Source organism: Saccostrea cucullata, unplaced genomic scaffold (genome assembly GCF_032062105.1).
Source record: "Saccostrea cucullata isolate Sc308-1 unplaced genomic scaffold, CSIRO_AGI_Scuc_v1 ctg957, whole genome shotgun sequence".
NCBI classification, from domain to species: domain Eukaryota; kingdom Metazoa; phylum Mollusca; class Bivalvia; order Ostreida; family Ostreidae; genus Saccostrea; species Saccostrea cuccullata.
In genome coordinates, this window is record NW_026921109.1 from 56,791 (window position 1) to 128,879 (window position 72,089).

At 34.9% G+C, this 72,089-nt stretch overlaps 1 long non-coding RNA gene and 2 pseudogenes across 2 annotated transcripts in view; 2 read left to right on the plus strand and 1 right to left on the minus strand.

Annotated features, from left to right (window-relative positions):
- The first annotated feature begins 21,805 nt into the window (after positions 1-21,805).
- On the plus strand, positions 21,806-25,368 carry LOC134259181 (uncharacterized; annotated as a pseudogene).
- A 7,673-nt stretch (positions 25,369-33,041) lies between these two features.
- On the plus strand, positions 33,042-59,384 carry LOC134259182 (uncharacterized; annotated as a pseudogene).
- Positions 59,385-70,042: 10,658 nt separating this feature from the next.
- Positions 70,043-72,089, minus strand: part of LOC134259179 (uncharacterized) — a 2,844-nt gene continuing 797 nt past the window's right edge. For both annotated transcript variants that reach the window (XR_009990297.1, XR_009990298.1), the window contains exons 3-4: positions 71,735-71,897; positions 70,043-70,500 (exon numbers count right to left, since the gene is read on the minus strand). This is a non-coding gene — a long non-coding RNA (uncharacterized LOC134259179). The remainder of the gene's footprint in view (positions 70,501-71,734; positions 71,898-72,089) is intronic.

Below are 72,089 nucleotides of genomic sequence, written 5' to 3' on the forward strand. Positions count from 1 at the left end.
CAGCTGAGTAAACGTTGTCTGAATTTGTTTATCATGTCAATTTGTGTGTAACTGTTACTATGTGTTTATTTGATACTATTGCTTGTTTTATCATTAAAATTTTTAAAGTTTTAATTCATTTTGGGTGGTGTGATTTTTGTACGTGTGTCACAGCGAGCTATAAATAAATTTGTGTATTCGGCACACGTTACAAATTGGGGGCTGGTCCGGGATCATCGAACTTTTGGCTTTTTTGTGGGTAAGTTTCAAATCGATATCTCGGAGATTTTGATTACTAAATTTATTTCATTTGGGAATTTAATTTATTATCATACACACCAGTCAAGATGGTTTTTAACTTACAGGATTTTTGAATGCACCAGATGAGCGGTTACTTCAAACACTTAAGAAAGATGAATTGTTTGAATTTGTGTCAAAGTTTCACTTGAATGTAAAGCGCAGTGCTCGGAAAATAGAAATCAAAAATGTTGTGATTCAGTATTTAGTTCAGAGAGGTAATTTAGAAGATAGTGCATTGTCATTGGTTGAAGATTTGAAATCTGCAGGTGAAATTGGAAACAGAAATTTTGAGTAAGAATTAGAATTTAAGAAACTAGAAATTGAACAAGAGAGATTAAAACGTGCATTTGAAAAAGAAAAGAGAAAATATGAAAAAGAAAAGAGTGCGCAAGATCGAGAACATGAGTTACAGATCAAGAAGTTAGAATTTGAGACGCAAAAGTTAAAACATGAGTTGGATCTTGAGGCTAAGGCTAAATCAAAATATGACTTTGATGTGACAAAGAACATAAGACTTGTCCCTAAGTTTCAAGAGAAAGATGTTGACAAATATTTTATTCATTTTGAGAAAATAGCAGAAAATTTGAAATGGCCAAAAGAATTCTGGCCACTATTGTTACAGAGTACATTTGTTGGGAAAACAAGGGAAGTCTAAAGTGCATTGTCACTTCCGCAAAGTACAGATTATGATGTTATTAAGAAAAATGTCTTAAAAGCATATGAACTTGTACCAGAAGCCTTTAGGAATTACAAGAAATTCAATGAACAGACTCGTGTTGAATTTGCTAGAGAGAAACAAAAGATGTTTGAGAGATGGTGCACTTCTAAAAATGTTGGATCAAACTTTGAAAGGTTGAAGCAGGTCATTTGATTGAGGAATTCAAAAATTGTATTCATCCTGAAATTAAAACATATTTAGATGAACAGAAGTTTGAGACTCTTGAGCAAGCTGCGATTTGACAAATGAGCAAGCTGATGATTATGCACTTACACATAAGGTATCTTTTGTAAACCTCAGTACTAGTCAACAGAAGATGACCAGCTATGACAGTTCTCGAGGGGGACCAGAAACTTCACAGGTAACTCAACCTAAGGTAGCATACTCTGAGATCAAAGGTAGGGACAAGAATAATGAAACCTTATAGCAGGTGCCCATTTGTAATTATTGTAAAAAGAAGGGTCACATTAAGTCTGAATGTTGGGCATTACAGAGGAAAAAAACTTGTAAGTAATGATGGTAAGCCAAGTCCCACTGCTCTTACATCTGTCCAAGGTAAGGTTTCCTGTAGTCAGTTTGGGAACACTGCTGTTAAGTCTGTCGAGCCAGAGTCTGATGTTCTTAGAGAGGAATTTAAGCCTTTTGTATTTAATGGTTTAGTGTCGGTGGGTACCGACTCGCACCCTATAAGAATTTTAAGGGATACAGGTGCTTCTCAGTCTTTGTTACTAGAGGGCGTGTTGCCACTGTCTGAGAAGACACATACTGGTTCTGAAGTGTTGATTCAGGGTGTAGAATTAGGACTTGTGAAAGTTCCTCTTCATGTTATAGACTTGAAGTCAGATTTAGTCTCTGGGTCTGTGGTAGTAGGTGTTAGACCTACTTTACCTATTAAGGGAGTTTCTCTTCTGTTAGGTAATGATTTAGCTGGGGGTAGGGTGGTACCTGACCCAATCATTTGTGAAAAGCCTAGTCTTATAGGAGAGGTAGAGGAGGAGAATAAAGAGTTATTTTCTTCATGTGCTATTACAAGGGCTATCCGCGAAGAAACTAGGACATGCTGAACAGACGGTAAGTCAGAAGTTAGATACAGGAAAGGACTTGTCTATAGATCTTGATGAGACATTTTTGTCCGCTATGTTACATTCAGAAAGTCATATTTCCTTAGAGGATCAGCAGTCTAAAGGTGATGTATTTAGTTTACAGGAAATGTTAGACAACACACCTCTTACTAGAGATAAGTTGATATCTGAACAAGAGTCAGATGTTGTATTGCAAGGTCTTATTGAACAGGCTTTGTCTCCAGAGGAGGCAAATCTAGATAAGGTCCCTGTTTGTTATTATAAGAATCAGGGTGTACTCATGTGAAAATGGCGTCCCCCTGATGATTCAGTAGAGGATAAGTGGCAAATCCACCATTAAATTGTAGTACCTAGAGTATATCGGAGAACAGTCATAGGGCTTGCCCATGATACACCAATGTCGGGTCATTTGGGGGTCACAAAGACCTACAGTAAGGCATTTACTCACTTCTTCTGGCCTAAGATGAGAAGGGATATAGTCGACTATTGTAGATCTTGTCATGTCTGCCAAGTAGTGGGAAAACCTAATCAAAAAATCCCCCTGCTGCTTTAAAGTCTATCCCTGCTTTTAATGAACCATTTAGCAAGGTCATTATAGACTGTGTGGGTCCCTTGCTTAAAACCACAGCTGGTAATCAGTACTTGTTGACAATAATGTGTGCGTCGACACGCTTCCCTGAAGCAATTCTCCTGCGAAACATAAAATCAAGAACCATTGTCAATGCTTTGACCAAGTTTTTCACCAATTTTGGTTTGCCCCAGTCAGTACAGTCTGATCAAGGTTCCAATTTCACATCCCAGGTCTTTAAACAGGTAATGCAGGAGTTAGGGGTTAGGCACCACACATCCAGTGCATACCATCCAGAGTCCCAGGGGGCTCTTGAGAGGTTTCATCAAACCTTGAAAAATATGATTCGAACTTATTGTTTGTCGAATGAGAAAGAGTGGGACCAGGGAATCCCGATTCTTTTATTTTCTGTTAGGGATACAAAACAAGAATCGTTGGGTTTTAGTCCCTTTGAACGTGTATATGGTCACACTGTGCGAGGACCATTGAAATTGCTCAAAGAGAAATGGTTGGTTGAAGAGAGAGAGACAAATCTATTAGAATATGTAGCAAAGTTCAAAGAAAGACTCAGTCAGACTTGGACACTAGCCAGAGAGAACGTAGAGGTAAGTCAAGACAAAATGAAAACCTGGTATGACAAACGTACAAAAATGAGAATATTCAAGTCAGGAGACAAAGTTCTTGTCTTACTACCCATTCCAGGCCAGCCTTTACGTGCTAAATACTTTGGCCCGTTTGAAGTTGAACGAAAGGTCAATGACTTAAATTACATAATTAATACACCAGGTCGACGCAAGAGCAAACAGATCTGCCACATCAACATGATCAAACAGTATCATAACCGAACTGTAATAGATCAACCTAAGGTAGAATCTGTAATGCCCAAAAAATTGCTGCTTCAAGCACTGAAGTTAAGTCTACCACAGAACAAGACCAACTTGCACATGAGTATGATCAGTCTACTCCTAAGTTGAAAAACTCTCATGTTTTTTCAGACTTAGAGTCTAAACTTAACCACTTGCAAGAGAATGAAAAAGAAGAGCTTATGTCTCTTATACAAGAATTTTCACATTTATTCCCGGATGTTCCTAAAAAGACCAATCTTGTATATCATGATATAGATGTTGGGGATGCATCTCCCATTAAACAACATCCTTACAGAATGAACCCTGTAAAACAGGAACACTGTCATGCAGAACTGTCATATATGTTGGAACATGACATCATTGAGTACAGTAACAGCCCTTGGATGTCCCCGTTTGCCACATCTATAACAAGTCATACCTGTGTATTGTTTGTGTTTCCCTGTGCTTACTTTATTCACAAGAGTTTCTGAATTCCTTTCTCCTTCAATTTCGCTCGTTTGTTGTTGACTTTGTTCAAACGCCCTTCCTATAATTAACGTTTGCTCAAGTGTCAGGTCAGCCCCAGTAGTTCAAGTAATTTCCTATGCTAGTGTGACGATTTACATTTCTCGATGACTTGATCCCGAATATGTTTGTTCGCATTATCAAAATTACAATGTTCAGCTTTCTGTTTCAATCGAGTCACAAACTGATCAACACTTTCATTCGGTTCCTGTGTCATCAATCGAAATCCAAGCCTTTCGAATGGTGTGTTTACTTTTGGGCGGAAGTACTTGTCAAGTTGTTCCATAGCTATGTCGTACACCTTACGTCTCATCTCCTTCGGCTTCACGGGCCGCGGGAAATGTGAAATAAATATCCTGCAACTTCATACCTCCACAATGTAATAACAAAGATCTTTTTTGTGTTGCATTTTTTATACCTTTACCGGCGACAAATAACTCAAAAGCTCTGCGCCATTTTTGCCATCTCACCTCTACCGTGGTCGGCTGCCCATCACAATCAAAGGTAGGAATTCCTCCTAAATCTGTCGTTACTAACTGAGCCATCCTATTTCAGAGAATCTCTTCTCAATCCTCGTCGCCAATGTAGTATCCTTGATTAGTGGATTCTCGAGATTATACTATGATTCTATGACCCATCACATGGACAACACATGGCTGCTTTCAGGCTCAGTTTAATCAAGAGCGATAACTCTAAACAACATACAAGCGATAACTCTAAACAACATACAATACAAAGTTATGGTTCTTACTTATAATCATTACAGTCCCTCCCTGACTGGAGCATCATGGGAAGAGATGCAAGTTCCGGTCATGCTTATAGACGGAGGATCTGAAAGAAAGCTGATAATCAATTAAAGAGAAATCAAAAGTTCCCACCTATACAAGAATAAAAGGATGATTTGTGATTAATTGTCAGCAATGGGAATCAAACATGTTTTACATTTTTTACTATGATACATATCATTCCACCAAAAATAGAGTTTTCCTATGACAAATGTGAAATCATTTCACTAACAAATATGTTTTTGTCTATTAATGTGTCTATCCAAATTTCACTAAATTTGCAACTAAATATATTCAGACTGATGTTTAGAGAGTAACACATTTTCTTAGACTGAAAGTATATAAAAGCTCTTTTGTGCTATTCGCCATCATACGTGTGGAATGTAGGTCAATGCTAGCACGTTAATCTTACATTCTGACATAAAAGTCAAAAGTCTATACACTTGATTTATGGGGCTATATACATGTACAATATATCAGGCTTGTGGTAATGTTTATTGTAATGGTAATGCATAGCAAAGTAATGCTACTTGTAGCAATCTGTAATGCCCAAAAAATTGCATTTCATGTAATGGTAATGTAATGCATTACTTCATAACATCAAGGGTAATGCTGGCATTACATAGCATTACATTGCATTAATATGCTTATTTTTCATGTTTGAGCATTTATATTCTCTTAATTTCTGATGAATTATAAGAGATATCATTTTCATGATTAAAGGAATCATTTTTTTTGAAATTGGAATATCAAATAATTTACTTTAAATAAATCACTTTATTATAGGTAGACTAAAAAATAAAGTTTTTATCACTGTCAAAATTAACACATTTTGATTATTCATCATAATTATAAAAAATAGTTTGAAATTTCAAAATTGATTCGAATTATATGTGCACTAATTGAATGAGTCTCTATGAATAAAGTGTCAGCAAAACACACAATGCCCTCAGGACTATGTAGGTATCAAAACAAGGTATTCTTCTGATAAGTGCTCAACACCCGAGATCTCCTGGTGCCCTGATTTCATAAGCATTCATGGCATGGACTTGGGCTTGCAGTAGTGGAATCACTGGAGCCTTAAAACAAAACAACAATGTCAAATCCATTAGATCATTTTATACTTCCAAAAGGAATAGAGGACAGACAAGCGACTTTTAAAGCAAAATGTGTGCACTGCCCAACCATGATCTCTGATAGTCTGGAAATCACTTCAAATTTTATAACCCATTTGAAGGTAATCAATTTTCTCTCTCTCTCTCTCTCTCTCTCTCTCTCTCTCTCTCTCTCTCTCTCTCTCTCTCTCTCTCTCTCTCTCTCTCTCTCTCTCTCTCTCATCTTTGTGTTGAATTTTAATCTAAATAATTTCAGTATTTAAAAAAATTAAGAAATTGATTTTTTTTTTAAGTTTATTATAGTATAAACTGGGTTTATACAGGGGAAACAAATAAACGCATTCATTTCCTCAATGAGGCCCCGTAGCGGAAGATTTCCCCGTCGGGCGCCCCATATATGACCGAAGTTACGGAGGGAAAAAACCCAGCCTCTTTCTGATAATGACGCTATGGCTGGCAGCATCGTAATTCTGTAGTTTTACAAAGCTATTATAACTTTCATTTACTTGCCATTTGCATTATTCTCGGATATTTCATTACGCTGACATACTGCTTATACTGGAATACTACACGTGTTTACCATGTGTTAGTGTTTTGTTCTGAATTAGTGATCCGTGCCTTGGACTTTGACCCCGCCATGAATCGCACTAGATCAAGATCCAGGGTTCGCAGGACAGAATCTGTTGACGATCCTAACAACTGGACAGTTGATAAATTGAAAAATGAACTAAAACTTTGTGGTATAGATATTAACCACGCTATTCCCCATAAAATTCTAGTGAAACTGTGGTTAGATAACAAAGGAAAGAGAGACGGGGGCACCTATGGGGAAACAGTACATAGTGAATTGGCTCAGAATATACGAAACTCGTTAAGGAATGAAGACAGAGTAAGAAATGAAGATAGAAACGTATTACCACAGTCTATTGATACCACTGAACGTGTAGACGAAATATCCGCTTCATCTATCGTTGATTCTTCAGTACTAACCCATGTCAGGGCCTCAACGTACACTGACGGAAATGCGCATGCGCAAACGAGACCTAGCATCACAGTTCCGGAGAAAAATGTAAACAATGAAAATTCGGTGTTGATGGCTACTGCTGTAGCATTACAGGAGACAGTGAAATTACTCCAACAGTCAACTAAAGATAAAGAAGAAGAAGATTACTCTTTACTCAAATTCTATGAAAACAGAAGCAGTGCAACTTTCGCAGCTGGATCACCAGATCATTTAACGCCTTCCCAAATGCACCCGAATTTGTTCAAAAGTACCATGAAGGAGACGAGTGCGAGTGGCGTACCATCCTCTGACTTACAACATGTCATGGCAGTATCACCGACTATACGGAAAGAAATAATATCGGGTAAGGACGTTAACATGTGTAAACTTTTATTATCAAATTATATAGCCCCGAAAACCAAGAAAGATGAAGAGAAGGATGAGCTTATGAACAAAACTTTATCCATCGGGGAATCTGTAACTTACTTACTTACTTACTTAGGCCTGTCGTTCCGTGAGGAACATAGGCCATCAATGACAGTCCTCCAACGAACACGATTTTGGGCTGCTCTGGCTGCATCGTGCCAGGTCATATTCTGTGTCCTTAGCTCCGACTCCGAGTCACGCCTCCAGGTGTTTCTAGGTCGTTCTCGTTTTCTTTTGCCCTGTGGGTTCCAAGTCAGGGCCTGGCGTGTGATGCTGGATGATGACTTCCTTAATGTGTATCCAATCCAGCGCCACTTCCTCTGTCTTATTTGTACCTCCATTGGTTCCTGTCCTGCTCTCATCCATAGTTCTTCATTTGAGATCCTATCAGGCCATCGGATGTTGAAGATGCGCCTGAGACAGGTGTTGTAAAATGTCTGGATCTTCTGCAGGGTAGTTTTAGTCATCCTCCACGTCTCTGCACCATACAGTAGGACGGACTTTACATTGGAGTTGAGGATCCGCAGTTTGGTGGTAGTACGTATGCTCTTTGAGGCCCAGATGTTCTTTAAAATGATGAATGCAGTCCTAGCCTTGCCAATTCTTGACTTGATGTCGCAGTCTGTGCCACCGTGTCTGTCCACCACCCTCCCCAGGTAGATGAAGGATTCAACTTCTTTGATGGCCTCACCACCAACTGTGACTGGTGTTTGGGCAGTGGTGTTTATCTTCATCAATTCTAACTTCCTCAAGTTAATTTTGAGGCCCGTTCCTGCCGATGTTTTTGCAAGGTGGGTTGTTTTATCCTGCATCGAGTTTTGGTTGTGTGAAAGGAGAGCCAGGTCATCTGCAAAATCAAGGTCGTCAAGTTGTGTCAGGAGTGTCCACTGTATGCCATTGTTCCTGCCTGCTGTGGTTGTCCTCATGATCCAATCAATGACCAAGAGAAAAGGAAATGGTGACAGCAAGCAACCTTGTCGGACTCCTGTCTTGACCTCAAAACTCTCAGACATCTGGCCAGCATGGGTAACTCTGCATATCATGCCTTGGTAGGTGTTTCTAATCAGGAAGACTAGTTTCTCTGGTACTCCATAGTGCCTCAGTATCTTCCACAATGTCTCTCGGTCTACGCTGTCAAATGCTTTTTCGTAGTCGATGAAGTTGACATATAGGGGGGACTTTCACTCCAGTGATTGTTCTATAATGATGCGTAGACTGGCTATCTGGTCAGCACATGATCTGTTGGCTCTAAAACCAGCCTGTTGGTAACGGAGCTTTGGGTCCACTGCCTCTTTCATTCTCTCGAGAAGTATTCTGTTGAGGATCTTGCCAGGCACTGATAGGAGCATGATCCCCCTGTAATTACTGCAATCTCTCAAGTCTCCCTTCTTTGGCAGCTTAATAAGGATGCCTTCTTTCCATTCTTCTGGGATGTTCTCTTCTTCCCAGATATTGTTGAAAAGGTTGTATAGGATGTTAATGGCTGTCTCTGTATCAGCTTTGATCGCTTCTGCTGGTATCTCATCAGGCCCTGCCGCTTTTCCATTTTTAAGTTTATTAATTTCTCTCCTGATCTCTGTCTTTGTTGGCTTCTCACAGTTTATCGGGAGGTCTGTATTGGCTGGTTGAATGTCCGGAGGTGTTTCTGGTGATGGTCTATTTAATAGTTCTCTGAAGTGTTCTACCCATCTCTTTAATTGTTCTTCTGTTGTTGTAAGAGTTTTCCCGTTTTTGTCCTTCACTGGCTTGTCTGTTTGCTGGAACTTGTTGGCAAGCTTCTTTGTAATCATATACAGTTCTTTCAAATTTCCTTGTCCCGCCGCTTCTTCAGCTTGTTTGGCCAGGTTGTCGATGTAATCTCTTTTATCTTTCCTGATGCTTTTCTTAACTTCTTTATCTGTGGCTGTGTAGTCCTCTTGAGCTTTTGTCTTTGCTGATCTTGTCCTGCTTGTATTCAGCACTGCTTTCTTTTCCTTCCTCTCCTCCACTTTCCTCATGGTATCACCAGAGATCCACTCCTTGTGCTGAGTTTTTCTTCTGCCTAGGACTTCCTCGCATGTGCCTTGCCACATTTCCTTGATGTGCTGCCATTGGGTCTCAATGTTTGTATTTTTGTTTTCTGGCTGGTCTTGTAGTAGCTGGAATCTATTTGACAAGCTGAGTTGGAATGCTGTCTTTACTTCCTTTGTTTTGAGGGCACTCACGTTGTAACTTGTCCTCCTGTTTGTTATGTTGTTGAACTTCTTGAGACGTAGCCTTAATGCCGTCATAAGCAGATGGTGGTCTGATGAAATGTCTGCTCCTCTCATCGCCCTGACATCTTTCCATGCTCTTCTAAATTTTTTGTTAATGCAGATATGGTCAATCTGGTTCTCTGTAACATGGTAAGGGGATCTCCATGTGGCCTTGTGAATTCTTTTGTGAGGGAAGATGCTTCCTCCTATTACAACCTGGTTTAGTGAGCATAGGTCTGCAAATCTCTCACCATTCTCATTCATGTAGCCCAGTCCTTGTGTGCCCATGACTTCATTGTAGCCTGTGTTGTCACCTCCCATTTTTGCATTGAAGTCACCCATGAGTACTGTCATGTCTTGCCTGTTTTATCTAAGACTGCCTGTAGTTGTTGGTAAAAGGCATCTTTCTTTTCCTCATCAGCGTCATTTGTGGGGGCATAACATTGTATGATGTTTAACTTGATCTTGCTTTCCTTAGTGTTAAACTTGGCTGTTATTATCCGGGAGTTGACAGGTTCCCATCCGATGAGAGCACGTTGTGCCTCCTGGGATAGCATCAGACCTACACCTTCGGTGTGGTGGGCTCCCTCCTGGGTGTGTCCTGAATATAACAGCGTTTCCCTATTGGTTATCCTCAGCTGTCCTGTCTGTAGCCACCTTATCTCACTAAGTCCTAGGAGACAGATGTTGTAATGCTTCATCTCCTTTGCCACCTGTGCTGTTCTTCCTGCTTCATACATTGTTCTGATGTTCCAGGTGGCAAATCTGATGGTTTTCCTGGGAGTCAGAAAGGGAGTCAGCTCTGCAGTTTCCTTTTGGCTTTCATTGCACAGCATCATAGTTCCACTTGAAGTAGGCCAATCTGGCCCAGGTTATGTTGGTTTTGGTTTGCCGTTGATGCTTCTGTAACTTGCTGTTTTTATAGGCAGGGTTTTTGGCCCTACGCTAACCTCTAGTAACCTCGAGGAAAGGTGGTTTGATTTTGGAGTTTCCTTCCTAGACTGCTTTCGTTCCCTGGATATTGAGCACAGTCAGCCCATTGGTTTTATATCAGTGTTTCCTTCACCTAGCCTTTCCCGTGGTTGGGTATGGCCGCAAGGGAGCGGAGGTTTGGCATCAGAGTTTTCCTTCTCTTAGATGAGCTATCCTCCCAGACTGATGAGCCCCATCTACCCAAAGCACTGGTTTTCAGGCGCCAGGTAACTCGCCTTCACCCCTTCTTCTATCAGTAGTAGCAGTTCCGCCGGACTTGGTGAAAGTCACACGAGCAGGCTAGGAGCTGGACTTTGGTTGTCAGAGGCTATTTGAGACGCACGCCATAAGGAGCATTTTATAGACAATGGGAGCTTATCCCCATTGCCACCCCTTGGCTATGACCACCTTTGGAACCGGGGACTTTGTAAAGGCATTTACAATTTATAAATCCATCATGGTCGAAACATTCCCTCAAAGAAGCAGAGAATTAGATGGATACCTGTCCCATATCATTGATGTGTATTCTACTTGGGGGCAACAATTTTACGAGTATCACAAGTTGTTCTCTGCCAAAGCCTCAACAGCTCTATTACAGTATCATATTAAGGTAGACTGGGCATTGGGAGACCCTGGCCTTTTAATGAGAGTCTGTGCAGGATCAAGTGTAACAAAGTGCGAAAGATGTGGTTCGACAGTACATAGCACACTTATGTGTAATGTTAAAGAACAGAAAGTTCAATGAAAAATAGACAGAGAGGTTGACGTGCACGGAAGAAGTAGACGATACCACCAGGGAAAGGAACTGTGCAACAACTATAACAGCGAAAGGGGCTGCTCTAGAATAGAATGCAAGTTCCAGCATGTCTGTTTCATATGCTACCAGGCTCATAGTTGTCGAAATGTAGGAAAAAGAAAACAGAAAGTTCGCCTCAAGCAAGTGGAAAGAATACAGAATTACCACCTGCAAAATGACTAGATTTCAAAGTGTCTACACCAATAAATATTCCCGGTTTGGATAGTGAATTACACGAACATCCTGATAAAACCTTTGTAGAGTATTTGATTGACAGTTTAACAAATGGTTTTGACATTCTTATAAATGAAGAGGAAATTCATACCAGTAAAGAATGTAGGAATCTGAAATCAGCTCGTGAAGACCCTCAGACAGTTGATAGTCTCATAAGGGCCGAAGTGGAGAAAGGTTTTGTCATAGGCCCTTTTACGTCTTCTCCATTCAAGTTACATAGAATTAGTCCAGTGGATATAGCTGTTGGAAAATATTCAGGAAAGGAAAGGCTCATTTTAGATTTATCGTCACCTCATAATGACCCTAATCATGAAAGCATCAATAGTTTAATTGACAAAGAGAAATGCTCACTTTCATATGTTAAAATTCATGATGCCATTAAACACATTCAAGAATATGGAAAAGGATCAATTTTATGTAAAACCGACATTCAAGACGCTTTCAAGCAAATTCCTGTGTTACCGGAACAATGGCAATTTCTGGGTTTTAAATGGAACAAAAACTATTACTTTTGTGTTAGATTACCATCTGGATCTCGATCAAGCCCAAGGATTTTTGATAACCTTTCTCAAGCTTGTGTTGGATTGCACAGCACAATTATGGAATCCATACAATTTTGCATTTGCTGGATGATTTTCTTACAATTGACAGGCCCTCAGGTGATGGAGAAAGAACCATGTTAATATTAAATATGATTTTCAAGAGGCTTGGAATTCCATTATCGGAGAAAAAGACTGAGGGTCCATCGACTCGCCTTACGTATCTAGGGATCATATTGGATACAGAGAAAATGCAAGCTATTTTACCAGAAGAGAAAGTACAGCGTATTGCAAAATTTATTCATGAACTTTTAAAGAAAAAGTCATGCTCAAAATTGGAACTTTTACAATTGTTGGGGCATTTTAATTTTGCAACCAGAGTGATAGTACCAGGACGAACATTTGTAAGTTATCTTATAAGTCTATCCACTACAATGAAGGAATTACACCACTATGTTCACTTAAATCAAGAGTGCATTAATGACTTGAAAACGTGGCTTACTTTTCTATCCAACTGGAATGGGGTTTCACTTTTCTATGAGATCTTACTTCTAATGCAGACCTTCATCTTTACACTGACGCTGCTTCGAATTCAGGTTTTGGAGGATACTTCGATGGAAAATGGTTCAGGGAACCTTGGCCACACAACCTGATGGAAACGACAGAGGCAAAATGTCCATAGCATTTATGGAACTTTATCCTATAGTCGTGGCAGCAATTCTTTGGGGACACAGTTGGAAAGGGAAACGAATTCAGTTCATGTGTGACAATGAAGCAGTGGTTAAAATCATACAAAAGGGACAATCCAAAGAAACATATATTATGAAACTAATACGTAGTTTAGTTATGTGTTCTGTACAAAATAATTTTGTAATATATAGCAAACATGTTCCAGGCATTTTCAATGAAATAGCTGACGCTCTTTCTCATTTTCAGTTTCAGCGATTTCGCAAACTAGCTCCACAGGCAGACCAGAATCCAACCAAGTGTCCCCCGTTACACCAAGTTTTATCGGACTTCAAGCCGTTGTGAACGAACTTTGGGATAGAGCTATTGGTGACAAGACCAGACGTCAATACCAGATTGGCTTCCAGAATTTCCTAAGATTTGTATCGTTGATGGATTTAACTTCCTGTAATGGCCTGCCTATTGTGTGTGAAAAAGTGTTTATACAATATCTTAGTTATTGTTATTTTGAGCTAAAACTAAGTTATTCAATATCAAACTATATTTAAGTGGTATACGATACATATATCTTAGAATGGGTGGTTTTAACCCCCTAGAAGTAATGGGAAACCATTACAAGGTTTACAAACCATTTTGTCAGGAATTAAGAAATCACAATGTAATAGAGACAAAAGAATTCGCTTGCCTATTACCATAGATATTTTAACAAATATGTGTGTGTTGCTTGATCAAGGACTTTTTGATGATTTTACAGATAGTATGCTTAGATTTTTTTGTACTTTAGCTTTTTTCGGTTTCTTAAGATGTGGAGAATTTACCATAGAAGACAAATTTGTTGCAGCAAATCATGTATGTATCGATGATTTAAAAATTTTTGAAGATCATTTGGTTTTGACTCTTAAAAGGTCTAAGACAGATCCTTTTAGGAATATTGTTTTCATTCCAATTTTTGCAAATCAAACAATTGTATGCCCAGTGAAAGCCATGACCCAATACTTAAAAAGGAGAGGCATCAAGGCAGTACAGGATGAACCATTATTTATACAAAGTGACAATTGTGCTTTATCTCGTAATGTTTTTATCCAGAAGATGAAAATTATGTTAGATACACTTGGATTAGAAAGTAAAAATTACAATGGTCACTCTTTTAGAATAGGGGCTGCAAGCACAGGTTCAAAAGTAAGGTTGGAAGATCATTTGTTGAAGACCCTTGGTCGATGGTCATCCGACTGTTTCACAACATATATTCAACCCCCATTAGAGATTATTAAAGATGCTCAGATAGCTAAGGATAAAAGATCGTAAAATGATTTGTGGGTACTCAAATGTACATATCATGTACATCTGTAGTTTTTTTTTCTTTTCCTTCTTTCGTTTTGTTTTGTTAAAGAAGGAAATGGAGCTACAATGTATTTTAGTTGGTACATGTATAAAATATTGACATTGCACACATGCAATTTAACATTAATAATTTAGCAATGGAATGAAGTATGTTCCTTCAAGTATTCATTTCATGTTACAGAATTACAATTTCTTGCTTATGTGCAGCAACAGTACTATAATACTTACATGTTTACAATACACACAGCAAGTATGGCATACTTTCAAAAAATAATACAAATGTTTACACACGATTACATCAAGTACTTACGTACTTAATTAGATAGAGATGTGCTTACGCACATTTACACAAGTACTTACGTACTTCAAATATTCCTTAATATGCTTACGCACATTTACATAAGTACTTACGTACTTCACATATTCTTTAATGTGCTTACGCACATTTACACAAGTACTAATAACGTACTTCACATATTCCTATATGTGCTTACGCACATTTACATAAGTACTTACCTACTTCACATATTCATTAATGTGCTTACGCACATTTACACAAGTACTTACGTACTTCACATATTCCTATATGTGTTTACGCACAATTACATCAAGTACTTACGTACTTTCACAGATTCTATGTGCTTACGCACAAGTACGTTAAGTACTTACTACTTCACAGATTCTTTTTGCGCTTACACACAATTACATCTAGTACTTACGTACTACTTACACACAGTAACAGGTACTTACCAAGAATACACAGAAACAAAGGTACTTTCCAAATACATAAATGGCACAGTTTTTGAAATATTTCATTTGTCTTTACATTTTGACATGGAATGTTGTATATTACCGGTATATGAAACTATAAGACGTATTGCATGGATTTAAAAATATATTGGTGAAGTTAGTAATGAATAATAATCAACAGTTTTTGTAGAGACAATTATTATATCATCTTGGGGACAACAGCTGACACTTTTTTTTTGACTATTCATAAAAAATTATAGTGATTTTTTTATTTCTTATCCCCAAGATTTAAGGGGATGTTAGTTTGCTTATGTATAATGTAGTTGCATATGTATTAAGTAACAATTTATGTTTTAGCAGCTATCTTTAATGGTTGTCAGTTGTTGATCCCAAGAGCCAATATTTAGATTGTTTTTCGTAATAAAAATAGAAACTGATTTACATATTTGTTTTCTTTGGTATAAATTAAAGTTTATGAAGGTATAAAATGAGTTTATCCCAGGAAAACAAATAAACACATTCATTTCCTTAATGAGGCCCCGTAGCGGAAGATTTCCCCGTCGGGCGCCCCATAGATGACCGAAGTTAATAAAAATAGAAATTGATTTTACATATTTGTTTTCTTTGGTATAAACTTAGAGAAAACACAGAGATGTGCTGTTAACATCAATAAAACTGTAATGAAAGAGGAACAAACTACAATAGGAACATTTCGCTCCCGTTCATCTATGATCACCCTTACCAAACTGATATGTTTGCTGCAGGCCTGCAGCAAGTCTGCTGCAAGCTTGCAGCAAACAAAATTGTTCGCAGGAAGAAAATTTTCTTGTTCGCAGATGATTGCCGCTAGCTGCGATCTTGCGGCAAACATTGCAGCAATTGCTGCAAGCTTGCAGCAAATTCGCAGGAACCCAACATGTTTGCAGGAACATTGCAAGAAACATACACGCCGATTTAATGTTCGCAGCAAGTTCGCAGGAAACTTTTCTCTATTCAAATGTTTGCAGGAAGTTCGCAAGAACAGTAAACAAGTCAAATCAGCCAATGAAACGCAGATTGTACTGGGTCAACACAAAACTGGCCATTTTGAAATGTTGGAATTGAAGTTGTACATGTTTCAGTATTTTGGTAGGAATATACATCGATTTGAATGATTAAAAGTGCCAAACTCTGGATGTAGGTGTTCATTCTATCAATGATATCTAATTGGTAAGAAATGATTTTGATTTATTTTGATATTTGAAAGAATATTTCTTAAAAGCACGTTTGAGTAACTGGTGTAAATGCTAGGTCAAATCTAAATCTGTTTCTTATGAATTTCAGTCCTCTTTTTGATATCACATATGTATACTTCTTAAAAGTATTAATGGACCCAAATCAGTTAAATGTTATCAAATTAATTAGTAAATGTGTAGTCACAAAATGTTCATTAAAATCATGTAAAGTTCTTAAAGTTCTGTTCATATAAAAAGCTATCATGCACTTTCGTTTTAAAAAGGTATGAAAACTTTGTCTAGGAACGTAAAGAGGGTCTATCATAACTTCATAAAACTGCATCTTTTCAGAAACATGTGGTGAATTTTCTCTCGACTTAACAGATTTAGGTCAGGACAAAGGCTTTCTGTGAACTTGCTGCTTGTACAAAGGAATGTGCCAAAACCATAAGGAAATTGTTTGCTGCAAGTTAGCAGCAATGTTTGCTGCAAGCTTGCTGCAATGTTTGCGGCAGGCTTGCAGCAATGTTTGCCGCAAGCTTGCAGCAATGTTTGCGGCAGGCTTGCAGCAATGTTTGCCGCAAGCTTGCAGCAAGGTTCCCTTATTTGGAAAATCCAATGTTTGCTGCAGACTTGCAGCAAACCTCATTTGCATGGTAAAATGTTTGCAGCAAGCTTGCTGCACACTTGCCGCTAACTTGCTGCAAACACCAAGGCTTTGTATAGACTGTCATGCTTTCTTTGGCTACATTGCCGCAAGCTTGCAGCAATGTCTGCTGCAAGCTTGCAGCAATGTTTGCTGCAGACTTGCAGCAAATATTTGCAGGAAGGCAATATTTTCGGTAAGGGCATGCAAGTATAATGCTGCTGACCCAAAGCAAAAACGAGGACGTGATTCCTTGATAATGTTTGTTGTTGGAGATCTGCTACTACTCTTCATTGTAGAATTTGCTAAAATTATTTAATGACCTTGACCCAAAATTTCAAGTACCCAGTAGGAAACAATTATCAACAAAACTACTACAAGAAAAAGCCAAAGAAATCCAGAAATTGCTTAAAGAGCAATTAAATAATGCAGAAAACATTTGCATTTGGCAAGATCTACCGACCCCATCAACACACGAGTGTAGCATTCCTGTTGATTAGAATGCAAAAACCATTTTTTTATTTTCTTTACTTTTTTCAAAGTTGTTAGTCTTCATTCACTATAGAAATGCTCATCAAAGTTGACACAGAGAACCCCTTATTTACCATATGTCCGTCCATATGTTTCGATATATCTATGTCTACAGAAAAAATTCTAAATTAGAGCAATTTAGTTTTGAATCAACAAAATGAAGGTCATAAGTATCTATTCTTCTTATTAAATTTCTTCTTTAAGGAAGTTTCTCATCAACAATATTTTTAAAGCATTAACTATTAGTAAAACAATTGACTTGATAATTTTAATACAATGTAACAATACGTGTAATAAGAAGGAGAAATGAATTATATTAAGATAAACGGTAATTAAGCTCAAAATCCATGAAACAAAACAAACTTGGAGCAGAACAACCACGAATCTCTTAAACATCAGAAGTGGGATCATATGCCATTGATGAGTGAGCATCCCCTGTCGACCGGTTACATCTGTCGAAAGGAACATTTCGTCGACGATTCAGTATGTAAATAATGTACTAACAATTAGTATGAAGATTGTCAATAATCATTTGACTCAATGATGAATTGTATTTGCTGCCATGATGAAATAATGACGTTACACGAGACTGCTGATATTCTTCTTTCATCAATTTGTTTGTCAATTATATAGAAATTGTACATTAGTAGAGCATGTTCTTGCTTATCGATTCGACTGAGAGACATAAACTCCGTATACAGGTGATGAAGGTATATTGCTGCATAAAATTACATTAACGTATTTTTCAAGTAAATATCCAAATATGAAACAGATGTGTTAGACTCTGTTGAATTTTTTTATCTCAAGCTCGACGGATGATATCGTATCGATGAAACTTTCCATTGTTAATTGACAATACGTCGTCGATATATCTAAAGTTGAAGACAAAAATAAGTGTTTTCTTCTTTTTATGTATAAGATTTTGGACAAATTCTGCTTTATGTGATTACAAAAATAGGTCTTCTCATAACGGGTCACAATTTGTACCTATGGGAATTCCATTAGATTGTTGGAAGACCTCTCCCATAGTAAAATAATGGGAGTGTCTATATTTTGTTGTGGGAAACTCAAATACGTGTCAGATCAAAAAGTGAAATACAAGGTGCACAATGGCAATATGTAATAAATATTCTGTGAAAGTTTCATCAAGTTTCATTCAGGGGTATGAGAGAATTTGCGGATAAGGGATCGGTACCCCAAAGCGTTACAGACAGACAGATGGACGGACGTACAGACAGACGGATGTACAGACGGACGGACGGACGGACATACTGATGACTATATACCCTCTCGCTTTTCAAGCGGGGATATAATGATATATCACTATCAGAAAACATATTAATTTTTATTTCAAGCCATTTTTAAGTAATCATTAATTTTGTTTTTATTTAAATGATACCTGGTATGTAGTTAAACGTTTTTACAATGAACAAAAAATCAATATTGATATGTATTGAGTAAACTTAAGTTTCCCACTTCGAATCGCGATTATATTAAATAAAAGCAAGCTATATAATAACAATGGTACTAATAGAAAGAAGAGATGAAGCACCAACTAAAGTTATCAACACACTATAAATATTAATCATCGAGACAACTCAGGAACTATATCCTGAGGGAACTGAGTAGATTACAATTACATGCATGAAGTTTCCAGAGCCTAGCCAAAGCAGTGTTTCTGCAGCAAGAAGCAATACACAAAATCGATGACGACACTATTTGAATGAATGTATTTATTTTTTAGGCAAATTTCAGAATTATTTAATTTTGTTTGTATTGTAGCCTCTCATTGATTGATTTCCAAAAAGGAACACAAATTATTTTGTATAATTGCAGCCCGGAGGACCGGGCTGCTCTAAGCATATAAGTTTAAGTGTTAGTATATGGGGATTGAGGTGGGAGAAGTTATTAAGAATTAAGGGTTTTCTAAACATTGAAAAGATTATTCATCAGAATGTTTTTTTCTCTTAAAAAATTACGAGATACATAATATATTTACTTCAATAAAACGAATATGTAAAAATATGTATTTTTTTCATATTTAATATATAAAGTTGCTTATCATTTACTATCGAAAGATCGACAGGCCCCTTTTTTAGAACATTGAAATTTACTTCTTGCATAAAAATGTACTCTGCACAGTTCGTGTTTTATATTCTATGATTGAAAATTAATATATTTTTGAATATAGGTGATGCATGTGTCTATCTTCAATTTATATTTTATGCAGCCAACATTTACTTGAGGAATTGATCAAGTTTAAAATGGTATCATTTTTGTTTAATTTCTATCCAACTTTAAGTTTTCAAAATATTTGCATCTATCGTCGCCATCAATTAGACGCATACGTTTTCACACGTATCGAAGCGGTTTGATGATCAAGACTCATTTCCATTGTTTACTTTATACAATTGATTGGTACATCAATGTTTTCTTGTCTGGTTTGGTATGGCGATGCACCACCTTGACGACCATCTGAATCCATCAGGATTCATGGAAAATTCCGCGATTTTACCTCATGTAAACAATCATCATGGCTGCTAGGCCTATGTGTCATTTATTACCTCCCCTCGAATCCCATAACGTCCGTCATTACAATTGAATTATTGAGCGGCAAAGAATGGGTGGACTTAACGCCATATTTTGGATCTTTCTGCGACTTCTCTAAGAATCTGTAAATGAAGCGAATCCAAAATAAATTATGAGCAATGGAAAGAGCAACACATACTTGGTTTTATTAGGTGGAACATTTGCGCAAAAACAATGCCCTGTTGCCGTGTATCAAAATTGAAGCAACGATACATGAGTGTCGTGTGGCAACGCACTTTGAAAAAATAACGCACTTTGAAAAAAATTTTCAAAGTGCGTAAATTTTTTCAAAGTGCGTTAAATTTTGGGCACACTCAACGCACTTTGAAAAAATTTTCAAAGTGCGTTAAGAATGCACATAAACATTATTTACCATGGAGGCATTTAACGCACTTTGAAAAAAAAGATATGTATGAAAATAAAAATTCTAGACTTAGATTTTAGTAATAGAGGAAATCAAATTGTAATAATTATATCATTCGAAAAACTTTTTAAAATTTACATGTGAACTCATTTAACCTCATAGAGAACAAGGAGAAGACGAGTAGAAGGTCTCTCATCCCAACTTTTTTTTCTTAAACATTGTGCATAGCCGTCGGTAGCAAATTGAAAGTTGACCCCACAGGTAAGCCCCAATTTTTAATGCATACATGTACATATTATGTATATCTTTTCAAAATATTTATATGCCTACATGTACCCCTCCCCTTTCCGGAACTGATGCCCATGCTACACCCAAATATATGTGTTTAAATAACTGGTATGACGTTGAAAACTTTCAATAAATTTAAGTTTACATAAAATGCATGCAAACTTGAAAAAAAAAATAAGTACAGTAAAGCATTTAAGCGAGAAAGAATTTTCAAAGTATGGAAAAATCAAAATCGCTCACTTTCACATCCTGAAGTGACATCTTCACAAAAGAATTATCAAACAGGTTCAATTATTTATCATACCTAAGATTTGTAGGAATATTGACAAATCCATACACAGTTTTTTCAAAGTGCGTTAATATGGTCCATATTAACGCACTTTGAAAAGAAATTTTATTTTTTCAAAGTGCGTTGACTTGGTCCCAAAATTTAACGCACTTTGAAAAAAATTTTCAAAGTGCGTAATTTTTCAAAGTGCGTTGTAACAGTGTCGTCTTCCGGAATTCGACATGTACCCGGAGTGGTTTTTATGTCACACAATCAATATTTATAGGAGGCAGGGCTATCGATCGGTGTTATTGTTGACATCTCTCTCTTTATCCCTCTCTCTTTCCAAAAATTCGAATACGTGTTTAGCATATTACAGCCATGTCAATATGAAATTATTTTTAAAAACGTGATGACACGCAAAATTAAAACAATGTTTAATTTGCTTAATTCTGAAAACGGCAACAAAACATGCTCAAAGACATGATTTAGATCGGGGTCAGATTGAAGAATACAATGTAACTGCTTTCACGAGTACTCTCGCAGGTGGACATCACGTGACGAATTGTAATATTTAACAGGTCAATAGAAGACATAACAATGGAAGCGAGAAGTTTGTTTTGAACATGTTTTTTTGTTAAATTAAGTTTGAGCACACGTTTGTCAGCTCTTTTCCTTTTGATATGACATTATTTTGTTCAATATACAACTACAATTTTCTTCAGAACAGCCGACAAACATGTGCTGACTATGAAATCAGTCGATGTAAAACGCGTGACCCTGATTATCTATTGATATTCAAGAAATATTCAGGCACTATGCTTTCGATATTTAGTTTACCTCAAAAAAGTGGTTTTTATTATGATAAAATAAATTTTGACACGGTCCCTGTATGCACAGGTTTGCGGGAGTTATCGTTCTTTGCGCATTGCCATGCGTAATATTTGCAATTAAGTTCTGGCGCCATATATGCAAGCTGTTCGGCGAGCAGCTCGTTTTTCTCTCCATGCAGGAGAGTCATCCATACGATCTTCGTCCAAGAGATCGGACTGTGCTTGACCTTTTAAGATCGTGCGACGACTCATCAGACGAAATGAGTGACAACCAAGCAGATTTAGTGGCCTCCGGCGGCTTGGCCAAAACGACATCAACAGAGGAACTTCGGGTTACCACGCCGCGGATACATGCAGTCCCAAGAGTCCCAAATATATCAAGTGAAATACTCGTTCTAGAGAAGGAGCTCCAGACCTTAGAACTACATAAACGAAAGATGCAACTCCTTCAGAATATTGATGCTTGTAAACAGACTATAGCGGCCATGCAAGAGAAAGACAGCCCTGGCCAAAGCCCAAGTACAACTCGCGCACCTGAGAATCAGGCGACTGCTTCTGGAGTTGAGCCTACACCGAATGTACAACCCCCGCAAGGTACGGTTGACCTCAGTAATCTTATGAACTTATTCCCCTCTCATGTTTCTACTGCATTTACGCAGAGCCCATCCAGTAATAAAGGGAAAGTAAGACTCGTTCATAACTACGTTTGGCTTGACCCCATTATGCAACAAGAGAAGGAGGATCTTCTCACACTTACCAACACTGGAGTGAAGATTAACAAAAAGCTTGATCGTGACTATTATAAACTGTCCATCGAACAGTGGGGCTATGGTAATGCTGCAATTATGCAGGAAATGATCATTAATCAGGAACTGGATGACCAGGGAGTACGTGACTACCTGGAGTATACCAAATACATTAATCGCTTATTCAACAAGTACGTCAAAGGTAGTGTCCTTCTCTTTGACCGTGAGTACAGGGAACTGCAATTTAAGGAAAAGTTTCGATGGGGTGTATCTCATCCTCACCTTCAGGACTTTCAACTGATCCCTAAACCCAACAGCCTTACCATGCAGACCCTGCAAGGATCATTGGTAACTAACTCTAAGAAGGAGGGTACCTCCAAGCAGAAAGGAAGTCGACGTGATCCATTCACACCTGAAGGCAAAGAGATTTGCAGGAAATTTAATATGGAAACATGTGACTTTACCAACTGTAAATTGCAGCATTGTTGTTTTGTTTGTTATTCACAAACTCATAATGCACTGTCTCACCCAAAAAACTAGGGAATGGGACGGGTTGCTGCTCTGACTCCTCCTCAGGGTTAAAGTACTCTGTTTGGGAATTTTATTTACAAGATGATTTTGATCGCAATTTTTTATGCGAGGGGATAAAAGAGTGCTTTAGAATTATTGATGAGGGAGCTGAGCAGCGACTTTTCCCATGTGAAGTTGATAATTATCAGTCATGTTTTCAATATGCAGAACAAGTTGAGAAACAGATACTGTGTGAATTGTCAAATGGAAATTATGTGGCTACTTGTGTCAAACCTACTATTGTTAGTGCCTTGGGAGCTATCCCTAAATCACATTCTAAGGTTAGACTTATCCATGATGCTATTCGCCCATTGCATATGTATATTAATGATTATGTACAGTCAGATACTTCATGTTCATACATGGATTTACGTGTTGTTAGCAAACTCATTAGTGAAGGTTGTTATCTTGCAAAGATAGATCTACAGTCTGCATATAGATCAGTTCCCATCCACCCTTCTAACTATTGTGCTACTGGGTTAAAATGGCAGTTTGTAAATGCTACGTCGCCAACATATTTGTACGACACTAAGCTTCCTTTTGGCGCTGCTAAGAGCCCTCAGATTTTTCAACGGCTTAGTAGTGCAGTCTGTAGAATTTTAAAGAAAGTGTATGGTTATACTGCAATTGCATATATTGATGATTTTTTGATTTTTGGGAAAAACTTTTATGAATGTTCAACAGCATTGTATACACTTCTTAGCCTTCTTAGAAAACTAGGTTTTGCTATTAACTGGTCAAAGGTTGAAGGTCCCTCCCAGCAGCTGGTATTTCTGGGGGTGGTAGTAGATTCAGTGACAATGACTCTATCTTTGCCATCAGCAAAGCTACAAGATTTCAACAATTTATTGGGAACTTTTTCTCGGAGAAAGCGAGCTAGTGTAAGACAGTTGGAAACACTTATTGGAAAGCTCAACTGGGCCTCCCAAGTGATATGTGGTGGTCGTACATTTCTCCGTCGAGTGTTTGATTTGAAGAATGCTGTTACTGAGAGACATCATAAAGTGTTGCTCACTGATGATTTCTTTGCAGCCCTTCAGTGGTGGATATCATTCATGTTGATATTCAATGGCACGTGTCGTATACAGGATCCACGCCCCATCACCTCACTCCAGACAGATGCTTCTTCCGAAGGAGGTGGAGGATACTACAATGGAGACTGCTTTTACATTAATTGGCCATTAGATCTACCAGCTTGTGCTATGGCCCATATTAATGTTAAAGAATTTATTGCTATTTTCTTGTCTGTGTGTAGGTGGAGAAAATACTTTGTGAATAGTAAAGTGATCATACATAGTGATATTTCTTCGGCCGTGTCGTGGATTAACAAAGGATCTTCCAGGATTCCCCTTGTACAGTTCATGTGCCGCATTCTGTTCTGGATATCTGCCCTGTATAATTGTGTTATCAGTGCTAAATACTTACCAGGCAAACAAAACAACATAGGGGATGCATGTTCCCGTCTCCATGAGCCGGGTCAACTTACAAAACTTTATTCCTTAGTGCCTTCCCTACAACACGATAACTTTTCTATTGAAACATTGTTGTCTCATATGTCATTGCCATATATCTTTGCCAGGTGGATTCACTGTACAGTCCCTACAAGACCAAGCATCCGCTTTGAAAAGAAAGGCATGGGCTAACTCAACAACTTCCACTTACCGCACTCATATGAAGACATACCTGGAATTTTGTGACCATATCAGTGTGCCCCCACTACCAGCAACTTCAAAAACATTACAGTTATATGCGACTTACTTGGCAAAAGTGAAGTGTTTCAAATTTTGTTCAATTCAGCAATACTTGAATATTATACCGCACATGCACAAACTTTGTGATCTACCAGACCCTATTCCAGAGGATTACCAGTTGAAATATTTGCTCATGGGTATTAAACGAGAATTGGTACCGCCCAATTTCCTGTTGATTCGATAACACCATCGCATCTTCTCCGGATGAGATCTTTCCTGGACTTTTCATCAGTTGAAGACTTGGGCTTTTGGTGTGCTTGTTTAATAGCTTTTTATGGTCTGCTTCGCCCAGGCACCATTGCAATTACAGGACCTTTTGAGACATCAAAACATGTCAGAAGAGTGGATTTGATGCCTTGTTCATGGGGCTACCTACATTGCTTACGACATACAAAGACAATTCAGTTTCGAGAAAGGGAGCTTAATGTTATCCTTCCTCAAGTTAATGGGGAAATGTGTCCGGCATCAGCCCTGCAGGCTTACCTTCATCTTACAAGAAGAGCAGATCTTTTTGGGCCCCTTCTTCTCACAGGAAAAGGTTCCGTTTTTAACTACAGCATTTTCCGCCAAAAGCTACACTCCATACTTGTACATGCAGGAATAGATGACAGTAACATCAAGGGTCATTCTTTTCGACGTGGTGGAGCCACCTGGTTGATATGTCTCTAAATTAAACCTTTATATAGAACAGGATAGATTTTAACATTTTTATTTTCAAGTTCTTTAGGTTTCTGCTAAGGCAGTTATAATCACTTTAAAATGATAATATCGGACGTTTTATAAAAGTACACGTGCTGAATATACTAGTATGATGTCCATGTGATCTATAGTTCTTATCATCCATGACATTATGGTTCGAATCCTTATTTTGCCGTGGAAAGAGCGTAGCTTCGTTCCAAAATGAGAAAACGTTAATTAATCACGTGTATACTGCATCATCACAATACAACAAACGATTAACAAGACTATGGAAAAAGCCGGCCAGATAATTATCAATGTTACTTATCATTATTCTATTCTGTTTACATGCCAATTGTTGACTATGTTACCCTTAACTTTATTTAACATAGGAATCACTGTTTATGTCAAACCAAGATGAAACCGAAAATAAAAAAAACAGGGTTTGTTATTCATGGCTCTATTTTTAGCCAGCGATGTTGGTAACATTTTACCAAACTTGACAAAATAAAACTATATGTTTGTTTTCCCTTTTTCTTTTTTGTTATGAGTGGTTGGGAAAAGGGAGGAGAGGTAATCAACTACCTTATGTTACCTTGTCAGACAGGGTGTGACCGGTCGGCAGGGGGTGTTCGCTCCTCCATGGCACCGGATCCCAACTCTTATGTTTTGGAGGTCGGTGTTTAGTTTGCTCTTATTTTGTATTGTTTTATGGACATTTGATCTTGTATACTGATCGTTATGTCCATATCCTTCACCTATTCATTTATGAGTTCAATAAATAACGAAATAATACTGACAGGCACGTCGCCCAGTATATAAATGTGTCACTCCCTCAGTCGAGTTTATAAGGGGCATAGACTCAAGAAGTACATTCGGTGCCCCTCGGATAATCCCCAGGATATAAAACATTTGTCATGTGTACAGTCTTCAGATTCCCAGTTAAGGTATAAAACCAAAAGCTCATACAAAAACTTGAATGAAATATATGGTAATAACGAACAGCATTCAATACCAAAATCAACAGCTTAACAACCTACGAGTTTTCAACTTTATAAACAACCATTCCCGATCAATTAAAGTCAAGGCTTTTCGATATCATTGACAGTCTCCTTTGTAATAAAAATGGAACTCGTTACTATCTGGTATTGCGTGCAGGTCCGCGGTCAGGAGTTATCTTTAATAAGTGTGCTCGAGTTATCTCGCATTACCGTGACGTATAATGAATCTGTATTTATTCGTTCTTTGTTTTGTTTATGTAATACGAAAAGAGGAAAGAGATATAACGTTTTCTTATTGCTTGAATACATGGCACAGGCTTTAAACCATGTTTGTGTGCGAGTGTTGGGGGGAGGGGGGTTGACGTAACAATTTCAAATATATTCAATAAGAAACAAAGGTATTTACAGACCATCCCCCACCCAACCCCAAAATAAATAAATAAATAAAAAAGAAATTCACGTTACTATAAATAATTTATATTTATTAGTACTTTTTTGCCCTGCTTAGAGATAACAACCTGAATCAATGGGGAGTTGGCGATTCCAAGACTTATAGATAACCCCCCCTACCAGGGACACCCAGCCAATGCAAGACGAGGAATTTTTTGAACGGAATGCGTCTTTAATATGTCGATATAATTTTTTTGGCATATATGGGTTTGAAGTAGGCATAAATGGTATAATTAAACAAAAATGTTCATAGGTATGGTTATACGGCATATAATATTTCAATTAAACATGTACAAGTAGATTTTTTTCAACCATAAACTTTTCGTTCTAACTGCTGGAACAATTTTCAGGACTGAAATTATTTTATTTTCAATTTGGCTTTTTTTTTAAACAAAAGGATAATTAGCGCACACAAAATTTCTTTAGAGAAAGATGTAAATTTATTTCACAATGAATTGAACAGTGTTAAAATTTGTAAATGCAGCGATAACAAATACAGAAGATAGAGCGAAAAATATTGATTTAATTGGTCTGTTCTTTCAAAGTTTTTCGCGCAGTAACTGGAAGAATGATAGATGTATATTGAAATATTTGTTCCAACTATCATCTACGATGATCAAATAGGGTGCCGTGAAAATGTGTCCAAAAATGAGAACATTTCTCTAAGGCATGGATTAGCAATGAACTTCTCTTGCATGCAACTGAAATTAAAAGAAAAAGACATCAAGAATAAAAAAAGGAAAAAGTATAAGTATGAATTTGATTCTAAACATGAAGAAAAACAAACACAAAGTGAGAGACAGTTGTGACATATAATAATGAATCACCCTTTTAACCTACCTGTATGAGGTATCAGAATATGAAGATACCTGTAAGTTCTTCCAGATAGTTTTTTTATTAACTGTACTAGGCACCAGGTTATGAAGCTACCTATGTAGTAGTTATATGAATCAGAGTGTGATAATTTCTATCTCTACAACAAATACCGCCGTAAAAAGCAAATTACATGTACCTATAACAGGCACTACATGTATATATGAAAATCTCTACCTTTATAAGGTATAGTTCAGAAATAGAAGCTACTTACCTCACTAAGGTGCTTCTAAAAGGTATGGAATTGCAATTCAGCGACCCTTATTAAGTACCAGATATTTAACCATTCTTGGTTCAAGTACATAAAGCATCGTACTGCTCAGACACCTGATTAAAACGAACCAATCTGTAAAAAATACTAAATATAAGCTCACTGACCTGTATCAGGTACAAGATATTTACACAATCAAACTCCAGTACTTCAACCCTCCTACCTCTTACAGATGTCTGATTATAACAAACTGACCTAAAACAGGTAACCGATATCGGCTCAGCGACCTGGTAACAGGTACCAGATATTTATGCATTCAAATTCTAGTACTTTAACCATTCTAACTCATACAGATGTCTGAATATAACATACCAACCTGTAACAGGTAGCAGATATTAGCCCAGCGACCTGGTAACAGGTACAAGATATCTACACAATAAAATTTTAGTACCTTTAACCCTTCTTACTCTTACAGATGTATAATTAAAACATATCGACCTGTAACAGGTACGTGATATCAACTCACCGACCTGTAACAGGTACCAGATATTTACACAATCAAATTCTAGTACTTTAACCATCCTAATTCTTACAGATGTCTGATTATAACATGCGGACCTGTAACAGGCACATGTAGCAGATATTAGCAAACCGATTTTAACAGGTACCAGATATTTACACAATCAAATTCTAGTACTTTAACCCTCCTAACTCTTACAGATGTCTGATTATAACATGCAGACCTGTAACAGGTACATGTAGCAGATATTAGCAAACCGATTTTAACAGGTACCAGATTTTTACACAATCATATTCTAGCTATATAGTACTTTAACCCTTCTAACTCGTACAAATGTCTGATCATAACATACCGAACTGTAACAGTTACCAAATATTAGCTCACCGACGTATACCAGGTAACCGATATTAGCACACTAACCTATAACATGTGCAAGATATTTACGCAATCAAATCCTAGTACTTAAACCCTTCTTACTCTTACAGATGCCTGGTTTAAACATACATCTGTAAGAGAAAGAAGGGTTTAAAAACTAGAATTTGATTGTGTAAATATCTGGTACATGTACCTGTTACAGGTCATATGTTATAATCAGTCATCAGTACTATTTAGATTTGTTAAAGTAGTAGAATTTGATAGCATAAATATTCGGTACCTGTTACAGGTCGGTATGTTATAATCAGATATCTGTAAGAGTTAGGAGGGTTAAACTTTTAGATTTTTATTGTGTTATTATCTGGTACCTGTCACAGGTCGGTGAGCTAATATATGGTATCTGTTACAGGTCGATATGTTTAAACCAGACATCTGTAAGAGTTAGAAGGGTTAAAGTACTAAAAAAATTAATTATGTAAATATTTGGTACCTGTAACAGGCCGTTGAGCTAATATCTGGTACCTGTAAAAGGTAGGTATGTTAAAATCAGACATCCGTACGAGTAAGAAGGGTTAAAGTACTAGAATTTGATTGTGTAAATATCTGGTACCTGTTCCAGGTCGGTGAGCTAATACCTGGTACCTGTTACAAGTCGGTTTGTTTAGTATTTGTTACAGATTGGTTCGTTTTATTCAGGTGTCTGAGCAGTATGATGTTTTATGTACTTGAACCAAGAATGGTTAAATATCTGGTCCTTGATAAGGATAGCTGAAGTGCAATTCCATACCTTTTAGAAGCACCTTAGTGAGGTAAGTAGGTTCTATTTCTGAATTATACCTCTTACAGGTACAGAGTTTCATATATACATGTAGTCCCTGTTATAAGTAATTTGCTTATTATGTCGGTATTTGTTATAGAGATAGAAATTATCAGACCCTGATTCATATAACTATTACATAGGTAGCTTCATATCCTGGTGCCTATTGCAGTTAATAAATATACTATCTGGAAGACCTTACAGGTAACTTCATATTCTGATACCTCATACAGATAGGTTAGTAGGGTGATTCATTATTGTATATCACAACTGTCTCTCACTTTGTTTTCTTCGTGTTTAGAATCACATTCATGCTTATACTTTCTTTCTTTCTTTTTTATTCTTGATGCCTTTTTCTTTTTATTTCAGTTGCAGGCAAGAGAAGTTTATTGCTAATCCATGCCTAAGAGAAATGTTCTCATTTTGAAAATTTTTTCTTGGCACCCTATTTGATCATCGTAGATAATAGTCGGAAGAATCATTTTAATATACATCTATCATTCTTCCAGTTACTGCGCGAAAAACTTTGAAAGGACACTCTAATTAAATCAATATTTTTCGTTCTATGCTCTGTATTTTTTTCGCTGCATTTACAAATTTTAACACTGTTCAAATTATTGTATTGGGAGATGTGAAATAAATTTACATTTTTCTTTAAAGTATTTTGTGTGCGCTAATGATCCCTTTTCTGAAAATGCCAAACAGAAAATAAAATAATTTCAAGTCTTAGAAATTAAATACTTAAAATTGTTCGAGCAGTTAGAATGAAAAGTTTATGGTAAGAAAAAAATCTAATTGTACATGATTAATTGAAATATTATATTCAATAAATAATAGCTTTGAACGTTTTTGTTCAATTGTGCCATTTATGCCTACTTCAAACCAATATATGCAAAAAAAATTGTATCGACATATCAAAGACGCATTCCGTTCATACCATTCCTCGTTTTGCATTGGCTGGGTGTATCTATGTGTGAAGGTGTGTGTGTTTGGTGGGGGGGGAGTGAATTTTTAAATTGGACTTTGTAGAGGGCATGTGCCCTATTAGGCAGTGTTTTTTATGCGTTTCAAAAGTAATTTTTGGTAGGACTAGTTAACCTAACGGGATTGTGCATCCAAGTTCTTGTTTTGTTAAGTATTATAAGTGCATGCAAAGCATAACGATATGGTATTATCAGAGTATTTAAACAAAATATTACTATACAGTAGTATCATAATCGTTTAGGGTCAGGCATTTAAAATTCTAATGGCTCAGTGGACAGTGAAAGTACTGGGTTGAACAGTAAAAATTTAAGGTGATAGCTCAATTGACCAGTGAAAAAATATTTACAAGCCCCGCTGTCGTTGACCGTTGTATGATGCATGTTTAACATGTTTAAGAGACATCTGTTATCATTTTTGTCTACTTTACAGCCACTTACGATGAGACATCTATTCATGATTAGGGGAAGGATTTAAACTGATAAAGGGGTTAGTTCCTGTGATTTCAGATAAAAAATGATGGTCATCCTAAGATATAAATAAGAGTTCTAAATGTATGCAAATGTATGCAAAAAAAAAAAAACTGATAGAATAACACTCAGATTTTTATTACAGAAAAATTAATCATCTACATTCTTCACTGATAAAGATAGGTAGCCATCGTCACTCCTTCTCCGGCAAGGAAAATAACACAAATCTCTGATGGTAAGTTATGAATGCATCTAAAACTTATTTACCTATATTTGTTTATTTAATATATAATTAACACAGAATAAAACCACGCCTTTCAGGATAAAATGAATGATCGCTGAAAGACTGAGTGACAGAGCTAAGCAGTGAACTTTCAGTCGTTTTTCATTTTACTGAGTGACAAGGTTTAGCTGTGTAAAGGGTAAAATCTTACAAAAGTTTTTTTTGAGACTGAAGAGGTTATTTTACAATATTTATTACAGGAACTTTATTTCTATTCTACTAAATTGCTCTATACAGAACAAAAAAGGTCACTGTGTCGCATGGTTCGCATCTGTCGGAGGAAGTCCAAGCTCGAGTTAGCCGCCTACATTTTGCACCCATTTTATTCAATATTAATAGCAATTTGGTCATATAATCTTTGTTAAATACAAAGAACAGTTCCATGGTTATTGATTTATTGTTTTAATACCAACGCCAAATAGTAAATGATCCCTAATTCTAGCTCTTGAAAAGGGGGGGAAGGGGTAGACAATTTTTTTCCCATTGAAATCGGACTTTTAGCGTCACCTTATAATGAAATAGTCTTTAATATGATTAAATGTTCCTTAAATCTTTTTTGAGTGTGTAACACGTATAAAATTAAACAAACATATTTAAAAGATACAATGTTTTGGTAATAAACTACCTTGAATTTAAAAAAAAAAAAAAAAAAAAAAAAAACCATTTTTGTCATTTTTTGTCTATAAACATATCCCCCCCCCCCCGTGAAACAGAAAAAGCTAGCTTTGGTATGCATTTGTGAAATGACAGTCCATATTACCTGTAAAAAAGAAATGTGTGCTTCACGAGGGGATGTTTTAAAAGTATTTTCCGTTGATTTCTATAGTGAAAAACACAAGTTTTACTAAAATTTTATAGTTATATATATTTGTTTGACAGGTACCACTTGTAATTACTGAATGACTACAGTACAAAATATACCTATCGAAGTCTTTACTTGATTTTATGGATATTTTCACGGGCGCCTTGTATTTGAATATAAATATTAACAAAGTGGGTTAGCAAGCTATACAGTAGTTGTAATGGATCTTTTATGAGAATAAAAAAAATCATAATGAATATTTGTTTGCACAATATATAGATACATTTTTACAGGGTGTCAGTTATCAGTTAAATCACGTTGACGAGTGTTAACATTGTTGGGAGGTCCTTAAAACAGTTCACTATCTATATATAAAGGAAAAATTATAAGCTTTTATAGACAATAAACTATGTTCAGATTGCAAAAAAGAACAAGACGTTAATCCAAATGCATGTATTAAAATATCTGAGGTTATAAGGTAAAACTTTTTTTAATCTGGGCAACACTGGTTCCAAACAAATTGGCTGCATTTAGCAACATTCCAGATTGAAGAATATTAAAGAATTTGAAACTATCTATGAGGGTTTTAAAGCTTAAGTTGTAATAGGCAAGATGTCTGAATAAACAGCATCTCGATAAGATAACTTTCACTGTATTTAAATTTCACTTGTACACCTCTGATGTACGTTTCTGGTCTCATATGTCTTTTGTTGGCATTCAAGACTTTGTAGAATAATGTCTGTGGCATTGTTTTTAACTTAACAATCACTTGCATACGTACATGTAGTAGTAGAATTGGGAATTACTGGTTTTTATATGTTTATATCTAATCATTGTTGTTTTAATTTCAGACTCTGTTGTGTCGCTTTGGATCCCTAAATATGACACAAGGTATTTTTTTTTAGTTCATTCATAAAAGTATATGACTTAAGGTAAGTCACTCGTCAAATTTGTTATATCAAGGATTTGTTGGGAAGTATATTTTTGATAAGTACTCATATAGTATGACTCAAAATCGCAGAGAAAATAGGTGGGTCAGTGTGCATCTTACAGTTAAGTTGACCTTTTTGCACTTAAATTTTAACTCTTTAATCTATTATTACTTTATGTCTAAATGTTACTACGCTAATAAATTTAATCTTATTTTACATAAAATAGTTTGAATATAATATTTATCATTGAACAAATCTTGCAAATTAATACGCATTTACTATTGTGTGACCTTTTTGCACTAAAATATAACATATTTGGGGTATTAAAAAACTAAATAGGCAATAAAATATTTTCTTATATCAAGCTTTTTAGGAGTTAAGTGCTGATCAGTCACAAGTATCGAGTAGTTTAAAATAATGAAAGAAAAAGTAAGGGTCAGAGATGTTAATTTTGAAATATTGGTCAAAATATGTGATTTTCAGGCAAAAAATGGTGTAAACTTTATCTTGACTTCTTTAATATATCTTCATTTCTTGGCAAAGTTTGTTGAGGGAAGGTGTAAAAATTGTTCTAAAAATATAAATCAAGACCTATATCAAATATTCCTGCAATATCATAATGGAAAATATTCTCCGAGTAAAAGTATGTGAGGCTAAAGTTTCAAGACATTAAATTTAATAAATGTGCAGATTTGCAGAAATATCTGCTGAATATCCTTCCACCACACGAAATAGTCCCTCATTAATCTTGCTTCTTTGTAGATTTTTAAGTAGTTTTTTCGATGAATATAAAAAAACTTACATTGTTGAATATAAATAGTTTATAAGAATTGAATTTTAATAAATTATATTTTTTAAGTAAGAGGTTCTGCGTGAACTTTTCTACAACGCTGACGAGTGACATACCTTAACATGAACTCATAAACATTTATTCAATAAATCAATTTATTTTGACCACAAAATCACTGTATTTTAATACTGTATTAATGACTGTTAGCGGGGGTAATAATGAATTACACTTAGTATAACGTTCATTGGTTGAAATCTATGTTTTGGCCTGTTTATTTTAAATTTTGACTTACAGGTCATTAGCAACAATATAATTCTCTAAGAAATGGATAAATTAAATAAACCAGCATAAATAAATCCATTAGAGACATCTTTTGCTGACAATAAAATTACATAGAGCCCTGCATTTCATTTCCGGAAAACATTTTTTAATTTCATTTCAGACATTTTTTTCTTTCATTTCCGACATAATTTTTTTCATTTCCGGAATTTACCTGTGCGGCAATTTAATGTTTTCCGAGTAAGTGAAAATGGAATTTTAAAATTATTAATTGTAAAATATTGATACAAAATATAAAAATCCATCCAATATACAGACACTGTATATGCATACATGTTGCACTAAGTCTAGGTAAAAGAGTTCAAAGTGTATACAACTTTCCCCCACATTTAATGTGCACTTAATTCAATGTAAGTGACAGCACCAAACGTTGGCTTTTTTTACCTCGACTTGTTTTTGTATGTTTTATTATCATTGATAGATTTACAAAACTCAGAAATTGAATGTCAATGATTTATTTATGATCTATTCCTTTTAATTTTTCATAGGTAAAGTTTTCAAATCTGTTAATAAAGGTACAACATTTATCTGAGTAAATATCGGAAAATAAAAAAAGAGTCGGAAATGAATATTTTGTAATTACAAAAATTTCCGGAAATGAAATACAGCCACATGGACATTTACTTACAAGATGTTTTTCTTACAATTTATTAACTTAATTTTAAAAAATTCCATTTAAGAATGGCGTTATTGTTTGGATGAAATAGCAGTCAGGAAATCATTCGTATTCCTTAAAGAAAACATTATTTATGAAGACCTCCAAGATGATTTAAGACAAGAGGGTATAGTGAGTGAAAAAGAGGAAGATGTGTATATTTGTCAGAAACCTAGCAAGCAGTCAGCGTGTGAGAAACTCATTAAACATATAATCAGGAAGAAAAAATGTAAAATGTTCATAGATCTCATGAACAGAAAATCTTGTTTTGTTGTCAAGAAGATTATTGAAGCCCGTATGCAGGTTGAAGAGGGAGCTGTGATAAGTAAGTTTTAATTTTTCATACATGAATGTGTTTTCAGCTGAGAAACTACGAGCTTCAGCGATCTATTCTGATCTTCCAGTGTCTGGCATCCCACCATTCATCCACCATTGAATTTTTAAATTCTTTTTGACTTCTATTATAGAAAATACAGTGTCAAATTTAACAAATTTGATACAGAAAATTCTTAAGTTACGGTTATTTTATATAATTATTCAAACGCAGGGCCATTTTTCATTCTTGGAGGAGAAAAGAAAGTTGATGGTATAAATAAATAAAAACAAAACTGATGTTAAAAAATACCGTGTCTATTCAAACTAGGCGAGGTTGTATGCTAGCCCTAACAGGTATGGTATAGTCACAACCAGTATCAACATTTTAGAAAAATAATGATGAAAATATTCTTTATCTTAGAAAAGTCCGTATCAAATAAACATGTACGTTATGAATATATTCAAGTTTGGTTAAGATATGAAACCTTGAGTCTAGTATAAAAGTCACAATATGAAAGTGTAACAGGAATGGAGAAAATATATGGTTGGACTGGAAATGAAAGACTGGATATTTGCATCACTTGTCAGGTCAAAATCTTATGCGTGAAAAGAAGAAAACACTTGCTGTGGCCTTCAACTCGACATTTAGATATATCGACGACGTATTGTCAATTAATAATGATAATTTCCATTCCTACGTCGATACGATATATCCTGGTGAGCTTGAGATAAAAGATATCACAGAGTCCGACACTTCTGCTTCATACTTGGATATTTTACTTGAAAAAGACACTAATGGTAATCTAACAACCAAGCTATATGATAAACGTGATGACTTAAAGTTTTCTATCGTCAACTTCCCTTACTTATGCAGCAATATACCTTCATCGCCTGCATACGGAGTATATATATCTCAGTTGATTCGATACGCAAGAGCGTGCTCTACGTATGAACAATTTCTTAAACGAGGTAAATTATTGACAAGTAAGTTGATGAAACAAGAATATCAACAGTCTCGTTTAATGTCATCATTTCGTAAATTCTATGGTCGATGCAATGACCTTGTCAGCAAATACAATTTATCATTGAGTCATATGCTGACTGACGTTTTTCATACCAATTGTTAGTCCATTATTTATACACTGAATTGACGACGGATTTTTTCTGTTATTTCCTGATCATGACAACGAGCACACGGCGGGTGGGACCGGTCGGCAGGGGATGCTCACTCCTCCATGGCACCTGATCCCACCTCTGATGTTTCAGAGGTCCGTGTTTGCTCTGCTCTTATTTTGTATATTGTTTAATGGACGTTGAGATTGAATACTGTTCGTTATCTCCATACCCTTCTACCAATGTAGAAATCCACCACCCAAACCATTAATCTCTCCTTCCTTGAATTGTCTTGGCCGTTGAAGACAAATTAATTCATTTGCCCCTGGCAGGACTTTTGTTTGCAATTTCAGAGGTGGTAAACGGCATGGCACCAAATCTGTGACAGGAAAGAAAATGTATGGCTGGACCGAGAATAAAACCTGGGAGACCTGTTTTCCACTCAGGTGCTCCACTGATTGAGTTACAAAGGCTGATATTCACGGACCAAATTATTTAAAAAACCCAACTTTTTTGTCACATTAAAGAGGGGTAATTTTTTTTAATACAGTTAAACTTTGTTATCGAACATGGATATCTTCAATACCATGATATATTGAAGTCACCCGGAAATTCCAACTGCTCTTTTTAGGTATTTAAACCTCATTTAATTTCTCGAATCATCTGATATCTCAAGTTATTCCTTAGTTGCATTTAGTTTGAGATAAAAAAAAAAAGTTTGACTGTATCTCCCTTTGAAGAACAGCATGGTCAAGGTATCTCTGATGGGCAATGTAACCTATTGTTTTTATTGGATGAAATTAGACCATCATCTAGAACTTTTTTTTACTATTTATTAGGTCACTTGCAATTGAGTAAACTCATGTGACCTATTGCTGTCTGTTTTCGTTCGTCGTCGTTCGTCCCGTGTGCGATGTGCGTCGTGCGTCGTTATGTGGTAACATTTGAACATTTTCAGCTTCTTGTCTGCAACAGCTCAACCAATATTAACTAATATTGACATATAGCATCTGGGGGTGAGGAGAAACAAATATCGTGAATTTTATGGTCCTTCCTCCTGGGGCTTGAGGGGTGGGGCCAAAACTACTAAGATTAATGCAATCTATAAAAATCTTCTTCTTTACTCCTGGACATCAAGCAGTCAAACTGTTGGCATGATTGTAATCAACACTGAGTCTTCCACTAAAATTGTGATATTCATGGCCCCTGGTTGATGGGTTCTAGTGCTAGGGCGGGACTAAATAGATTATATAGTGAAAATGCATTATTAATTTGAAAATCTTGTCTTTTACTGGGCGTTAGATAAAGTAACCAAGTACAGAGTTATGTTGAAAAAGGCTAATCTAATGATTATTTAGTGAAATTATACGTAAATGAATTCTTTAGAAATCTTTTCCTTTGCTCTTGGCTATTATGCCAATGATTTAAGTACATATCTATGAAAGGTGTATCTTCGAAAATGGTTAATTTTAGGACTCCTCGGTCAGGGTTACTTAGGAGCGGGCTTACATAGTCTGAAAAAGAATTCATGCCTTGAAAACTGCTCTTTGGTAATAATAATCCATTTATGATGAAATAAAATTTATGATGAAATTTCCAAAATTTTAAAATATTGGCTCCAGGGCCAGTGGACCAAAACTGGTTGTAAAATTAATACATTTCCTCTTTGTTACTCTGATCTACCTCTGGGAATTTAACAACTTAAGTACAAGTATGTATAGTTATGATAAACAATGGTGCCTCTTTCAAACTTGCGAATTTCAATGCCTCTTGAACAAGAACCAAATTCAATTGTTGGAAAGTTGTTAAATGATACGCGGATGACCTATAAGGCCATGGGCCTCTTGTTTTATAAAATACAATTCAATGTTTATACGTGAAGGACAAATGTGTAAGATCCTAAGAAATAAAAATTACACTATTTCAGATGTCCAACAGAGAAAGCCCTCCTTTGTTGTTACGGATGATCTCCTACAAAAACATATATCATGCCTTCATACACAACTGGAACCCCGAGAAATAGCTGATGAGATGTTTCAGTCTGGTGACATCACTGATAGAGACCATGACGCTGTGACTGATCCTGACAGGAAATATAAACGTGTGACGGAGCTGCTTAAAATCTTAAAGGAAAAGAAACTATATTCTCATTTTGTATTTACTCTGCAGTCTTTAAAGTATGTCCAGGTGCTAGATACACTAGAAAATGATAGAGACATGACAAAGAAATCATGTAAGTACTTTTACATTGTACATAATGGGTGCCAATGCACAATAAGGGATTTTTTGTGCTAACACATACTGTGACCTAAAACCTCCGTTTATATAAATACTGTCTTATTCGAAGGACCGGTCTCAATGACCCATAGTGGATTTGCATTCATGACGTAAAGATCAGTTTCTTATTCCGCTACGAAGTTCAATAATAACATCTTGAAAAGAATCTTTGAAATTGGGCTAAACACAAATTTAAGAAAAGGTCCAGGGAAAGGTCAAGGTAAAAATGTTTGAGAGGTTTTAATTGCTTTCATCAATATATGTATTGGCATTTGTAGTATGATAAAATAACCTTGAATAGTTTCTTTAAAACTGAGCTAAATGCAAAATGTGACCGAAAGACGGAAAGAAGGAAGACGGACATGTTGAACAGTATTCACTATATGCCACGACCATATTCATTGCGGAGCATAAAAATGAAGGCTCATTCTTACATTTCTACAATTGAGTCGCAAAATTTTATACTTATGCAATTTTTACATTGTTTGTAGCTGCCTGTGCTGTGTGCATACAACAAAACTTCTGTCTTCTTAAAGAGGAACTTCCAGGTAGCAGAGATGCTAAACTTATGGTGGATCAGTTGTTTGGATTCCTGGACCAGACAAACATTTCCGACATTTATGGTTTTACCAGTGCAGGAAAACAGAAATCCAAACTGCTAAAAATACTTCTGATGAAAGGAGAATCTGCATGCAAGGAACTCTTCAGAGTTATGGAGGTGGATTTGAAAAGAGAGGACCTGGTCACTAAAATGAGGGAGAAAAGTGCTGAAATGAAAAAAAGAGGTAATTCTATATTTTTTTTACATCATACTAAATTGTTTTTTATATCTTTATTTTCTTAATACAAACTTTAAAGTAATATGAGCTGCAACTTCGATGTTGAAATTAATTTTTTGTTGCAAAATTGTAAATAACTATTTCAATAACAGATTGATTGATTGATTGCATATGGTTTAACGTCCCTCTCGAGAATTTTTCACTCATATGGAGACGTCACCGATGCCGGTGAAGGGCTTCAAATTTAGACCTATACTCGGCACTCAGGGCCATTGAGCAGTGAGGGTTCTTTATCGTGCCAACGCCTACCGTGACACGGGACCTACGTTTTTAAGGTCATATCCGAAAGACCCGTGACTTGCACTTCTAGTGCCGAGCGCTTGGCGAAGGAACAGTCACTACCTTTGTTTACGTCTGAGGTATGACGCGGCGCCGCGAACGAGAATCGAACCCGGGCCTCCCGATCACGAAGCGAACGCTCTACCACTAGGCTACCGTGACCGGTATTTCAATAACAGAAAAAATAACGTAAATAAACTTATGCTGTTCATATTTGCGATGGAAGAGCTGTTTATAAGCTTCAATTGAATAAAGAATACATTATTTTCGTCCTGTACAATAATGATTTCTTACAAGTTTTGTTTCATTCAATTTTCAGCTCTACTGGTAGAGACCAGAAGAGCTTATGTGATGGTACAGTGGCTGTCATCCGTTTGACTACCTGTCTGTAAACATTTCGCTACTCACTCCGTAATTATGCTCAAATTTCAACATATATAACTCTGTACACAAGTAGACTACACTAAGATATATAATTCTATATAACATTTTTGATTTAAATAAAATATATTTCCACGGTTACTAAAAATAAAAATAACTATGAAAATTCTTTCAAAATATTGCTCCTCCTACATTTTTTATCGGATTGCAATATAACTTGGTACTTGCATACAAATAGACAACACAAAGATGCATAATTTTATATATTGGTATAGATTTTTTTTAAAAAAGCTGTTTTCATGGTTACTTAAAGTACAAATTTCTGTAAAATTCTTTTGAAATGCTATTCTTGCTACAGTTTTTGTCCAGTTGCATTAAATTTTACTCAGAAAGAAACTAAGTGCTATTTTTTATATTTATTGCTGTTGCAATGGTTTCAAGTCTATCTTCTACCTTTGTTAATTAAGAGTCAAAATCAGCAAACATCGAGCATTGAATGGAAAGTCAAAATTTTATTTTTTCAAAAGCTTTTGGTATATGAAAGATTTTGTCCAACCTAATGCTAAAACACAATTAAATTTTTTTTAACGTATGAAGAGACTGGTATCCAAGGAAATTCATTTCCTTAGCAACGGGTTCATAAATCCTTATGAAAATCAATGATTTTTAGACATTTTTCTATGTATATGTTTTCTGAACGTGATAAGATAAGGCATTTTGGTTACTTTATTTGTTAAAAGAAGGAATTAATTTATTCTCCCAAAATAGGAAAAACACATAATTTTAAAGTAAAAGCATGTCAATCAGGCATGTAGCAACAGGTTTGGGTTGGGTAGGGGGATGACATCCCCCACCCACCTTTTTTCTCAACATAACCTGATGTTTAACCCCCACCCCCGAGTTTTGTGGATTTCCCTACTTTTTTGCAGGTTTTTTAATGCCTACCCCACACCATGCGCACCTCAAAAACTATACCATGTCTGTCTTTAGTATTGAACCGATGATATATTCTCCTACTGTCCCAATTTAGAAACAATATTGCAAGACAGCTAAGACCTCAGTAGCTACTGGTACCTAAAATAAAAATCTGGAAGGGCTACATGTATATATGTATGAATCTCTAAATTTGAACTGACCTTTAAAAGTTATTCATTAATAACCCTAATGGGCAATCTTTGAATGGCATATATCGAAATTTTTGTTGTACTTATATTTAAAAACATTTTGAAAACAATGTAGAAATCAGAAGAGAATGACAAATATGAATATTTTATATATATAATACTTACAGATACAAAACATAAATTTGAGGAACGTGTCTTCTGACTTTAAACTAGTTCATCATCATCATCATTTTTATTTCACTCACACCAACATCAGTGGTACATGAGGTACAATATATAAATTAGCCCTCTTTCTTTTTTCTCACAAAAACATTTCGTCAGTTTTGAAATTAATTGATTGATCATTTAATATTGACCTTGTATTAATTATGATACTTCAAAATGCAGAATATAAAGATATGTTTCAGATTCTTCTACTATTTATTTATGAATCTGCATGCTAAAAATTGATAGTTATTAGATTTACATCAATAAAAAAATGCTAACAGACAAACAAAGAGTGTTACTTTTGGATTGAACATTTTTATTTGATCCACTTTCATGAATACACTGTACAATTTATGGATCTATTTTCGGGAACACTGAGTCTCCGGTAACATTATCCACTCACTTCCAGCATCAATTGTATGTACTGTAATAATGTATTCTCATAATGATAATCTGAAAAAGTGATAAAATTAAAATGTAATAACATTATACAGCTTTGCCTTCAGATACTTACTTAGAACCATTTCTAGTTGAGCTTGAGCAATGTTGATGAATGGAAAGCATGTTTATTGGAATCAATTAAATTCCAAGAGATCTCAATGGTTTATCATTTTATTTTAAAAAGTAAAGTTTTTACGAAATGTATTATTTACAGGTTTTTCCTGTTTAATTCTATATCAGCTCATCCAATTCTGTTTCTGCTTCTTTCCGAGTTTGGCTTCAAAGTTCCGAATTTCATTCTAAAAACAGAAGTATACAACATAAAGTTGAGACTGTATTGATTTTAGATATTCTTTAAATTTAAAAACTTGTAATAAAAATGTCAATTGGTTCTGGGTTTTTGTCAAAACTCTAAATAATGGTTTTCATTTCTTTCCAATAACCCCCCCCCCCAAGAAAAAAATGGAGTATAGATATTCTTTTCATAAATTGACGTGCTTTAAATCTAATGATGCTTATTATTTGAACCTAGTTGACTTAAATTAGTACAGTGTTACTGGAAAAAATGTTAGCTGAATATGAATTTTCTTTTATAAGTAAACATTGGATGACATCAGCAAAAAACTTTTTTTTTAATTAATTAATTTTCTGTGGTATATATACAATTCAGTTACCACTAGTCCACTACATAATATACTTGTCTATATCACAATACTTCCAAATGAATGTAATCCCCTTTCCTAAACTAAAATATATTAAGTACAGAGTTAACACCCTGCTCCCCCCCCCCTTCTTTTTTTACGGACGCCATAACAAACGTCATTCCATTTTACAAATATTTCATAATAGTGTTAGTTTTCATAAATTCATAATTTTTTTCTGTAAAAAGCAGGTATTATCTTAAATGGTAAATTAAGATGTCTATTATTATATACAGAATTTTTATTTACCCGAACATAACTCAAGTTATAATCGTTATAGCTGGTGAGTGACTTGGTTATGCCTAGGTCACATTTCCCGGCCGGTGGCCGTAGACCGGTGGTAATCGGTAGTAATCCGTGGTGTTAACGATGCCTCAACATCGGTCCACATCGGCCAAGTAGTCCTTAAAGTATGTGAGAATCTGCATGCTAAAAATTGATAGTTATTAGATTTACATCAATAAAAAAATGCTAACAGACAAACAAAGAGTGTTACTTTTGGATTGAACATTTTTATTTGATCCACTTTCATGAATACACTGTACAATTTATGGATCTATTTTCGGGAACACTGAGTCTCCGGTAACATTATCCACTCACTTCCAGCATCAATGGTCTGTACTGTAATAATGTATTCTCATAATGATAATCTGAAAAAGTGATAAAATTAAAATGTAATAATATTGTACAGCTTTGCCTTCAGATACTTACTTAGAACAATTTCTAGTTGAGCTTTAGCAATGATGATGAATGGAAAGCATGTTTATTGGAATCAATTAAATTCCAAGAGATCTCAGTGGTTTATCATTTTATTTTAAAAAGTAAAGTTTTTACGAAATGTATTATTTACAGGTTTTTCCTGTTTAATTCTATATCAGCTCATCCAATTCTGTTTCTGCTTCTTTCCGAGTTTGGCTTCAAAGTTCCGAATTTCATTCTAAAAACAGAAGTATACAACATAAAGTTGAGACTGTATTGATTTTAGATATTCTTTAAATTTAAAAACTTGTAATAAAAATGTCAATTGGTTCTGGGTTTTTGTCAAAACTCTAAATAATGGTTTTCATTTCTTTCCAATAACCCCCCCCCCAAGAAAAAAATGGAGTATAGATATTCTTTTCATAAATTGACGTGCTTTAAATCTAATGATGCTTATTATTTGAACCTAGTTGACTTAAATTAGTACAGTGTTACTGGAAAAAATGTTAGCTGAATATGAATTTTCTTTTATAAGTAAACATTGGATGACATCAGCAAAAAACTTTTTTTTTAATTAATTAATTTTCTGTGGTATATATACAATTCAGTTACCACTAGTCCACTACATAATATACTTGTCTATATCACAATACTTCCAAATGAATGTAATCCCCTTTCCTAAACTAAAATATATTAAGTACAGAGTTAACACCCTGCTCCCCCCCCCCTTCTTTTTTTACGGACGCCATAACAAACGTCATTCCATTTTACAAATATTTCATAATAGTGTTAGTTTTCATAAATTCATAATTTTTTTCTGTAAAAAGCAGGTATTATCTTAAATGGTAAATTAAGATGTCTATTATTATATACAGAATTTTTATTTACCCGAACATAACTCAAGTTATAATCGTTATAGCTGGTGAGTGACTTGGTTATGCCTAGGTCACATTTCCCGGCCGGTGGCCGTAGACCGGTGGTAATCGGTAGTAATCCGTGGTGTTAACGATGCCTCAACATCGGTCCACATCGGCCAAGTAGTCCTTAAAGTATCAGTCACATTATCCTGCGATGGGGTATACGATGGACAACCAATCCGTTTTATGAGAAAAATGGCGTGGTTGCCGGCCGGACTTACAAAGGCCCAGCGATGCATTGCTAATCATAAAACGATGTTCCAGGATAATCGGCCGATGTATATTACATCGCTCATACATTGGAGAACATTGTTCGTACATCGGTCGACTACGGGCCAATGTTTGGTCGAACATCGACCGATGCTCGGTCGTTATCTGTTGAACACCACTAAACTCCCCGATGACCTCAGATTCAACAGATATTGGACAATGCTCGGTCATACATCGGCCGATCCTTGAAAGATGTGTTAATGATGGGTTGCCGATGAAGAGCGATGTGAGGCATCGTTGGAGACATCGCTGAATTTTAACTACGAATTATTTCCTACCGATGACCACACCGATTCGCAAAAAAGACTCAGTCACCGTCCGATCACTAGTGGTGCCCGGCCGGCAACCACGCCATTTTCATCAAAAAACGCATCGGTTTCTCAACGTATACCCCATCGTTGGATAATGTGACTTATACTTTACACAATGAATACAACGAATCGAAATTAAACTAAGTTCAAATTAGACTATAATTTGGGATACAGTTATGTAACTGATCATGACCAACTTTTTCACGTTAGGAACAATCTAAGTTGGGGAATTTAATTTCATTTTATCATATTATAGTTTAATATCGGCAATATCATCGGGGGGAGGGGGGCATACCCCCCTCCTCCTGGTCCCTCAGGCCATGCATAATCTTTTCCTTTTACTTATAAAATACTAAAGTAATGCTAACATATATAATCAATCAGAATAAATTTGAAATGTGCAAAAACACTTGCCAAGTGTTACATATTTTACTGCATGGTTAATTTATGCTATACATTCTTCAGTAACTGTTGTAATGGAAAATTGTAAAAATTTCAGTCACTCACCGTTATTAAGACTCATGAAAACGCCAAAACCGAGGCTCAGACTGCTCCAAGTTTGTAATTTTCTGCTAGTCTTCTGTACTCTGTTATTGAAAACAATGTAAGCAAACTACCGTTTATTCCTCCTATGTTGGAGAGCTATACCAAAGGGAGGTAATTTGAGGCAAAAGTGACAGAAAATTATGGATTTAAATCAGTTATCATATATAAATGTTTTAGTTGCCTGCAGATTTTTTTCTTGATTCTTCTAGAACAAATACTGTCCAATATAATATATATTTGATGTTGATAAGCTTTAATGTGGTTGTAGATTTCTTGTAGAGTACTTCAAATTTGCTGTTTTTTAAAGCAAAATAAACCTCCAAAAACTAGTTATATTTATCAATAGGTGAAGAGAATTTCAATAATCAACAGTTGTTAAAATAGAGTATATTTATAAAAATAAGATAATAATTTAAAAAGCTTTTTAATGACTAGTAATAAAATAGTATTTGTTTAACCATTACTTCAAGTGTCATGATAAAGTACAAAACACGCTATTTGATAGGCGCGTGGTTTCCATAGCAACAATGCGAAAAACTATTTTTTGCTTGCATTTTTCTATCATACCCTTTGTTTTGAAAATTTATATATGAATTTTTAACCAAATCTGTTTCTATACCACTTTCCACATTTTTTAACTTAATGCTCGATGCTTGCTGATTTTGACTCTTTAAAAAAACATTAGAGCAATCGTTTTTATAGAAACATTTGATTTCGCCGTTTTATTTTGATTTTAATTGTCAAAAGAGCTTGTGAATTGGCACAGTGTCCATCACCCATTTGTCTATTATCTGCATTCAGATACTTTTTAGCCCACTTGAACCAAAGTCTTTGTATCTTTTGTACCAGCTATTCGAACAATTTCACCCAAATTTGGCACAAGGCGTCCTTTAATTAAAATGTTCAAATTAATTCCTAAATCTTACAAAATAAACGCTCCCCCGGTGATGTTAGACTTCTTTCTGATGAAATAACGTTTTTAGCCGGGTTTTGCTGAAAGCAAAGTCCTGGTTACGGGCATCATGATCGACTGTCTTACTATAAATAGCACAGTAAACAAAAAACCAAACAGCTTCAAAGCAGACGCTTCCGATAAACAAAATAGTCCAACTGCTAGTCAATATTCAAACAAATATTTTTCATATCCCAATCGTTGGAAAAGGTAATGATCAATATTTTTGCTTGAGAATTAAACTGAAAGAGAAATTAGAAATTTGCTTTATACGGATAATCGTGATATAACAATCTGTGCACATACGCTGCTAAATGCATATTGTAAGCTAACTATTTTCGATAGCGCGGGCTTTTCGAAATGTTGAAATTGCTGAAGAGTTTCATGTTACATATCGTTTTTGTCGATGTGATGTTAGTGGTTATATTCTGTTTGGATTTTTAGCAAATTCATAGTACTAATTTCGGATCAGACAATATACTCGAGCAATTAAAGCCCGGCTTTCAGTTCTTCCAATAATTTGATTATCATTTGGTTTTATTTTGCAGTGCATGTATTTCATAGTAGGAGAGTACTTATTCCATGCAAAAACATTTTGATAACTCTAAGAATATGAAGTTATTGTGTGATTCTCAGAATCTTTCATTTAGGTATGCCAGCATTGGACCCTAAATTGATGAAGCTTAAGATTACATGCCTAGAGAAACACGGACATTTTTTAGTGAACGAACTAGAGCCTCTTGAACTCTGTGATCTTTTGTTTGAGGAAAGTGCATTAGGCATTCTAGATCATGACAGAATAACAGAGGCAAGAAAAATTTATGAACAAGTTCAACATTTGCTGGAGACGGTCAGGAAAGATGAAAACTACTGCTTTCATTATTTCTTGTTCATCCTTAAAAGTAATGGATATTTTGAAATTCTTAAGGAGCTCGAAAAACCGGATTCAGAAGCTGATAGGGCTGGTAGGTGTCTGCGAAGCTATAAGAAACTGTGTGCATTTCTGTTATATTCCATTCCATATGGCTGTCAAGTATTTCATGTGCATTTTAATCATTTATATCATGATCAATTTTATTAAAGTGTTTCTGATTTTTTTTTTTTACAGAATCTACTATAAATTTAGAATGGAGAGCATCACACAGTTTTTCCTCAATAGCTTCAGGTATGTCATATATACTTAATAATAGTGTCATATACACTTTCGCCTGATGTTTAAAACTAAGATAATCATGTATCAGTTCTTGAAAGATGGTATAAAACATACTGATATTCTTACAGAATGTGTAGAAAATAGACCTATAAATGTAAGACTTACAATGGAAGGTTCCAAAGGAAGGCAGGTAGAACAAGTTTTTCATCAGCAGGTCTTCTCTACAGACACAGCAATTAATGAGGAAGCCATAAAACATGGTCAGATGAACATTAAAGATGTGTCCTCTGGTTCTTTGGTCATTCAGTTAAGACCGGTTACTGATCAAGCTGTACAGACGTTTTTAAATGCCAGAGAAAACAACAGGCTGGTGGAGCTAATACTAGGAATGATGAAAAGGGTAAATGTAACCAGTGTTTGGGATACGGAACCGCTCAGGGTCAGGGTCCAGGTTTCTTATTCACATTCAGCAGCAGATAAGCCAGGTAAATTATTAAGGAAAAAAATTACAAAATTTACAGAATTTTTAACATTGTTAAATATTTTTCACTCCTTGTTGTCTTTCAGATATTGCAAAGACAGAACTTATCAAAGAAAGAATAAAAGTCCATAGGAATGAGATGATCTCAGAGATAGAACCTAGAGCTCTAACTTCTGTGCTTTCAAAATCAAACTGCTTTAAACAGAATGATTTGGAAGCTATAAATAAGGTTCCTAATTCTCATGAACGAACAGAAAAACTTTTATCATTGATTGTGAATGGGGATTCAAAAACTGTGTTTGCTTTTATTAGCGCATTAAACAACATAGGATATTTTGAAATTGTAGAGTTGATTGATCCTGCAGAGATCCATAATAAAGCTGGTGAGTGTCTCTAGCATCTACATGTACCAGGTCCTTAACATTTACTTACTAAGTAGTGGAGTAAGTTGGCAATCATAAGAACCCACCACACCCAATACCCTATACAGACACTGTTCTCACTAACTTGCTATAGATTTTTTTTTTAAAAATTAGGAGGTAGAAACTTGTCAAGGCAATTTTTTCAGCTTTCATGAGTCAGAAAGTTTTGGTAGTGTTCAGAATCAAATGCATCTGTAGTGTGTCTGATAATATTTAATAAATATAAACCTCTGCTCCAGACCTATATTTCCAGCAAACACGGCATAAAGCATTCTTGGGGATATAAGATTTAACTATGCCTCTCTCTCGTAATCATATTCTTCTTCGCTCTATAACTTTAGTCCTGCTTGAAACGTCATTACAGGTGACGTAAATCTATTTAATAAAGATGACCTTAGATCACTTATTTTAAAAGGTCCTAAATATAGGGAACCTCGATCCTTCAACTGGCGTCGTCGGAATTTCATATATATTATGGATTCTGTTGAAAATTAAGCCAGGCGATGGGCCAGATATGAAAAAGAAGACGATGACACCTAATCAGAATTTATTAATTGTATTAGATCCTTGTTAAAGTCTCGTATTAAAAGATTGAGTGACAATATGAAAACCATCTATCCTTCTGTGATAATAATCCAGAAGTGAAAAAGAATTAAATCGATTACCTGATCAGTACGTACTGGTCCCTGCCGACAAAGCAGGTAACAACATTGTCTTCGTTTGTAAGGCTAATTATATAAATTGCATTTTAGAAGAATTTTGATTTAATTCTACAAGTGGTAATCCTATTTATACTCATACTTCCCATTCTAAAGAAGAAATGCTTCAAAATCATATGTCAGTTTTAAATAGTTTTAATAGAGCATGCTCTACGTATGAACAATTTCTAAATCGAGGTTAATTGTTGACAACAAGTTGATGAAACAAGAACATCAGCAGACTTGTTTAAAGTCATCATTTCGTAAGTTCTATACTCGATACAATGACTTTGTCAGCAAATACAATTTATCATTGGGTCAAGTGCTGACTGACGTTTTTCATACTATTTGTTAGTCCATTATTTATACATTGAATTGACTGAATTGATTTTTCCGTTATTACCTGATCATGACAAGGAGCATACGGCAGGTCTTACCGGTCAGCAGGGGATGGTCACTCCTCCATGGCACCTGATCCCACCTCTGATGTTTTGGAGGTCCATGTTTGCTCTGCTCCTATTTTTTTAATTGTTTTATAGACTTTGATATTGAATACTGTTCGTTATCTCCATATCCTTCCAAGTCAGCAATAAATACATACATCTATTACTTCTCAAAAAGTAATTGACCGGAAAAAAAATGTGTTTCAAAGCTTGCTTACAAAATGTATTTTTTTCTCCCTCCCAAGCCCTGTTTTGGTAGGTCGCAATAGATTGTAATTTGTTTCTTAATTTTGTTTCAGTGGAAGCATGGTGTCCATTATTCTAGTTGATTTGCAAGCATTCTATTATAAATATTTATAAATTTATTTTGGCCACAATAGTGGGCCAAAATAATCTGCTTTAAAGAGAAATATATAGGTTAGTTTTTAACATCTGAAGAACAGCATTTCCTATTTTTTCAAGTTATGCATCTAGTAAATCAAGGTGGGCATAAAAGGCCTCAAAAAAAATTTAAGGGTTACGATTTGAATATCGTTATATAAGAATATTCTATTTATATCTTTATTAAGGAGAAAATCTTCATGTTTTTCATGTTATTAAATGGGTTTGTGCATTTATGCATTTTTGTAGAAAATATAAGGAAGATGATAACATCCAACTTTAAAATCATTTTGAATGAAATGCGGATTTCGTTAGCAAAAGAAACTTTATCAAAGTGTATTGGAAGTACTGATACTATTCAAGAAAAAAATCTTACCAAAGAATGGAAAACGCAGGCGGAGAATGTCACAGTTCCTGCAGTTCATTCTTCAGGAAGATCACAATGTAATTCAGTTTGAGAAAGTGTTGAAAAATTATGGGTTAGAAGACTTGCTGAAAATTAATGAAAATAAACATGGAGAGTATATAGCCACAGAAGACATAGGTAAGTAAAGGTGGACTTAATAACCAGTATAATTTACATGTATGATTTGTTGTCAATCACTTCGGGGTTGTACTTATAATCAGTGTTTAATAGACGTTAGTGGTAATCTAACAACTAAGCTCTGTGATAAACATGATGACTTTAACTTTTTTATCGTCAACTTCCCTTGCTTATGCAGCAATTTACAGAAGATGCTTGAGTTTCTGATTGACAAAATCTATGTGGTTTTTGGAGACCAGGTATTCCTACAATCCATTGGAATACCCATGGGTACAAATTGCGCTCCGTTATTAGCAGACTTATTTTTATATTCATATGAATATGCATATTTATGCAAAATCTTATGCGTGAAAAGAAGAAAACACTTGCTGTGGCCTTCAACTCGACATTTAGATATATCGACAACGTATTGTCAATTAGTAATGGTAATTTCCATTCCTTCGTCGATACGATATATCCTGGTGAGCTTAAGATAAAAGAAACCACAGAGTCCGACACTTCTGTTTTATGCTTGGATATTTTACTTTAAGACACGTATGGTAATCTAACAACCAAGCTATATGATAAACGTGATGACCTGAACTTTTCTATCGTCAACTTCCTTGACTTATGCAGCAATATACCTTCATCACCTGCATACGGAGTATATTGTCTCAGTTGATTCGATACGCAAGAGCGTGCTCTACGTATGAACAATATCTAAATCGAGGTAAATTATTGACAAGCAAATTGACGAAAAAAGAATATCAGCAGTCTCGTTTAAAGTCATCATTTCGTAAGTTCTATGGTCGATACAATGACCTTGTCAGCAAATACAGTTTATCATTGAGTCAAATGCTGACTGACGTTTTTCATACCAATTGTTAGTCCATTATTTATACACTGAATTGATGACGGATTTTTCCCATTATTTCCTGATCATGACAAGGATCACACGGCGGGTTGAGACAGGTTAGGAGGGGATGCTTACTCCTCCATGGCACCTGATCCCACCTCGATGTTTCCGGGGTACGTGTTTGCTCTCCTCTTATTTTGTATTGTTTTATGGACTTTGATATTGAATACTCTTCGTTATCTCCCTATCCTTCTTCATCATCTGCATACGAAGTTTATATCTCTCAGTTGATTCGATACGCATGAGCATGCTCTACGTATGAACAACTTCTAAAACGAAGTAAATTGTTTACAATAGGTTGATAGAACAACAATATCAGCAGTCTCGTTTAAATTCGTCATTTCGTTAGTTCTAGGTCGATACAGTGGATTGTCAGCAAATACAATTAATCATTGAGTCATATGCTGACTGACTTTTCTCATATTTTTTGTAAGTCTTTTGTTTAAACACTGAATTAACAACGGATTTTCTTTTTCCCAATAATTACAAGGAGCACACGGAAGGCGTGGCTGGTCGGCTGGGCATGCTCACTCCTCCGTGGCACATGTTCCCACCTCTGGTCCTTTGGAGTTCCGTGTTTGTCTGCTCCTGTTTTGTGCTGTTTTATGGACTATGATATTGAATATTGTTCGTTGTCTTCATATCCTTCATTTTCTTTCTTCTGATTACAGAGAAGATAATTGCAGAGGACAAGGTCCCGTCATCAGAAGGGGTTTTGTTCGAGTCCCTCCTCACTCTGTCTCCTATACGTAAGTCCTAAACATATTTTTTACGAGAATTTAGGGCTGACGTGAATTACTTTCATTTACGAAACGTTTACAGCTAGGACTTCAATAATTTGGTCACCTGAATCATTCTTGTGATCTATTATTTTTCACTTTGTCTGTCGTCGTTCGTGCGTAAATTTGAATTATTACATTTGAACATTTTTCAACTTCCTTCTGGGACAGTTAAGCCAATTTCAACGAATTTTTAATATAACACAGTAAAGGGGAACAAAAATTTTGAATTTCATGGCCACCACCACCCCTCCTCTTTGGGCCAAAAGAATAGGGCTTAAAGCCCAAAATAAATGTTATCTTAATACTGTAAAACGAGAAAATTTGGCGCATACGTATTTTAGCACAAACGCAAGTGGGAATGCATTGGCCCAAATAAATTTTAGCACTCGCACTTTTCATTAAAATCAGGGACCTGTTAAGATATATAAATGTGATATTTATTTTATCTACCCCGTATTTGACTTTTTGGTTAGTCAAGCACGGAAATACAATAGCACTCCCGTATATAAGTAAATTACAATAGTGTTGCAATCATATGGACATAGCACAATGTTAGGTCTTATTTTAATTTTATTTTTAATAAAAGTAATGGAGTATTAAGTATTTCATTTATATTAAAACTATGCATACATCAAAAGAAAGTTACTTGGATAAACGATAATCATAATCAGGTATTGTCTGTAAGCTCAATCGCCATGCTTGATTGCATTGTTTGAGGCGATGGATGATTGACACTCCGAGAAGCCAAATTTTGTAGGTGCTAATAATAAGTATATCTGGTAACAACTAACAATAGTTTAATTAAATTAAAATTTGGCATTAATTTCTCGATCGATCCTACCATGAACAGTGCTAGTTTTATATAAAATCCAACTGGCCTTCAACATTACGTAATCGCGCGTTCCGGTTTACATGCACTTATGTGAAAGCTTGGAACACGCATACACAATAATATTTATAAATCCGTTGGCACAATAAATTTTAGGGCACAGGGGCTTTTGCGCCAAAGGCGCTAAAATAAGTACTGCTCCAAATATTCTCGCTTTACAGTAAATTTTCTTTACTGATTGACGTCAAGATGTCAAATTGGCATGCTTGTAATAATATAAGCATTGAGCTAAAATAATGAAATAAAGGCCCAAGGTCAGGCGCCCTGGTGCTAAAGGCATATAAGTATTCTTCTGTTTCCTATTATTATTATCATTATTATTATTATTATTATTATTCCCTTTTCATAGTACACGTGATTTCTCGGAAACTACTGAACCGATTTCAAAGACTTTTTTCAGGAATGATGCATTGTTGTAATTTTATATTTTTTCCGATTTGTCCAATTTTCTTTTTCAAATTGACATATTATCTACGCATTTTCTTGTGAAACACTCTAGATTGAATCACGATATTTTCAGGGATGATAAAACACCTCATTTTGTTATGTAATACGTCTTTTGATTTGCTATTGTCTATGACTTTTCTCTGCTTCTTTTTATCTAGCTTCAAAAGGTTTAAACATAGTTCTAAATAATAATAATTTAATTTCAGTTGTAACACGTCATTTGGTTGGTTAAACGGTTTTTTCCATTTTGTATAACATAACTTGCACACGTCATAATGAGTGACGTCAAAAACGTATTACTCCGCTTTACGTTAACGCTTCGCGGTTTATAAAGCGTAAACTGCTCCAAGTTATGTTATATCGTATAACATAAGTTGAAATAATCATCATTCCTTAAATAGACGAAGTAAATGACAGTTTTGCTTTTTACATGAGCAAAACATGCTACATGTCAGAATTGTTTCTAGATCATGTCATTCCTGTTCGATAATATACGGTATAGCAGATGTTCTTGGCGGGTATGATGCCTATTCAATTACCGGTAGTTGTTATTCTTGTGCTTAAAAAAGAGATATTTCATCACCTTTAAGTTGTTATTCTGTTAAAAAATATGTGATTCCTATTCGATAATTTTGTCATTTCTATTCGATAATAAAATGATTAATATTCGATAATCATGTTAAACATGTCATTCCTATCTAATTGAGTTTTTAACCACTTCTAGTTTTGTCATATTTCCCAGAATGCAATTCTTGAAAAAGAATAAGAAAAACATCGCATAGGAGAGATAAAATTATGCAATGATTGATTTGTTGATTGCATAATGTTTAATGTCCCTCTCGAGAATTTTTCACTCATATGGAGACGTCACCGTATGCCAGTGAAGGGCTTCAAATTTTGACTTCTACTCGGCACTCAGGGCCAGTGAGGGATCTTTATCGTACCACAGGAGTCTGAAGTTTTAATCGTCAAAAAAAAAAAATCCGGAAAAAAATTTTCCTACCCTTAACTAAGGTAGGAAAATTTTTTTCCGGATTTTTTTTTTTTTTTTTTTTTTTGACGATAAAAACTTCAGACTCCTGTGATCGTACCAAGGCCTGCCGCTGACATGGGGCCTCATTTTTTAAGGTCTCAACCGAAGGACCCACGATTTTCACCTCAAAGTGCTGAGCACATGGCGAAGGAACAGTTGCTACCAATTTTAACGACTAGGTCAGTCGCGGCCGAGATACGAACTAACTAACTTCCGACCACGGAGCGAGCGCTCTACCGACTGAGCTACCGTGATCGGTTATAATGCAATGAGAGAAGTTTATCTAATAGAAATTGTATATCTTCGAATAGAAGTGGATGGTGGTATGTTTCGAACAAAAACTTTATTGCATATAAACCAAATAATTATCGAATAAGAAAGATAAGATTATCGAATAGGAATGACAAAATAAGCGAATAGGAATCGCATGTTTTCAAATATGAATGACATTGATTAGGAAACGCGTGTTTTCGAAAAGAATGATATATTCTGATATAGTAATCATATTGACACATTTCATCCAATGGGAATAGCAATTTATCGAATACAAATTACAAATTATCGAATAGGAATCACATTGTATCAAATAAGAATGATATGTTTTAGAATAAAAACAATCTCACTCTCAAGGTTACGCTCCGAATTTTTAAGCCAAGTCAGTCTACTGACAGATAAGTTTGTTACAGGGATTTCACCAACCTTGTTTAAAGTCAGCATTACTTGCATGACATGGTCGCTATATTGATCTTTTTCACATATATAACCTATCATTGGATTCATTTGGGCTTTTAATTTTGTTAATTTTATACTAAATTTGACTAGATGGTATGTTCTACCCACATGATCAATATATATATAGGGCTATATATGTGATGGCTAAAGATAGGATTGGAATACGGACTTTGAATGAAAAAAATTAATTCAGTGCTCAGCAACATAGTTACAATCGTACAACTTACTGGAAAACAAGGGACAGGTTCAAGGGCCTACTGATATGAAATATAGAATGGTTTCGATTTTATCTCAATTAAATAAACAGCACATCAATTTAAAATGCAATGTCGAACAGGTTTTGTTATTTCGACACAGCTTTTTATGAAATGAAGCAAATCATGCTTATATTTTCCACCTACTTGTAGGCTACTTGGATAACCTACTTGAAAGATTAATATATTATTTTCAAAGGGATAAGAAATACTGTGCATCATATATAAAGAATATATTTATATCATTTAGTTGTATTGCATTTTTGGCATTTGGTATTTTGCGCAGATGTAACATGATATTATATAGAATACTTTTTTGTTTTGAACCATTAAAAATGAAGAATCTAATGTATTTACTAACCATTTTGATTGATTAGATTAATTAATATCAATTGTGTGTATTAGTTATTTCATTTTGTCACAACATGGTTTCCACACTTCTTTATCTATAATCACCCAACCGAAAATGTACAGTTGAGCTAGCGAAATCCATTGATACTCATCTAGATCTTAACACCAAAGACTTCACTTTCTACACCGACAATAAGGTGGTGCTGGGATGCATTCAAAATGACACAAGAAGATTTTACACATACGTAGCCAATCGAGTTGCCAGGATTCGAGCTTTTACCCAACCTCAACAGCGGTGCTATGTATGTACAATCAGAATCCAGGATATCAGGCAACCCGGTCCGTAGCCGCTCGTAAAATGCACGACAACCCTTGGCTAGTAGGGAAGATGTAAGGTTGAATATTGACCCGGGGCTCATTTTTTAGCGTTGGATATTGAACCGTGGGTGTTTTTTCTACGTTGAAAATTGAGACCAAAAGTCGTTGAATTTAAACCCAGGGTCATTTTTCAACAGCTTAATATTTTTTTCTTATCCCTGATGACCTCGACAAGTTGAAAAATGACCCTGTTGAATATTGACCCAATCTCAAAGTTTGAGCATTTTTTGAACTGGGAAGTTGTTTTACTGTTGTTAATCAGTATCTCTATATTCATGTTTCGGTTTCACTTTTTTCCCTTTTCAAGAATAATGGCAATAAACCTATTATCCTGTGTATATAGGTACATTTTGATCAGTACACGATTTCAGTTATCTTCAACTTATGACAACGTTATTTATTGACAATACTTCTAAAATCCATAATATCCATATATATCTACAAAACTATGAATAGGACATAAAACAAAACTCCTGAAAATATGGTGTCTAGAAAGTGAGCCCTATATATATTGATCAGGTGGGTAGAACATACCATCTAGTCAAATTTAGTATAAAAATTAACAAAATTAAAAGTCAAAACGAATCCAATGATAGGTTATATATGTGAAAAAGATCAATATAGCGACCATAGCATGTAAGTAATGCTGACTTTAAACAAGGTTGGTGAGGAGAAAAGAAAGGGAGGAGGAGAAAAGAAATATAGAAGGGAATATATATTATACAGTTATGAAATGGGTATGAGGGAAATAGCAAATTTATGGTTCCACGAGGGAGGAAACTATTCCCTGAGGCGGTGAAATGTTTTATACATATGTTCAAACTTAAACTTAACAAATACAACATGTATATGATAAATATTTTATGAAAGAAAATGTAACTATCTCTAAATTTTAGAGCCCCTACCGACACCTTGGAGTACATTATCTTCTAAATTGGAGATTCCTTGGACTAAACAGGTATTTTTATTTGTTAACACTTTCGATATAAACAAGCTGTTAATTTTATTAGGTATATGCACTTTTATCTCATACTTGTGGAGAATATAAGATAATCCTATGTTTTATCCACAGGTTGGTGCTTTATCAATAGCACTTCGGGTTTTTAAACAATTCCTCGCTTTAATATTTCTGTAGTTTTACTCAATTAAAATCCATCATTATATCTTTTTTAAAAATACAAATTTATTTGAAATGATCTTAACACTCATTCTGCTCATGATCAATCGAAATTTTAGTTTTGTATATTTGAGACAAGAATATTAGTCTAAATATGTGTTTTAACACTATTTTTGAGAATACAGCTACAGGTTGTTACATTCAAATGATTCATTGATATACAGACACAATTTCAAAGTTTTCGAGAAACAAGAAAAAAGATAACAGTTTGAGATAGATGGTTCAAATGTTAGTGTATGTGCAGAATTCTGAAGCAAATTAAAGCGAATTAATATTTACCTAGAATTTTCGTGTTCCATCTATTTTATTTCTAAAAAAAAAAAACACCTCTATCAATCCAAGTAAATGCGCAGCTTTGTTTCCAAATAAATAAAAACAAAAACATGTTCGATTGTAAAACTTGTGTATTTGCAGCTAGGATACGGCTGCCCGAAAAATATCAAATTGTTCAAACTGTAATATATACATTTGTGGTATCTTTCCACTATATAAACATACAGAGAGAAAATATCTTCAATTCTGTATGAAGTTTGTCGGAGGTCAGAGGTCAATGCATGGCCGAATCACACAGCGCAATAATATCTACCGGTACATAAGTTATAAAATTACCTGCTCTACTTCCTTTTCAAGTTTAAAAAATGAACAAAATAAGCAAGTAAAATGATTAATTTTTTTATTGACAATGTAAACAAGTATTTCTTACATTTTGGCTATCGATTCAACCTGTGTACATGTACATAGAGAAAACCAGCGTTTGTTGACATTTTTCTTCACTAATTCTTTTGTCAGCTGCACAGTCTCTAAAGTTCATCCGTATTTTTGGGCTAGACCTTTGGTTAAATTTTCATGATAAACTATTATTTTATCTTTAAATTCTACTCACTATTAATGTGTAAATCTGTTGGAAAATATCATTGCAATCATGCCATGAACAACTGCCAAACTCCTCGGCATTTTCGTAGTTCAATGCAAAGCTGTCGCCAATGTCTCCGTGTTTATTTGAGTGTTTTACGATAAGTTTGTCTTTAGTTACTGAAACCGTAGAATGTTTTTGATCAAACTGCAAATTAACTGGCTCGGACAAGTGTCTCAATCCATCGGATCCATCCATCCCTTTCCGACGACCAAAATTCCTCCAACTGTTTATCATCAAACTTCGGACGTAATTCTTGTGTCTTTTCATCATCGATAATCAAATTTCACGAATAAAAATATTCTTAGACAACAATCTGTTCACTATTACTGATCACAAGAAGCCTTCACAAAATATCCCCTTCGAAATAGATTCCTTAGCCTAATGCATTCGAAGCGTAACCGCCATGCAAGCCGATTTACACCTTGCGTCATTTTTCAAAATCTACGACGGACAGTTAGTGCAATAATTTAAATTCGAAAATATTAAATTGTCTGTCTCAAATGTACATGTATATATAAGTAATAAATAACAAGTTTACAAACTTCAGTGGGAATTGAAGTGGGTCGGTACGTGATCAAATCTTCTGAGAAGGATTTCGGCCTTCACAGGATTTGATCACGTGACCGACCCACTTCAATTCCCAATAATTTAATTTAGTCTAAATAGTGTAATTTGATTGGACTAGACAGTCACATGACTTTGTTTTATATAGTATGAAGAATGTAGGTATTGAGCCACGCCCCCTTGGCAACAGTGATCCGGAACTACTTTTTACCATAGCTTCCTGTTTACATTAGAGTTTATATAAAATATTAGGTTTGAAAAAAAATAATAAATATTTTCAAAGAAATTCTTTCATTTTTTTTTTTTGGTGCCAATCTAAACTAAAGTACACAATTATTATGTAAATAAATAGTCAAGGCACTAATCAGATTGAACTATATGAGTTGTGATTTGTTGTCGTCTGCACAATGGCAGATTTTGACATGCTGGGGGTAGGAGAAAATGTTGAAATTGAAGAAATTGATTGGGAAACCCTTCATCAAATCTTTGATGGGGAACTTGATGCATCAACATCAAGAAAGGAGGCTGAGGAAGAGATCGAAATGGTTTTAAATCCTATAAAAACAGAGGAAACCATGCTTAGAGACCCAGACTAAGACTGCAGGAAAAAAAGATTCAAAACTGTTAATGAAACAGAGCTGCAGGAATTGAAAGAAAGAAGGCAGTCAAAAGCTACAAAATTTAATACAAAGTGGGGAGTAAATTTGTTTTAAGGTAAGTGCATGTTTTAACTTTTATAAATTTGTAAATTATATCAAGTCATCAACATTTTTAATATCCAGATTGGGACTTGAACCCAAATTCCCCACGAAAATTGCATGGTTGCTTTACCATTAAGCTATCTGGATTGATATGAAATATGACTTGATAAATTGATAAAAAGGTCCCCCTTTTTGTAGAATGGAGTGTTGAAGCTTTGGGACTGCCAACTGATTTCCACAAAATTTCTGCTACTGAGCTGAATAAACAACTTGAAAAATTTTATGCATAGGCTACACCTAAACCCAATAAAAAAGATCACAATCTATGACAAAAAACAAGCAACAGAATATCACAGTAATACATACAAGAGCATAAGATCAGCAATTAATCGCCATGTTCACGACATTGGACGTCAGTTTGACATAGTGCGTGACAGAGAATTTCGGGGTAGCAATAATGTCTTGGACGGAAAACAAAAAAAGAATTTACAAGAAGGGCTCTCTCGACCAACAAAGCACAAGGCTGTTATTCCTAAAAATGATCTTGATAAAATTTCCGCATACCTTTATGGAGATTCAACTCCTGTGTCTTTAAGATTTCGCATCTGGTTTTTAATTGCCATTCAGTTTGTCAGCAGGGGACTTGAGTTTCACGAGCAACTAAAGGTCAACTCATTTGAGTTTCACTTCGATGAAAATGGACACGAGTACGCTGTTTGTCTCATGAAAATAAACAAAAAAACTGGCAAGGGGGCATAGATGTGTCTGAAACCCCTAAGGAAAAAAGAATGTAAGCAGTACCAAATGCAGGGGAACACTGTCCAGTCAACTCTTTAAAGAAATACCTCTCAAAGATGGACTCTACTGCAACATTTCTTTTCAACAGATGTTCAAAAGAAGCGTTATCCTCTCCAACTACAGAGGAAATTTGGTACACTAATGTTCCTATCAAGAAATACCAATTCACACGTTTTATGTCTGACATTTGTAAAAACGCAAAATGTGAAAATTCTTACACTGCACACAGCTTACGTGCAACCTCCATACAAGGCATGAACGATGCAAGATTCGAAGTGCGACATATAATGCACATGAGTGGCCATAACAACGAATCCTCTGTAAGAAGTTATAGCCGAGAATGTGCTACTTACCAGAAGGAGTCAATGAGTAGAGCTTTGTCCAATCTGATCGTCCCACAAACGGAAAGAAATAACACTGTTCAGGTTACAGGATCCAGCCATGCCGTCACATGTAAACATCCTGACGTTTCCGCCGCCTCAATAACAACATCTGCAGAAATCATTCAGTCGTCGACCTTCTCCTCTGGTTTCATATCCAACTCGGCTTTTCATCAATGTGTCTTTCATTTCACCTCCTCCAAATAGATGTTACACTTGCTTACCGTGTTGACTGTTGTTGAATTCTGAAAAATGGCCGTCGATTGGGTGGATTGAAGCTCGTCGATCTCTAGATCCCCTCGTTACTAGGATGACGTATTCTTACGCGGTTAAATTTAAAATTGTATTATTTTTACGAAATAAAATTTGTTAATTTGAAACATTTAGTGTTGGAAATTAAATTATAAGGAATGAATTCTTATTTTTTTTAATTTTATACGATATAAAATGGTTTGGGACAGTTTACGCTTTTTTATAAACCGCTTCGCGGTTTATAAAGCGTAAACTGTCCCAAACCATTTTATATCGTAAAAAATTAAAATAATAAGAATTCATTCCTTAATTGAAGTTTATAAACTTGTTATTTATTTCATAACTAACTTCTCTGAACTACATATATATAGTTATGACGTCATAATAGAATTTGACGTCAAGTCACTGCATACTTGAGCTGACATGACGAGGAAAGTGTCATAATTTTTACATGGTATGTAGATTAATTTTGGGGACTTGTTGTTTAATTCAAGTGTTAGGATTGTTTTTTAAGCTCGAGTGTGCTATTATGATTTTGAACATTTGAAAGAACCTGGTTCACTTGTCGCAAAATTCGGCCCCGTGTCAAAATTAATAATATTCCTCTAAGTTCTTCTAAAGAGTGTATATTTTTATGATATTATCAATACATACCTGTACAGAGCTTTATTTATGTTTTATATTGCTGTAAAGGTAGCATTGTTTACGTTAACGTTGCGATATTTTGACGTTGATTTATGCGACGTCATGAACAAGAATGGGATGTAATATTTCAAAATATATCCAGCTAACATGCATTTTTCATTATGTGGGTTCATTAAATTTCTCTCACAAATGCAAAATGCAATTTATTGTTCTACATATGATAGTATACCATACTTACTAATTTATTTTTCATTATTAATGGCAATTATTTGAATCGATTCGTATGTTTGACATCTTTTTTAAAATCATATTTATTAGAGAAAATAGTTGTTTATTGGTGGGTTTTCATATGTTAGTGGACTGATGCCATGAAATTCATGCCGCTAAAAATATTTAAAAGAACTTGAAACAAAAAGGTACAGGAAGTGTTTAAAAAAATCACCATCATACTCTAAACAGTTTACTATTTTATCGTTAGTTTGATGACCCTACTCTGTTTGTCGCCCTTTGTTTACTGACGTCGACGTCAATGCTTCTCTATCTTTCGTCCCTCTGCTCATTGCATTTTTTCAAAAAGATGTATCGTCGTGTTATTTAATACTGATTGAAACCAATTTCTCTTCTATGATTTTATCATGAACAGTTGACTTAACAAAATATTGAAGATGGAACTACGCCTAAGGAGAAAGACCCTCATTCAATTTTGTCGCTCATTGAATTACAATTTCTTATGTTGCGAGTACATTTTTCAACGTACTGACTTTGAAGTTTGGACATCCGGACTGCGAATCAGTTCAAAATTATCTCTCCTCTACCTTAGTCATTTGTTCTCCCGAGATAAAAAAGTGTTATCTGGACTTATTTTGTCCATCTATATTCGGCGGCCAATCCTACATGTATGTGATTATAACACGAAGCACCACCATGCCATTTCCAGCTTCTTTTTTTTTTAATTTACATTTAAGATTTTTTTACTCTCTGCCAATTAGTTTTCTGTCAGATCTCAAAGAATTGAGATATTGTGAATTTTACGACACATCAGTAAATGAAATTGATTATTAGATGACAAATGTTCACAGTTAAAAATGTGTTTCCCTTTCTATTATAAAGATAAGTCGTTATTTGAGATGTATTGCTTGGTTATACCAATGCTTATTGAAACATTTTTATAAGTTTTATTCAAAGATATAAGCCGTATGTCTTAAAGTTAAGAAGTGGAAAGAAAAGAATGGTGTTGTTTTAGGTTTAAGAATTTGTTCTTGTACAAATAAGTATGAAAAAGGTATAACATATTTAATGTTCTACTGAGTGGACATAAAATTCGATGTTGGACCGCTGAGTGAGATGTTGGACCTGTCGATGAAATGTTAGACCGCTTACGTCGCATTATGGGCGGACCTTAATCTCATTTGCTTTCGTTGGTGATAAACAGTGATGGATATGAAGTTTACATCACGGAACGCAGTACAAGATACATGCATGTAAAAAAAACAATAAAAGGTATTTAAAAAAACATTTATTGACCGTTTCATCGGGCAAAATGAGTTATGTCGACCCTCGACCCAAGCTTGGTTCGAAGGTCGACAAAATGCACGTTGCTCTCGAACTCGGTCAATAAATGTATAATATTTCTCGTACATGTATACAGTAGTTAATCGTTTCGATTCAGTGCATAAGTCTTAAAGACGGTCGTAATAACCAAACTTTGTAAACGACTAAAAGGATAATGATTGACGTTGTTATAGAAAATGATTTAGTGCGCATGTAGCTGAAGACCTGTGCTTGCTGGTCTGAAAAAAAAAATGGAATGGACCACGGTCAGCATAAAACTACATGGTCAGTTCTGCAGTTAGTGTGCATGTCGGTGTGGCTCGCCGGCTTTTGGCTTTCTTGCTTTTTTTTATTTTATTTTTAAAAACAATATTCCAACAGAGAATTCGAAGTAAGTTCATGTTATCATAAAACAAAATTGTAGAGCTATTGTTCTGATACATGCAGAAATATTACCAGAATATACGTGATACGCGTATTGAACAGACCGAATTTAACCTTTACATTTCACAATGTCAAGGTTTTGTGTTATCGTTCCTCTTCGCAACGTTGTATACGACAGCTCCAAGCATAGACCTAAAGCGCCTTATGTCTATGCTCCAAGAAAGCATCTGCAAAACTTAAATACTTATTACGACACGCATTTTATATATTTGCTAAGAAATTGACAATGACCAGCGTATTGCCTTACTTGGCGACTCTATAGAGCACAATGCTCTAACCACCGCAATACGCTGGTCATTGTCAATTTCTTAGCAAATATATAAAATGCGTGTCGTAATAAGTATTTAAGTTTTGCAGATGCTTTCTTGGAGCATAGACATAAGGCGTTTTAGTTCTATGCCTGGAGCACATGCATACTTTGTGATTCTTGACAATAAAAAAGTATCTTTAAATTTTCTATCCTCTGCCCTTTTGTTATTATGATACAATGTAAGTATATATCTCTTACGCTTCAGATTAAATTGCACAAAGGCCTATAGATTTATATTGATATAAAAAATGTTACACCCCCATTGTGACGTCATTATTTTTAAAAATGACGTACTTGTATTTCTAAATTGTTTTATCGATAAGACTTTATAGACAAAGGCATTGCAACTAAATGTATAAAAAACATTGACTTGATATTCATATTATTGATGTGAAGAATTCATCCTATAAAATTACGATTTTTCGGCGATAACTGGCGAGTAATATTACGTCTTATAGCACCATTCTGTCATTTTTATGTGTTTTGGTGGTTTAAAAATTAACACATTTTTAAAAAATAAACATAGTCCGCAAAATAACACCATCGTAATATTTTGCATAAAGAATGCTTTTAAATCACCTTTTCATCTGAGAAAATTTCAAAGTGGTGTTATGATGCGGACCTATTGAAAAATGCTTTTAAGTAGTTGATTTTTAACGATTTTTCCGGAAATACGCATTCCATGCATGTTTTGACCGCCATAAAATAGTTAAAGGGGGACACATTCTAAAATTTTTTGCTTATATTTTAAGCAAGCATATATCCAACATTTATTTCCACTGTAAAGTTTTGATCCAGTTGAAACTTAAATTTTTGGAAATTCTCAGGGCCAAATATAATAAGAAGTGAATTTTGTTCTTTAAAAATTCCTATCCGGTATCCGATATGCACATATTCAAACAATAGCGAAAAATTAAGTGTAAAACGCTCCCCTTACATGTTCACAGACAGAGTTAGAATTTATGAATCGTGTTTATATTGGACTGGCACAAATGATAAACAAGGACAAATTGAAGATTTTCTGCGTGAATCTACAAGAGAAGTATGTCCATGTACTCTAACTAAATTTTGCTGGGGGATTGTGTATAGTTTATCCAATATTGTATAAATCGCGATAAAGAGTGGAAAAAATCTTCTAATGTTGGTAAGTTGATTTTCTCGTAAAATATTTTCTTAACGAGTAAAAATTAAACCTGCACCCAGCATCTTCTATATAGAAGTACATAGAAGATGCTGGGTGCAGGTTTAATTTTTACTCGTTAAGAAAATATTTTTAGGTACCAGAGATCACGAGGAATTTATCTATATTACAAACTTTGCGCAATATTTTTGTTTTGCACTTGTGCGGAAGCGATTTTTGTCCAACATAGGAATATCATAAATCTCCGTCACGTGATCAACACATTCATGTGACATCACAAAAATGCTTTAAAATAAAGCCTGATTACACTATTATCTCAAGTTGACTGCAATTTCAAACAAGGATTACATATTAAAATCTAGCTTAAAATAAAATGTATATCTATAAGGCATTTTAAGACTTTGGACAGTCTTATCATAACTGCGTTCTTGTTTCCGCCAAAAATCGACATAAAAGTAAAGAAAGGAAATTAAATAATTGGAGTCTTACATATGTAAAGTAAGTTTATTTGCAATGTAGAAATGCAAAGCATTAAAATATCAGACATTTGGGGTCGTCTCCCAGCCACAAAATTTATACAAAACATTACATTTAATGAAAGATAATATAAATATGAATGAATTAAAAAAATGAATTATATCTAGAAAGGTTGATATTCCATTTAATATTGAATATCTAATAATTTAATTTTAGTTGTAACACGTCATTTGATTGGTTAAACGGTTTTATCCATTTTGTATAACATAACTTGCCTACGTCACAATGAGTTACGTCAAAAACGTATTACTCCGCTTGACGTTAATTTTAAGATAACGCTCAATTTTAAACCTTTTTCCGGAGGAAATATTGTCTTATTGTCTACCCTAAAATTAAATTATAAGGAATGAAGCTTATTTCAACTTATGTTATCCGATATAACAAAACTTGGGGCAGTTTACGCTTTCTTATAAACCGCTTCGCCGTTTATAAAACGTAAACTGCCCCAAGATATGTTATATCGGATAACATAAGTTGAAATAAGCTTAATTCCTTAAATAATGTTTTTTTCATTGCCATCGATAACAAAAGTTGCATTTAAATTTGGACTGTTGGTCGGTCTTTTAATGATTAAATAGTACTTGATTTACAGCTTTCTTAAGAATGGTCGTAATATTTATAAGCAAAAAGTCAACGCCCCTGCCATTGATGCCTTCTACAATTTTACCTGTCTCATTCTCCCTGATGCAGGATCGGTATATGTATTGTCTTTTTTTAAATATTTTTTTTTGAATATTGCATTTCCTCTCGTAGTAATATTTATAACAAACAAATTGCTTTAAAAGAGAGTTTTACGATATCACATTAGAATAATTTATCTAGGAGATGGCAGAGAAACAAATCCTGCAAATTGACTATATATTTATATATTGATAAAAATAAATCGTAAATTTTTGTAGGATAATATTGGAATATTTCTTATATGAAAAAGAACCCTCATTGCTCAATGACCCTAAGCGCCGAGTAAAAATTGAAGCCCTTCGGTATATATAGTGACGTTTTTATTTGAGTAAAAAGTTCTTGAGCGGAGTGTAAAACAACAAACAATCAACCAGTTTGGGTCCCTTGGTTGAGACCTATAAACCGAGGTCCTATGAAAAAGATTCCTCACTGTTAAAAAGCCATGAGTGCCAAGAAGGGACACAATTTTCAGCTCTTCACATGCAAGTGCATGGTGGCGTTTCCACAAGAGTGAACAATTCTCGAAAGGGATCTGAAACAACAATCAAACAAACTAAGGTTGTTAATCTATGGCATAGAGTCTTTCTTATGACAATTTAAATTTTCTCTGCAGTGTTAAATGATAAATTTTACTTATTGTGATAGGAAAATTGTATTTTTTAAAAACGATTCCTATATATGCATGTATATTATGGAAGCTACTTGGAAAATAAGTCGAAAATATAATGTAGTTTTTAAAAAGCTGAATTGCACGAATTTATCACAAAATAGGATATGTTTGAAAAAATACTGTAAAACGAAAAAATTTGGCCCATACGTATTTTAGCGCAAACGCAAATGGGAATGCCTTGGGGCAAATCAAGAATCTGGGTGGATCAGACGAGTCATATGCCTACGCAAAGGCAGGTAAAATAGCGATCAAAAAATTCTTGAAAATTCCTCTTTTTGTTAAATTTGGGAGTTATTTATAACCATATGCATACAATGTAATTAACCCACCAAAATGGTAACACGCTTTAGTAACGGTAAAAATGAGAAAAATTGAATTTTAAAACTTTGTTTTTTATGTAGAGTGTGTTGACCCAACAGCACCTGGTATCTGCACTTCCCAGTGTCCGATTTACCCAGATTTGTACACGATATCGCTTAACTATAACCGTTAATTTAGCTGCATCGAAGCAAACATATTATAAATACTAACAAAGTGCATGCAGATATGCAAGGTATCAGTTTTATTACGCTCGTGTCAGATTAAAAATGGCGCGGATATTACAAGTAGCCCGGATGTCGTCTACCCATGATGCTCAGCCAGATTCAGGGTATATTGGGCCAACTTGGGGCCGATGCCAATCTCCCAACAAATATTTTCTCTCATGATAAAATATGATATAAAGCCAACAGTAAGCCCCATTATACATAACCAACTATCAATAATTATATTTCATGTTGGACCACCGTCGGCCCAATAAAGGTAACCCAACAGCGATAATACAACCATAATTAAAGATTGGGCTAATGATGTTCTGCTATCTGAGCATTCTAAAGAAGGATATGGAGATAACGAACAGTATTTAATCTCAAAGTCCATAAAAAAATAAAAAATAAGAGCAGAGCAAACACGGACCTCCGAAACATCAGAGGTGGGATCAGGTGCCATGGAGAATTGAGCATCCCCTGCTGACCGGTCACATCCGCTGTGTGCTCCTTGTCATGATCAGATAATAACGGAAAAATCCGTCGTCAATTCAGTGTATAAATAATGGACTGATAATTGGTATGAAAAACGTCAGTATCGAATTAAATGAGATATATACACTCCGTATACAGGTGATAAAGTATTATTGCTGCATAAGTAAGGGAAGTTGACGATAAAAAAGTTAAAGTTGTCACATTTACCATATAGCTTGGTTGTTAGGTTACCATTAACGTCTTTTTCAAGTAAAATATCCAAAGAAAAAAATCTTAAAACAAAGTCAAGCAACAAAACTTTTACCTAATAGAAAATTTTTATGTCGCAATAAAACCACTAACGACTCTCAATAGATTACTTCCCCTAATGTTTCAAACCTCTACACGTCGCCTGCGTGGTGCAGTGGTTAAAGTGTCTGCTCTAGAGTCGCAGAGTTAGGAGTCAATCCTTACGTCGAGGGTTCGAGTCCCACTGTGGGACGTGGAGACCGGTCCTTCGGATGAGACCGTATAAACCGAGGTCCCGTGTCGCAGTAGATGCTGGCACGAAAAAGATCCCTTACTGCTCAATGGCCCTGAGTTCCAAATATATATACATCAGAATTTGTAGCCCTCCACCGGCAAGTGGTGGCGTCTCCATATGAGTGAAAAAATCTCGAGAGGGACGTTAAACAACATACAATAAATCAATTAATCAATCAAACATCTACACTTAGACATGAATCAAATTCTCAAATCTTTTATCTTCAGTAAATAGGTGTAATTTAAACCTTGGAATGTATGCAAAATTAATTATTTATTTTTTATGTTTGTTTAAAATGAAAAGAGGTTTGTTTACAGTGATTAAAATTTTCTCCCTTGTTGCACATGGTAGCACATTTCTGCAATACATATTTTAATCAAACTAGTAAATATTTATTTCTAAAAAAAGTTACATCTTTTGCCTTAACATATTTTTCTAGAATTTTCATATAAAAATTAAAATACAATTTACTAATTATGAATAAAGAAAACAGTTCTGTTGTAATTTGTTTAACCCTTTCTCTTCCGGCGCATTTCACCTGATTTTGGAGGCCTTTTGATACGGCATTATTAAATTATTTCTAACTTTTTTATCCAAGGGAAAAGCTAGGCATAATGCATACCATTTTGTAGGAAATTTCTTAGAGATGATATTTTATGACTGTTTAGATACTCAACCACTGACCTTATTAGTATAAATTGAGGTCAAAGGTCAATTAAGTGCAAAATTTTATGGAATTTTTTGATACTTTTTCATCTTTAAGCTAAATATTAAGTATGATGTATGTTGAAATAGGAAATTTGGGATATACCCACAAAAGAGCATTATACTGTACTACATGAAACACATAAACTTTTTTTTTCAATTCTGCATATAACTACTTAAAAGGGGTTGCTAAGCAACGCAGAATTCTTTAATTTTCGGGCAGAAATTTTCATTTTTTACTCATCCTAGACACATTTATGCATCCCAGCACATATAAAAGTTAGATGTGAGGTCATAAAATTATAAGGGACATACAACAGATAAATTGTCTTAAAGTTTGACCTCATTAGAACTATTTTTAGGAGGTCAAAAGTCAAATAAGTGCAAAAGTTTCATCAATTTTTTTCAACACTTTTCAATATTCTTGCCATAATTTTACACAATGGATGCTGAAATGGAAAATTCTGAATATACTCTCAAGAAGGGATCAGAACTGCAATATCCATGCATCATTTTATTTCAAATATCTGTTTAATGACCTTTAAGTGGTTGCTAAGCAACATCATTTTAAAGTTTTTGGCTATATACATTATTGTTTGTTATTTCACATTCTAAACAAATTCTAGACACTTTTTGTATATTTCATGATATTGTTTGTAAGATATGGGCCATAAAGATGAAAGAACATTTTTGTATTAAAAATTGACCTTGACACTCTTGTTCTTCAGGGGGTCAAGGTCATATCAGTACAAAATTCTGCTTTAAACTGTAAGTAAATATCAATTTTGAAATGCTTCAAACATGGATAAATCATCTAATAGTAGACGTAATAAAAATGGCGAATGACAAAGTTTGCAAGCAGGAATTCTGGTCTGCTTCTTATAAAGCCCTAGCAAAACATGTATACTATCTTTTTGTTAAACAAGAAATCCATTCTCTTGATGACATTAAAAATAATCTTTATTTTCATGGATTTAATTTAACAAGAAAAAAAAACTAAATGATTTCATTACAAGATTTTTCTGGTATAACAGAGCTTAAGGGGTACAATAAAGACTTGACATGTTATCTTGGAGGGAAATAATAATAATAGATAGCATTGGCAATATTAAATGCAAAACTGTTTAGTCAATAAGTTGAAAATTTGTAGCTTATATCCAAATATACAAATACAGAAATATTGCAAGATGAATTCCAAATCAGACTGAAATCTTCAACAAAATGTTGAAGAGCACTTTTACTTTGTGTCCACCATTCTTTTATCAACTGTCATTTCTCTGTAAGATCGGAGGAAATTCTTTGACTTGTCCAAGACATTATTATTTGCTGTCAAGTACAAGTGATCAGCTTCTATCCTGTAAAAGATTTTAGTATTTTGAAACAGATACATGTCATTGTGTATATAAATTTATATTTATAAATAAAATTAAGAATGCTAAAATTACTACATTTATTTGAGTTTCCTTTTAAAATTAAAATTGTATTCATTATGTGATCCAAGTAGTTAAATGATATTGTTAAGTCAATGTATCAGGACTGATAATTCAAAAACCTTGTAGTAAACCACCATGGTAAAATTACTGAACTAAAACAAATAGCATATATGGCAATCTGACTAAAGCCAGACCTCTGTTTACGCTATCGCAACATGTAAAAAAATCTGGCATATGATTGCTACGAAAGCCAGGAAGGGACACGTAAATTTTTCAAAAAAGTAAAAGATGATATCGAATCGAATTAGACAATCTAATCCCACGGATTACTAAATTGTTCCCTCGATTTATAATATGAGATCTCGAATTACACAATCCGATCTTAAGGATTACTAATTCGCCCCCTTGATTCATAATTTGAGATCTCGAATTACATACCGGTAATTTGTTTTCACAGATTGATAATTCAACATCTTGATTTGTTACAACGTCAGTCTTATGATTTTGGAAATCTGTGCTCTTGAATTTCATTACATATATGTACAGAAACATCCAACCATTTTAATCAATAAGTGCGTTCTATTTATTTTGTTTCAGCAACCGGTCGTTTCCAACCTCTTTCATAACTAATTCAACGTATATTTATTTTAGAAATATTATGATTACACAGGACCCATATTCACTTTTACTATCTAGGACTTTCAATTATTCTTATATACAAGTAACACAAAAACTTCTAAGATTTTTTGTTGTACAAATATCAGTACTAGCACATGGATTTGGAAATGTTCATGTATTTTTCTCATTTTGGACCGTAATATGTAATAAAAGTTAGGATGTAAAATACTTCAATATTCTATTTTTTAAACATGTATTACCATATCCGATATGTACAGATAAATAATTTAAACGAAATCATGGGAAGGGTTTACATTCCGAGGGAATGAATCTTTTAAACTAAAAGAATGAATTATACAACCTGAGGTAACGGACTGTGTAATTTGAGGGAACGAATTGGTAATCTGTGAGAATGAATTGGCAATATGTCAAACAGATTGTCAATCCGAGAGAACGGATTGTATAAATCAAGAACTCGGTTTACTTTTATAAATTTTAAAAATTCTATGTCCCTTCATGGCTTTCATAGATTTCATACCTGCATGGCTGCCAGGGTTGTAAAAAGAAAGGAGACAATAGACTGCAATGTCACTTCAGGGCAAAATTCCTGGCGCAAGGCTGTTTGTGAGCATGGGAGTGTTGATAAACCATCCAGTGAGTTTGACCACCCATGTATATGATGTAGGATAATTGAAAAGTGTCTGAAAAATTGAGAAAATGGAAATTGTAACCACATACTTCATGCAGATTGGAACTTACAACAGCAGTCTATAAAAACAGTTTGTTCCATATCTCAGCATTCATTCAGATAGATATTTTATGTTTAAATAATGTGTTTGTATGAATAATCAAGCATCATAAGTATTATGTGTTTTGAACACTTATTTTTCAAA